Genomic DNA, 68984 nt, shown 5'->3' with positions numbered 1-68984 from the left:
AGTTCCTGCGGTGCGAACACGCCGACATCCGGGTACTTTAGCCAATAGTTCTAGGAACTGTGAAAAGGTTCCTCCGGTCGGAAAGCGGCTATAGACCCTAAGGGTAATTTTCCTTTGTTGGTGGTTTTACTTGGCCAGACCACCACAGTTCTTCTAAATATGTATGGATATAATTCTTCTAAGTTAAATACCACCTTAATGAATATGATTAGTGATCATATACAGTACTGGAAAAAAGAAATACCTAAATAGTGATTAGGATAGGTTTCCTTCAAGAGCGGCTTCTGTATGTCCATTTATGGTGTGATTTAGTGTTGTTTATATATTGAGAGAAACATATTGTGGTGGATTTTTAATAGATAAAATAGTAAACTGTATATCAAACTAATATGAACTCTAACATCTAACCTTACTTCCCTTTTTAGGCCTAACAAAACTAACACTTTAAAACACAATGTACTAAAATGTTCTGTCCTGTTTTTGAATGTTGTATGTTGTGTTGCCATGCCCCTTTGACTTTGGTTGTGTGAGTGTAAAAATAACAAATATGAGAAATGAAACTAGACAGATGACTAAGTTTGAACCTTGTGATTAACAATGAAGTAATCATTAAAACAAAGTTTGCTTTACCTATTAACAGAAGGGTTTGCATATGAAGAACCAATCAAATTCATATAATTTTGCCATACCTCCCTATTCTATAAAAACAGTTGTATTCGTGTTAGCTGGTGGGATTCTCAATGGAATTTGAGATCCTCCGGCCTTGCTTCTTCTTGGGGGAGATTCTCTGAGAACTGCTCGAGAGATCCTCCAGCCGTGATTAAAGCATTTAAAGGACATTTGCTGAAGTCTGTCGATTATTCCTGCGCAGGAAGAAAGCTAGTTAGGGAAGCAAGTTAGTTAGGTAGACTATATATTAAACGTTGATTGGAGACGTTAGGGAAGGTCGATTGGAGACGACACAAGTAGATTATATAGGATTGGGAACGTCGATTGGAGACGACCCAGGGAACATCAATTGGAGACGACCCAGGCAGATTATATAGGATTGGGAATGTCGATTGGAGACGCCCCAGGGAACGTCAATTGGAGACGACCCGGATAGTTAGGTTTAGGGAAAAATCTACAACAGCATGAAGGTCTTTTTCTTCAATTAATCCAGTGCGGCATCGGAGGAAAAACACATGACAACATCAGATCAATGAACACAAACAACAAATTTGCAGTTAATATTGGTAACAAACACACAGAATTCCTATCTCAGAGTCGTGGAGTGAGACAGGGCTGCAGCTTAAGTCCCACGCTGTTCAATATATACATAAATGAGCTAGCGAGGGCTCTGGATTAGTCTAGCACCTGGCCTTACTCTACTGGACACTGAAGTCAAATGCCTTCTGTTTGCTGATGATCTGGTGCTGCTGTCTCGCACTAAAGAGGGTCTACAGCAGCATCTACACCTCCTGCACAACTTCTGTCAGTCATGGGCCCTGTCAGTTAACCCCAAAAAGACAAAAATAATGATTTTCCGAGAAAGACCCAGCCGCCAAGACATCATAGTTTTCAATTGGACAACATGCTCCTTCGAACACACGCAGGACTACACTTACCTTGGCATAAATATTAGCAACACAAGACATTTAAAAAAAGCTGTTAATGACTTGAGAGACAAGGCATGGAGAGCTTTTTATGCTATTAAGAGAAATATCCAAATTGACATCCCAATCAGAATCTGGCTAAAAATAATCAAAACTGTAATAGAGCCCATCGTGCTGTATGGGTGTAAAGTCTGGGGCCCACTCACAAACCAAGAGTTCACTAAATGGTACAAACACCCAACAGAGACTCTGCAGAGTTCAGCGCAGAACCCCAAATAATGCCTGTAGAGCACTATTCAATAAAGAGCCATTAAATTCCATGTCCACTTAAAAAATAGCGAACAGACCCCCCCATCCATGAACAGACCCTCCATCATAAAGCCCTGTCCTACTAAGAGCTGAAGCCAGAGGAAGACACCCTTAGCCGATTGGTATTAGATCTGACGTCACAAACTGACAATAAAAACATAGCCAGACCAAACCAAATAATTAAAACACAAAAAGAAAAATACCTCAAAAGTTGGAAGGACGCAACAGCCAAACAGAGTAAATTGGAATGCTATTTGGCCCTAAACAGAACATGAATTGGCAAGATGCCTGAGTAAAGTGAGAGACCCTAAACTGAGAAAAGTCCTGAGCATGTACAGACTCAGTGAACACAGTCTGACCATAGAGACAGGCAGACACAGACAGACCTGGCTGCCGAAGGAAGAGCGACTGTGCCCTCACTGCACAGAGAATCAAGTGGAAACAGAGCTCCACTTTTTTACATCCTGCCCCCATTATACAAACATCAGGGACACTTTCTATCCCCTTTTCACAACCCACCAGAAAGACTGCCATCAGAAATCAAACATGGACAAACTCCCACACCTACTAGGAGAAAGCCCAGATAGTTCAAACCTGGCTCCCAGGTATGTGAGGTCCTGTCACGAAAAAAGAGCCTCCAGCAGGACAGAACTACCAACTATACGCCTAGAGACACTGATATAAATATTAGAAGATTAACCATTTGTATTGCTATGTTTATTTTCATGTAATATATATATATATATATACAGTGAGGAAAATAAGTATTTGAACACCCTGCTATTTTGCAAGTTCTCCCACTTAGAAATCATGGAGGGGTCTGAAATTGTCATCGTAGGTGCATGTCCACTGTGAGAGACATAATCTAAAAAAAAAAATCCAGAAATCACAATGTATGATTTTTTAACTATTTATTTGTATGATACAGCTGCAAATAAGTATTTGAACACCTGAGAAAATCAATGTTAATATTTGGTACAGTAGCCTTTGTTTGCAATTACAGAGGTCAAACGTTTCCTGTAGTTTTTCACCAGGTTTGCACACACTGCAGGAGGGATTTTGGCCCACTCCTCCACACAGATCTTCTCTAGATCAGTCAGGTTTCTGGGCTGTCGCTGAGAAACACGGAGTTTGAGCTCCTTCCAAAGATTCTCTATTGGGTTTAGGTCTGGAGACTGGCTAGGCCACGCCAGAACCTTGATATGCTTCTTACAGAGCCACTCCTTGGTTATCCTGGCTGTGTGCTTCGGGTCATTGTCATGTTGGAAGACCCAGCCTCGACCCATCTTCAATGCTCTAACTGAGGGAAGGAGGTTGTTCCCCAAAATCTCGCAATACATGGCCCCGGTCATCCTCTCCTTAATACAGTGCAGTCGCCCTGTCCCATGTGCAGAAAAACACCCCCAAAGCATGATGCTACCACCCCCATGCTTCACAGTAGGGATGGTGTTCTTGGGATGGTACTCATCATTCTTCTTCCTCAAAACACGTTTCGTGGAATTTTGACCAAAAAGTTCTATTTTGGTCTCATCTGACCACATGACTTTCTCCCATGACTCCTCTGGATCATCCAAATGGTCATTGGCAAACTTAAGATGGGCCTTGACATGTGCTGGTTTAAGCAGGGGAACCTTCCGTGCCATGCATGATTTCAAACCATGACGTCTTAGTGTAGGGCTGTAGTACTCGAGTCCGGTCTTGGACTCGAGTCCGGACTCGAGACCGCTTTTCTATGGTCTCGGACTTGTCTCGGACTCGCTGGTATTCGGACTCGGACTTGTCTCGGTCTCGGCCACTGGTCTTGCCAAATATGGCTTTTGGTCTCGACCGAGTCCAGGTGTCTTTATTATGTTCCCAGTAATCACACATACGTCGCTGCGATATTAAAACAAAATATTATTGGAGGGAAAGTGAAACACTTGCCACCAAATAACTATGGGCATCTCGGATCTTTTTCGTGAGCCGGTTCGTTTCACTCAGCTCAATGAAAAGAGCCGGCTCTTTTGACTCATAAACGGCTCTATAAAAAATAAATGTTTAAATAAACTCGCTGAAAGTCCACCGCTAGTGCAACGTGAATATTCACATTTTTATTTGTCCATAACACCCCGAAAACTAGCCTGCTTGCCTTGCACATCTAATTAATGGGCAAAGTTTTCAGACTTTTTTTCTTACCTTTCTTTCTTTGCCTTTTCCACGAGTGGTAGGCTAAAATATTATTTTTCCTTCACGTCATCCGCCCGATCCGCGGTTTATCCGCATCTCTTGTGTGTGTGTGTGTCTGTGAGTTGGCTCGGCCCTCCCTCATGCAGTTTAATTGGTTGACATCGCGTGTATGATTGACAGGAACAGAATGTAAGGCTGATCAGACAGTCGAAACGAATGTGTGTGCTCCTTTAGGCCTATATAATTTTTTTTTTTTTTTTGTTCTTTGAATTAGTCAATTATTTTAAATAAAATGAAAATTATTCATTATTTCATTATTACATGATTTAATTTCTATAGGCTAGCCTATATTTTTTTAGCAGACTGCTTTTTTTTTCTGTCCTGGACTCGGTCTTGACTCGGACTCGAACCTTTTTGGACTCGGTGTTGACTCGGACTCGAACCTCTTTGGACTCGGTCTTGACTTGGACTCGACTAGTCCTGGTCTTGGACTTGTCTTGGACTCGACAAAGGTGGTCTTGACTACAGCCCTATCTTAGTGTATTACCAACAGTAACCTTGGAAACGGTGGTCCCAGCTCTTTTCAGGTCATTGACCAGCTCCTCCCGTGTAGTTCTGGGCTGATTTCTCACCTTTCTTAGGATCATTGAGACCCCACGAGGTGAGATCTTGCATGGAGCCCCAGTCCGAGGGAGATTGACAGTCATGTTTAGCTTCTTCCATTTTCTAATGATTGCTCCAACAGTGGACCTTTTTTCACCAAGCTGCTTGGCAATTTCCCCGTAGCCCTTTCCAGCCTTGTGGAGGTGTACGATTTTGTCTCTAGTGTCTTTGGACAGCTCCTTGGTCCTGGCCATGTTAGTAGTTGGATTATTACTGATTGTATGGGGTGGACAGGTGTCTTTATGCAGCTAACGACCTCAAACAGGTGCATCTAATTTAGGATAATAAATGGAGTGGAGGTGGACATTTTAAAGGCAGACTAACAGGTCTTTGAGGGTCAGAATTCTAGCTGATAGACAGGTGTTCAAATACTTATTTGCAGCTGTATCATACAAATAAATAGTTAAAAAATCATACATTGTGATTTCTGGATTTATTTTTTAGATTATGTCTCTCACAGTGGACATGCACCTACGATGACAATTTCAGACCCCTCCATGATTTCCAAGTGGGAGAACTTGCAAAATAGCAGGGTGTTCAAATACTTTTTTTCCTAACTGTATATACATACATATACATGTGTGTGTGTGTTTTATTCATTTTTAATATTATTTATTTATTTATTTATTTTTATTGTATAGTGTTATGAATGCTTTGGCAATGTAAAGATTTCTTTCACCATGCCAATAAAGCTATTTGAATCTTGAAGCGAGCCCCGTCCACTCTCCCGTCACTGAGAGTGAGTACCAGCTAGACTCTATGGACATTTTTCAAAGGAGTGGAGAATTGGATCCCCTTTACCCCATTAACTTACCTGTAGGTTAATCGTCTTCAGTCATGTTAACCCCGCCCAGCCTCCCTCTCCCACCACCCCTCTCCCACCACTTCTCCTGACTGCTGTTGGTAGCACTTTGTTTTTTATTGAATTTTGTTTGTCTCTATGCTCGTCCTCAGTCCTCAGCTACTGTTCCCACCCAGTCGTCATCAGTGTCACCTCCTCTCAGTGGCATGGTTCCACCTTGGACCTGCGAGGAGCCAATCCCTCCTGGGCAGTATGAGCTTGTGGCTCCGCCTCCTGCCTCAGAGCGCTCAGATCCACCTCGACTCGTCGCTCTGGCTTCTGCACCTGCGCTCCTTCCTCCCTCGACTCCAGCGTTGACCTTCGGCCAGTCGACCTCACCGACGGCTCCGCCTGGGTCAGACCTCGCCATGCCTCCGCCCTCGGTCACACCAGCTTGTCCTCAGCACTCAGGGTCCCCACTTCCTTCTCGGGGGGTTGTCGCTCTAGCTCCGTCATGGCCGCCCTGGTCGTCGGCGTGTCATCGCTTCTTCTGCTCTACGTCTGCACAAGGGGCTCTTCCAGCGGCTGCCTGTCTGTCGATCGTCACCAGGATGATGCCCATCAAGTCACCATCATGGCTCTTTCCTCCATCCATGTCGCCGTCGGCTATCGTCCTGGTCGTGCTCTGGATCGGCAACATCTGGCTACATCCATCTGCACCTCCACGGTCCCATCTGCCTGCTTCTGCCATCCCTTCACCATCTCCTGGCTCCTTGCCTGCGGCCATCCCTCCCTCACCACTTGTTACGGCGCGAGGTCGCGCCTACCGGGAGGGGGCATTATGTCACATTATGATGAGTTGAATCAGGTGTGTTTGATTAGGGAGACAAAGAAAACATGCAGTGTTGGGGGTACTCCAGGACAGGTTTCGGAACCACTGCTTTAGAGCACCAATTTATTATTAAATCATTACATGGACTTGGTTTTGGAGATATGTTTTGTAAAGTAATAAAAACCCTTTACAATAATGGAACCTGTTTGATTTAATTAAAGAATGGGACTTCCCTAAGGTTTCGTTTATCTAGAGGAGTTAGACAAGTGTGTCCCATTTCTCCCTATTTATTTTTACTTTGTGTGCAGCTAATCTCAATGTCTCTCTGTGAAAGCGGTATTCAGGGTATCCGTATAGCAGATCGGGAAGTTATTATGACACCACCTTATTTTTAAGAGTTGCTTCCCAAATCCCTATAGCAATTGACTGTATAAAACGGCTCTTTAAAGCTTTAAACATAAGTAAATGTGAGTTAATGTCTATTAAAGATTGTACAGCACTTTTATAATATTCCAGTTAAACCTGAAGTTACTTATTTAGGCATCGTGATCACTAAAAATCAAGATAATAGAAGTACCTTGAACTTTGATTCTGTTATAGTAAAAGCCCAAAAAAGATTTAATGCATGGTTGCAGAGAGACTTGACCTTGAGAGGCAGAGAGAGGCTTTTTTTTAAACGCAGTGCAGCTTCACAGCGAGCACAGAGCAGAGCTGACTAGTGCGCTCATTGGCTATGCAGCGGGAACTGCACAAACCTATGGCGAAGCGGCTGACGCACGAACCAATCATGGTGCTTCGCACGTGGCTTCTTGTTATTAGCGGGCCATTTTGCCATTGGAATCAGGTTTAAATCGACTGAAGTGACAGCACCTGTACCAAGCATAATAGCACGGCAGGGTACGTAATCCTCGTTCCCTTACTCTAAGTAACGTTCCCTTTCGAGAACGGTCTCTCGTATTGCGTAGCTATGCGCTATGGGAACCCATTTTAAAACGCTGTGTTTTGTTTTGTTAAACACAGGTTTGTTTTAATGCCTGTTTAAAGTCATCTTCTTTTTTTCTCAGTTCCTTCCTCTGCCTTGTAATGATCTCTCACTCTGGTCCACATGTGTTCTTATCTTCAGGCTTCAAAAAATATAATTGGTTCTTTTATCACTGTCACCTTTCTCCCTCCCTTCTTCTTTATATCAATACAAATATACTTTGTTAGTATATTCATTCACACACCCGGGATTTCATTCACACACACACACACACACACTCTCACTGTTATTTTTCCTTGTAACAAATGGAGAGACCCGGCCGTTTTAATTATTTTTATTCAACATAGGTTGTTTTTCTTCGGCCGGATCACAGAGCTTGCAATCAGAAGAGTGGCCAAACAGCCGGCAAAGCCAGTATCTGGGAGTATTTTTTATTTTATGAACTGTATATTTTCTTATATTCTTTTTATTAATTTGTTTTTCATTGTCCATTGAATTTCATCAGACTCGTCTCTACATCTTTACAGGTCTCACAGAATATTCTCACACACTTTCACTGTCTCAGTTTCCCTCAGGCACAGTCATATTTAAAGGTGAACTAAGTAACTTTTTTACCTTAACCGAACAGCTTCGGGGTCATTGGAATAGTTATATGACTTTTTTCGGGTTGAATGGTGGTCGTCTCGCACCCCCCAAGCGCCTGTGAGCCGAAAAACCACCCTTGCAACTTTGGGCCGGCGGGCAGGAAGTATCGCGTGATATCAGGTCTCGCGATGTAACGAATTGCTTTATTTAAAAATCTGCTAAAATTCTGTAATTATTGCGCTCCCTCACGCTATTCGAACCCGAATGAAGAAGACATTTTAAAGAATGTCCCATCTGCTTTGATGTCGTTGATCTACTAGCCTCTGGTATCTGAGAGTCACCAACGAGTTTTTCGACAGTGTTGTCAAATATCTATTCCGAAGCTGTAGGGGGAGCTCTATAGAGAAACCTGCGAGCAAAAAGCGAGAATACAGCGAAGAAATTCCCGAAACTGCATAGAAACACTTTTAAAAGCCTCTTAAATGAAAGGTGTTCATCACACACGTTTTCCCATGAATAGTGTAACCCACGTCAGGTAAGTGTAACTAATTACAAATTTAATTAGCTATGAATTAAAGCTGGGTTAATATCTGAAACTCTAGGTACGACTACGGAGCCTGAAGTAGTAAAAGGTCAGCAGAGAACAGATAACACAAAACAGGTAAGTTTGAGAAATGTATTATACAAAATTAAAGACAGTTATTTACATTCCCTGCCTATCTAAGCCGGCTTCCTGAGTGCACAGGCGCACAATAAAATCCCAAAATAAACAACCTCAAAAAAAAAAAAAAAAGGAGTCCATGGAAGTTCTTGGTGTGTGTTTCTTGGAGTATGTATGTTCTTTTCACTACCCAGGTAGGTTTACGTGTGTCCTTATCTGTATTTCAAATGAAGGCACAGGATGATGATGGTTCCAAAGATGCCACGGCTGGCCACACCGGGCTCTTGGTACGTTCACTGACTTCTGCGGTTGGCTCGCCACTGACCGCCAGGGTCAGATTCAGATGATATATCACTCTCTAAAAACCAATCGGAGATTTCTTGAGGAGCTCGCAGAGACATGCGGCTTAACTCTCTCTCACAACTTTCAACCTAATGGACACACAATATTTCAATATTTGGTAATATTTGAAGATTTTTCTTTGAATTTCTATCCCTCCTATTAGGATAGAAGGATATTTCCATACCAGTCCTTGATGCTCTCTGGCAACGTCTCCACCAGAGGAAAGGTGTATTGTTTTTTATAAAAAAATTAGCTGGGGGTGTACGCGCCACCCTCTGGCGGAATAGAGGGTTGCACTCCAGTAACCTTGTGCGGGTTACACTCTCCCCTCCAAATTTATGCACGTCCCTGTGCATGGCAATGTTCAAACAGTTATCACCGGAGGGGACAGAACAGGGGGATGAGCTGACGCATCACTCTCACTCATGATGTCGTCCCACACAGTAGTCAGCCCTTGAAAGAGTGACTTCACCACTGTGACTAAGGGGGTTCCCAGTTCAGTGTAGTCCAGCCGCCTAAGTGGCTGACGGTTCCTCTCAGATCTCCTGATCAGGTCATCAGTATCTGCTTGTTCCTCCGTCTCCTTAATCTCCTCTTCTCTTTCATTTTCAAGGACATTTGTCTCATCACATTCTGGCATGTCGGAGAGGACTGGAAGTTGTTCAGGATAGTCCTCATCTGAGCCTTTCACAAGGTCGTCATTGCCAGGTGAGTTTGTCTCTCTTTTCACAGGTTCATTCCCAGGTAGGTCTTTTATTTCCACAGGTTCATTTCCAGGTAGGTCTTTTATTTCCACAGGTTCATTTCCAGGTAAGTTCAGGTTCAGTGTCACTTGGTTGACTGGAGTAACATCAAGTAGGCTATTCGGATTAGCTGGAGCATCATCAGTCACCCTGTTGAGGTTTGTCATCAGATTCTCTTTAGAATGGCTTGGACCATGGTGTCTTGGAACATCTCAAGAGACAATATATCTGGTTACCTCTGGAACTGGTTATTTTTAGGACCAGGTAACAGGAATGATATCATCCTCATCTGAGGACTGATCAACTTCTCTTGGGTCACTTTGAATGGTCTGGCGTGTCTTGCGGCGCTCAAGTGGTTTGGGTTGTTCTTCTGGTGCTACATGGAGGAACCCACATGGGAGCAAGAGGTCTCGATGCAGCGTGTGCCAGGGGCCTTCTCCGGTCTCTGGTTTTACTGTATAGACAGGGAGGTCTCCAGCTTTCCTCACAACCACATGAACAGTCGACTCCCATTTATCAGCAAGCTTGTGCTTTCCACGAATACGTACGTTCCTGACAAGTACTCAGAAGTCACACGCTTGTCAAACCTTGTTTTGTTCTTTTCAGCTACCTTGGCAGCACTCCTTGTAGCTATTTTGTAGCTCTCCTTGAGGTGGGATTTGAGGTGCTTTACATACTGGGAGTGTGACTTCTGTTGCTCTTCTTTGACAGGTAAGCCGAATGCAAGGTTGACCGGCAGACGTGGCTGGCGTCTGAACATTAGCTCATACGGTGTGAACCCAGTTAATTCACTTCTGGTACAATTGTACGCGTGGACCAAAGGCTTCACGAAGTCCTTCCAGTGTGACTTATCCTGGTTTTCCAGAGTGCCAAGCATGTCTAACAGAGTGTGGTTAAAACGTTCCACCGGGTTGCCCCATGGGTGGTACGGAGTTGTTCGAATTTTCTGTATGCCTGCAACTTCACACAGTTGTTTGATTAGTCGCGACTCAAAATCAGGACCTTGGTAGCTGTGCAGTTTCTCTGGAATACCATAATGGACGATGAAATTGTCCCATAAGCACTTTGCAACTGTTTGAGCCTTTTGGTTTGGTGTTGGAATAGCCACTGCGTATTTTGTGAAGTGATCTGTGATCACGAGAATGTCCTTCGTGTTACTTCTGTCCGGTTCAATGGACAAGAAATCCATGCAGACCAGTTCAAGCGGTCTTGTTGTCATGATGTTCACTAAAGGTGCTGCCCTCTCAGGTAAGGTTTTCCTGAGCACACACCTGTTACACATCTTGACTTTCCTCTCAATGTGGCCATCCTCGGCCAGTAGAATCTGGCTCTGGCCAAGTCCAGCGTGCGGTCTTTTCCCATATGACCCATGTTGTCATGCAGGCTCATTAAGACCGTCTCACGAAGTTCTTCAGGTAAGACTAGCTGGTACTGTGTGTGGCCTTCTTCTTGGTGTGTTCTATAGAGGATGCCGTTCCGCAGTTCAAGCCTGGTCAACTCTCTCAACAACAGAGGTAGGTCTGGAAGCACAGCTCTCACAGTGGGCGGTGGTTTCTCAACCACGCTCAGTCTGGGAGATGACATGTTTAATGCACTGGTCAGCTCTCTGTTTGACTCTGATATCTGCCTCTGACAAGTGTGGGATGATGGGAAGCCCTCCAAGCTCATCTTCCTGCTCAAAGCTGTCAGGTACAGCATCTCCAGAGATGGCAAGGCTCTCGACGAGGGAGATACTTCAATCTCCGCCCATTCCATCATTGGCACAATAAATAAGTTGTCTCTCACAGATGGCATGAACAACCCCCTGATCCACAGCATCAATGTTATCTGGATCTGATAGATGGTGTTGTGTGAACTGACGGATCCTGTCCCACTCTTTTTGAGATGAGGGGTCGTCACGCAGGTCGCCATGGGGACGTTGCGATAGTGCGTCAGCATCTCCATTCTGCTTCCCGGGGCGGTACTGGAGCTTAAAAGAGAAGGTAGAGAGAGCAGCTAACCACCTGTAGCTGGTTGCATTGAGTTTGGCTGAGGTAAGTATGTAGGTAAGGGGATTGCTGTGGGTGACTACTGTGAACTGATTGCCATAGAGGTAGTCACTGAACTTCTCTGTTACAGACCATTTCAGTGCAAATTTTCAAGCTTGTGAGCTGGATAACGAGACTCACTACGTGATAACCCTCTGCTTGCGTAGGCGATAACACGCAGCTGTCTCTCCTGCTCCTGATATAAGGCCGCTCCGAGGCCGGTGGAACTTGCATCCGTGTGAAAGATGTAAGGAAATGCAGCATTTGCGAAGGCCAGAACTGGGGACGTTGTCAGCTTGCCGATGATCATCTCAAATGCCTGTTGGCAGGCGGCAGTCCAACGGTTCAGAAATGGTTCTTTGGGGTGGTAGTATTGGCCACTCCTGTCCTTGGACTTTGGGTGCTTCCTTAGAGGTAGGTAGCCAGATGTTAAGTCGTTCAGGGGTTTCATTATGCTTGAATAGCCTTTAATGAACTTCCTATAATACCCACAGAATCCGAGGAAGGCTTTCAACTATTTTAGATGCTGAGGGACTGGCCAGGTCTTTAGCGCTGCAATCTTTTCCGGGTTGGTCTCCACCCCCATTTTTCCGGGGACAGCTTGAGCCCATACTCCTTCAGGCGGTTGAGGACCTTGGTGAGTCTGACTTCATGATCTTCTAAAGTTTGAGAAGACTATCAAGTCATCCAGAAAAATGACAACTTCCTTCAAGTTCATGTCTCCCATGCACTTTTCCATCAGTCTCTGGAAGGTACTTTGGGCGTTTGTCACTCCCTGAGGCATGCAATTAAACTCCCAGAAACCAAGTGGGCATACGAAGGCAGTCTTTGGCTTGTCAACCTCGTCGACTTCGATCTGATAGTAGCCAGACTTTAGATCGAGGACGCTGAACCACTTGGAACCGGAGAGTGCTGTGAAGCTGTCATCCATCCTCGGAAGTGCATAGGCGTCTTTCACCGTCTGCAGGTTCAGTTTCCTGTAGTCAATACAGAGGCGTACCTGGCCATTCTTCTTCCTGACTACAACGATTGGAGAGGAGAATGGAGACTCACTTTCACGGATCACCCCAGCATCGAGAAGCTCTTGAAGATGTTGACGAACAGCTTCTACGTCGTGTGGGTGAATTGGCCGAGCTCTTGGGTGAATCGTGTTTCATCGGACAGTTTGATGAATGGAGCTATACCCCACAAAATCCACTTTTCTCAGGGTATATTTTTTTGTCTAGTAATTTGAATGTTGTATTCGAAAGGAGATGCAAAGAAATTACACATTGCTGGGTGTTAGATTTTTTAGAGTCACTTTTTTGCTTTAAAAAGTCTTTTAAAGTGTCAATGACGTCATACACATCATACGACCAGAGATACTGCTTTACGGCAATCCTTCAGTCACTTTGGTGCTTTCGCGCTCTGCACTTTCTTTTCTCTCGAGGCATCGACAACACAGCTGACACAGGTAAACACACGTGCTAGAAGAGTTTTTGTTTTGTTTGTTTCTGGTCCCGCTTCGGATGCCACGATGCCATCAAGCGGTATCTCTGGTCGTAATCAGTCCTTCACTGACCATTCAGAATTCACTAGCAGAATGCTAGCGTGTTATGGGCAACAACAACTCAACCTGTACGAAATCGAAAGGACATAAGTACTCGTTCATTCAACTTTCGACCTATAACCCATGTTGAACTTGCAAAACCTACGATAAATTCTGAGATTTCTCAACGGCAATCGGGTGAAAGAGACAAATTTAGCCGTCTAGCCCCATAGACTCCCATTCAGTCTGCGCTCGCCCGCGATCACCTCCAGTGGAATTCTAATGGAACTGCAACCAAGATCGATACAATGGGGCTTATAGGAAGTGCCAAGGCTCTCCGTAGACGGGCTCTGGCTGTACCCTCTTTTTTTTTGTAATTTGGTGTTTTGAATTTTACAGGTGTTTTAGACACATGTATAGTAATTTCTGTATAAAGATTATGTTTGAAAGTTATCCATAGCCTTTACAAGAGTGTGAAACTTTGCATCACATCAGTGACATAGCCCCTGACATAATATGATGGCATGTAAAAATACACAAAGATTTTAGCATAACTATTTACACACATACAAATATCTAACTTGTGTCGCTTTGATAGAACCTTGATATTACCCGTTTATTTGAGGTCAAAGAAGATGGTAATAGTTGAAACATCCAAAGCTCATCTCTTTAATTTTGTGCTGAATGTTTAACTGCTAGTTAAAAACATGTTAGTAAAAACAAACAAAAACTTTAAAGCAACATGAAACTATATTCATATTGAAAATATTGTATAATTACATGTTGAATCATACTCACAGTTTGAAAATGACGTCCAACATATTTTCTAGTATGAAGCTCTGTCTGGATCACATAACACAAAGTTTTGTGTTCTGGCCTTACAAAGATTACACTAAGATGAGTACTTTCTTGAGTTTTGCATGTTTGCACTGTACCTGAAACTTAGGAATCAACATGTATCCCTTGTGGTTGTTACACACCTCAGATATAATTTGAAATGTAGGTTTTTCAAAAGAAAAAAGGTTCAGTCGTACATTTAAAAAGTTTTGTGAAAAGTGAAAATTGTGTTTTACTCGTGTGAGGAAACCACTCGGCTACATTACTAATAAAAAATGCTTGTCATCAGACTGTCTTAATGAATACAATAAAGTAAAAGTTTTATTTAAAGAAAATAGACAACTTGCTTGGCTTTTGGGGCAAGCAAATGTATAAATGTTTAAACGTTTCAAATCCTTATGCGTCTTATTTTACTCAGAGTTTTGAAGTAAAATATGTAATTTGTTCGTTTGCAACACACACACAAACACTATGGGTTGGATTAAAAACTAAAATATTTCTTTAAAAAAAAATACTTAAATAACAAAAGACAAATTTATATACACTAAATCAGTATAAGATGTTTTTGTGTGCGAGTAACTGTAGTAAAACCATTGACAAACACATTTAGGATGCACACTTCCCCCGCCAGTTCGACTCGCAAACACCTTCACAGTGAGTTAAATAAATGTTTTGATTCTTTGTCTTTTTAACACTGATCCTATTGGTGTTGGGAAACACAGATACAGATGTTCTAGAAAAACAACACCTCTTCTTGTTGAGAAGAATATAGAACAGGGTGTTTGGGTAATGAGGACTCTGGCTTGATGAACGTGTCTGATTCTTTGTCTTAGGCTCTAACATTCATTCATAACACTCACATACGTATCAGTAATAATACATTTCCATTGAAATACGATACATAAGTAATTATCACATAAAATAATTAGTATTTTTTTATATTTAAATTATGTCCAAGAACTGTATCTGAAATTGAAATGAATGCTGATAAAATCTAGAATAATGGGCAATAAATAAATCCTACAACTGTCTATATAAGAAATAACATCTTGGTATGAACTTCATATTACTTTCTAGTTAAACAGGAATATTATGAAATGTTTATGTAAATATTTTATTATTTTATTTAATTTAATTTAATTGTGTTTTATTAACAAAGTTCGGGAGGAGCACGTTCAGATAATTAACACGAGTGGAGAGCACTATATATTCATGAATATTCAGCAGTCTCACCTCAATTCAGTCACAATTAAATTAAATTAAATAATAAAATATTTTTTAAGGTCTCATTTCATAATATGCCTGTTTAACTAGAAAGTAATATGAAGTTCATACCAAGATGTCATTGCAGATAAATTAATGGTAATAAAGATAATAAAATATTGAATAAGATGGAATTTCAGGCATGTCAAGGACATCCAGCAACTCTAGCTCTTCAATGCACACCACAAAGATAAAATACATTCCTTCAGGGTGGTATAAGATTCTGATCACTCAGTCTGGAGTTTTACAATAATTATGTGTGCAACAATGTTATTTCTTATATAGACAGTTGTAGGATTTATTTATTGCCCATTATTCTAGATTTTATCAGCATTCATTTCAATTTCAGATGTCGCGTTTTCATTGGTCAGTCATTTAAGCCTATTTCTGATTGGTTGTTGCCGTTTTGACAGTTTATGCCAAGAGTGCAGGCATATTCTCTGAGCGAGCCCAGAGAAAATTCTTATAAGAGCAGCGTGTATCTGAGTTCCCACGCGCGAGCAGAGAGATGCGCGCATTATATGAATGTACTTTAGCGCTACAATAATGCGCTCTCGACATTTGACAGGAAAATAAACACCATTTAATAACTTGAATATCATCATTGACGAAATACAACACAATTCCATATGAATGCATACTTTCTTCATTTAGTTTACATTCACATAGGTAAGTTAGCTACACAGTTGAAAACGCGAGATAAGCACATGGACAAAGACATTTAAAACATTAACTTTAACTTACATAACAGGAATAAAGCACAGGTTAAATCCACATTTTACTTAGTTTTAGTGACCGACTGGAATTAAATTTTGTTCACAATATTTATGACCACATTCAATGAAAGTAAATCTACCGATTTGTTCTGATTGTTAACGCAAATACACATCTGTAGCTAGAATAGTGTCAGTTTAAGCCGTTCCTTTTTATCCGTGAAATGAAACGTCTCTTTACCTAAAGTTTATCTGGCCGCTCCTGTCGTTACTAGCTCAAAAACCACAAGCACCAACATTAATTTAAGACAGCCACACTGACGGCTTATATCCCTCCGCAAAATAAAATAAAATTGGACTATTTTCTCCTTCAATCTGCGAAATGATATGGCGGATAACTAATTTAAGATTGTTTGAAAAGAATTCAAAATTACGAGCTAATGTTTTTTGTTGCCCAGTAGTAATGACTTCCGTTAAGTGTTGACGACGTAACGCGACATTTAAGGTGGCCAATTAAATCATGCAAAATGTACATCATCCGCACATTTGAACTAGACAGATCCGCCCTAGCCCAGAGCCGGTGGCGTGCCAAGGATCTGTTTCGACCTCACTCTGACCGTCACTACAGTCTAATACAGTGGTTCCCAATTCCAGTCCTCGTGACCCACTGCTCTGCACATTTTGTAGGTCTCTCTTATCTGACACACTCAATTCAGTTCATGGAGTCTCTCCTAATGAGCTGATGATCTGGTTCAGGTGTGTTAAATAAGGGAGACATACAAAATGTGCAGAGCAGTGGGTCACGAGGACTGGAATTGGGAACCAGGTCTAATAGGATGATAACCTTCGTTCCACCTTCTCTCGAGACCTTATGTAAACAAAGTCATGCCCATGACCCCGGAAGCGGAACGTCACATGCTATAAAAGGCGAGTTAAACTTCCGACTCGTTCTCTTTACCTTTCTCGCCTTTAGAGACCTGGGCTGCGTTCCAGTCCAAAATTGTCATGCCCTTCACTTGCTAACTTCCCTCCGTCTCGTTCACTCGGATGTACATCATTGCAAGTGCCCACTACTGGCGGAAACTGCAATGGTCTGAACTGGAACGTCCTAAGCCCTTGATCACTTGGAATCAGCTGTGGAGTTGATGTATTACTTACATTTTTTTCCCTTTAATAATTTGTTTAATGCAGCATCCAAATGTTTATAGGTGTGTTTGGGTTGTTTTTAAAAAAAAAAAAATTATAATTAATATATCATAGAGTTGTCTGTGTGGTGGTGATTAGACGAGCTATGTAGTGACGTCACAATCGTACTGCATTGTGGGACATATAGGTGCCTGAAGTGTACATTTGAAGCAGACTCGCTCCCTCGGTCAAAATCGAGGGAACGAGGGTCTGTCCATATAAACTTCCCTCGTCCACTTCACGAAGTGGAACGCACTTCAAAATGGCGGCAGGGATTACCCCAAGGGGAAGTGCTTAGGGAAGTTCGCAAGTGCGTGTCTAACAGTGGACTGGAACGCAGCACCAGGACAGGTAGGAACCGAATTATATTGTTATTTACCATTCAGTTCATCACCCAAGTGGTGCAGGTGCCTTGTGCCCCTGTGAATTGTGGTGTTTTATTTTGTTGTATTTTTTTTTGTTTATCTGTGCAATCACTTAAGTCAAATGCTTGAATTGTAATAAGTTTATATTGATATTTGAGGCTAGGTTTCATACTAGCCATTCAATATTTCAATACAAACACTCAATTCATGCTATATGTGCTTATGAATTGAGATTAGTTTTATTGTATTATTCAGATATTCTGAGGCTAGTTTCTAAACATACTAGCCATTCAATATTATGGGTTATTTCTGTTTTCTTTCAGAGTATCCATCAGTAACCTAGTGAATATATTTCATTACAAAATTTTGGTGAGTATTTTCTCCTTTTGGAGCCCTATATCACTGTTCGCAGCTGTTGGGGGTTGATATAAGCCTGCTAAATACGTTCGCATACTAAGTGCAGGACTTCTTTGCTTTGTGTGGGCTTGATATACCCTTTACTGCTGTGCGCAGTCAGTGGGATTGTGTGTGGCCTTACCTGGTGTGGGGGTATTATGGCCTCTCATTGCTGCCGATATTGCCAAACAGCAATGGACCCTCGTGATGGACATAGGGAATGCCCTTCATGCCTGGGGATGGCTCATTTAAGAGAGGATGTGGATAATCCCTGCAGTGTGGCTTGTGACCTGCCCAGAGGGGAACGACTTCACCGCGCTAATAGAGTATGCAGTTCTGTACCTGAGCGTGGTAGGAAGAGGGAACGCTCATCGGACAGGCATAGTCATAAGCGTTCTCGCAGGCACTCACATGATCGCCATGAATCACACAGATCAGGCCATGAGAAAGTGGTGGAAGTGGCTAAACACCCAACTCCTGCTCCACCAGCAGAGGGTGGCAACACAGACACTCAAAGTATAGATCCTGGCTGCTATTCAGAGTTTAGCACAGAGGATGGACAGAGTTGAAGCTCGCCACTCATTTTCACCATCACTACCTTCTGGTCAGGAATGCGTTCCTCCACCTGCGCAGCAGGGTAATCCTGACACTGACGCAGAAGATGCTGATGTATTATCTCTTATTGCTCCCCACTCGCTGGTTGATAATGCACTGCAGGCAGAAGGAGGGAGCCAAGGAGAAGGACCCCATTCAGATTCTGCCGAAGTGGATGGCGAATCAACTGGGAAGGATGATTTTCCAGCAAATTCTCTTGTTGCTAGAGTATTTAGTGCAGCAAAAATTCTTTGTTTGCAGCCTTCTGTGTCTGACCCTGCTCCTGTTGGGGGTGGTTGGAAAGGCATACCTCAGACTAATTCTCCATCTTGCATTCCAGTGGCAGATGATTATACCTCAATGTTGAGGACAGCATGGAAGAAACCATCTCAGAAGCCTCAATTCAATGCAGGCTGCAGACGATTGGCCAATGCCCGTTACCCAAAAGAAACTGGACTGGGGGACATGCCACCGGTAGAACAAGAAATAGCATCATGGACAACTCTGGGACCAGCCTATGCATCAGCTAACCCTCGCTGTCCCAAGAAGGAGTGTGCGAAAACTGACCGTTTGATCTCACGATCCTTTAATGCCACTGCACGTGCAGCTCGTACAGGCAATGCTTTGGCTATCCTCTTAGCAGCCTTACGGAAAACCGTAAATTCGGATGACCAGGATTCTAGGAACCTTGTTGATTTTGCTCTGGCAGCCCACTCACAATTGACACGTGATGTGGGGGACGCTATGTCTTCGGCTGTTTTATGTCGTAGACAGATATGGCTGGCACAAACCTCTTTGCCAGAGACCATAAGAAGCGAACTAATGAATTTGCCAGTAATTCCCGGTCACGTTTTTAATTCAAATTCTCAGGAGGTGCTGGATAAGGCTGAGCGCTCCATTACAACGAGAGAAGCTGTCCAGCGGGCTTGTCATAAACCAGCTCCAGTCTTCAGACCAAGGTTTCGAGAAACACAAAGACCACAGCAACCTGCTTGGTCTAGACAAATGAGTGGCAATCCTGTTAGTGTTCAAGGGCAGAGGAGATTTCAGTCCCGTGGGGGAACCCAACAGAGAGGTTCACGAAGGGGTGCAGGACGTGATGGCGGCCCTGCATAGGGGTCAGGGGCTGACCGTCGACTGTTCCTCTCAACTTTCACGGGCCAGTTGGAAGAGAGTGGTCTCAGACCAGTGGGTTTTATCTACAATAACTCACGGGTATCGGCTACAGTTTCGACGGCGACCCGTTTTCAAGGGTCAGAATGACTATGGTCAAGTACCCACTATTGGAGCCCGTATTGAGAGAAGAGGTGCAAGCTCTTTTACGAAAAGGAGCAATTGCAAAGGTGCCCTTCAACGCACAGCAGACTGGGTTTTATTCAACCTATTTCATAATTCCAAAAAAAGATGGTGGTCATCGTCCCATTCTAGATCTCAGGCACCTCAACCAGTACTTAAAAAATTTTCCATTCAAAATGATTCATACAAAGATGGTAATGCAGTCCATACATGCAGGAGAATGGTTCACATCCCTGGATTTAAAGGACGCATATTTCCACATTCCACGTTCATGGTGAACTGGAAGAAGAGCAGTCTCCAGCCTCAACAGCAGGTGAAATTCCTGGGGCTATATTTCAACTCCATAACAATGGAAGCATGTCTCACTCCCCAGAGAATAGACAGCCTGGAGAAGGCGTTAGGTCACTTCCAGAAGGGGAAGCTGATGACAGCCCACAGGGTTCAGAAGCTGGTAGGACTGATGGCGGCAGCATCAATAGTGATTCCCTTAGGCCTACTGAGGACACGCCCGATACAGAGATGGTTCAATTCTTTTCGTCTTCATCCAAAAAAGGACAGAAGAACGAAGCTGTTGGTGACAAAGGCCTGCATGCAGGCCTTACTCCATTGGAGGGACAAGGACTTTCTCCGCAGGGGAACCCCACTGGGCAATCTTCCTCACGGAAGATCAGTGATAACAACAGACATATCACTGACAGGCTGGGGAGCTGTTTGGGAAGGCAGGTCAGTAAGGGGCAAATGGGATCCCCATTGGTCATCAGAACACATAAATGTGCTCGAACTGAGGGCTGTTCATCTTGCTCTCAAGGGTCTGTTACCATTTTTTCGCCACAAGCATGTGCTAGTGAGAACGGACAGTACCTCAGCAGTTTACCACATAAATCACCAAGGAGGGACGAAATCACTACGCTGTCTCCAGGTGGCAACGAACCTGCTGACGTGGACCTGGCCACGGCTGTCCTCACTGAGAGCAATCCACATCCCGGGTGTGACAGAGTAGCCGACATTTTGTCCAGAACAGGGCCTCTCCCAGGAGAATGGCGGTTGCACACGGAGGTAATAGCCCAAATTTGGACCTGATACGGGACAGCTCATGTAGATCTCTTTGCTTCCAGGGAGACGACCCATTGCCTGGGATGGTACTCCCTCACGGTACAGGAGGGCAGTTTAGGCCTGGATGCTCTGTCGCAAGAGTGGCCGACAGGCTTATTATATGCTTTTCCCCCCTTTCCTCTGATTTCCCAAGTCTTCCAGAGGATCAGAGAGGGTCATTGCACAGTTCTATTAGTTGCTCCACGCTGGCCAGGAAGACCATGGTTCTCGGACCTAGTTCAGCTGATTCAGGGTCCTCCGTGGCAACTTCCATCACGGGTGGATCTCCTATCCCAAATAGATGGGCAGATTTGGCATCCAAACCCGATGGCACTGCGATTGTGGGTATGGCCTCTGCAGAGTCCATCCCTCAACAGCTAGATGAAACTGTACGTGAGACACTGAATAACGCCAGAGCTCCATCTACTCGGGCTAATTACTCCATAAAGTGGAAAAAATTTTCAGAGTGGTGTTTAGGCTTGAATGTTGATCCAATAACCTGCTCTGTGCCACTTGTCCTTAAGATTCCTGCAGGCTCAACTGGATCAGGGCAAAGCAGCCAGCACAATCAGGGTTTATGCTTCATCTATTTCAGCATCTCATAGGGGAGTGGATGGCCAGCCATTAGGCCGACATCCCTTGGTAGGTCAGTTCCTGAAGGGAGCTCGTCGCTTATTTTCAAATCGCACTTTGCGGGTACCCAATTGGGATTTGCCTTTAGTACTAGACTCTCTCACTAAGCCCCCGTACGAGCCTATGGCGGATGCAGATTTTAAAGCTTTGTGTCCCAAGACAGCTTTTCTCTTGGCTATATGCTCTGCTAAAAGGGTAGGAGAATTGTGTGCGCTATCTATTAGTGAGGATTGTTTACGTTGGAGGCCGGATGGCACAGGAGTGACACTCTGGCCAAACCCTGCCTTTTTACCTAAAGTACTTAATCCTCAGTTCAGAAATCAAGTTCTACCAGAAAGACTCGGGAGATAAAATGATATAACAAGTGTAAATTTATTAATAGCTCAGCAAGCATAATTTTATAAAGTCTTTGACGTAGGCCCCGTCCTTAGCAAGCAATGCGAGGGTAACGGAATCTGCAAATCCCGCCTGAAGATGAAGGCAGGGGCGCAGCCGACCCCCTGGAGGTAAAGGAAGGGACCATCCTGGTGGTGGTGGGGAGGATAGAGGGAAAGGACCATCTTGGAGGTGGTTGGGGAGGATGGAGGTAATTGGCGCCGTCAGTATCTGTGAACTCAGACGAATGTAAGTACCATTCTTTTATACTGAGAGTGTTAACACGTGATTGGTTAGAAGTGAGTTAATACATGACGCGCTGATTGAGTCTTCCTGGCAGAACTTAACGCTAAGCTTACATTTCTGGAGTTAGTTCAATTTCAACCCCCCTCTTCACAGGCAGATCAGCAGAATTTGCTCACCTTTTGTCCAGTAAGGGCATTACGCACCTATGTAAACTTTACTCAGGCCTTGAGGAAGTCTCATTCTCAGCTTTTTGTTTGCTATGGAAAGGCCAGACTAGGGTTGCCACTTTCTAAGCAACGTTTGTCACATTGGTTGGTTGAGGTTATTTCCCAGGCTTACGGGAACACGGAAAGAGGGTTTCCAGTTCCTATGGGAATACGGGCCCACTCAACCAGAGGTGTAGCTACTTCATGGGCCGCACTAAAAGGAGTTCCGGTGGAGGAGATTTGTGCTGCAGCATCATGGTCTACACCATGTACATTTGCTAATTTTTATAGAGTTGACGTAACTAGCACAACGCCTGTCAGCACGGCAGTTTTGATGTCTGTTGCCCAGCGAGGTTTGAATAGTTCGGAGTCTGTAGTTCCTCGCGACCCTGTTGACATGAGTCATCCTATTAGACCGTAGTGACGGTCAGAGTGAGGTCGAAACAGATCGTAAGTTATGAATATAACTATGGATCTGTGAGACCGAAGGATGACCGTCACTATTCTTGTCACTCGGAATTCTAGGGCGTTCAAGGTAAGAGAACGAGTCGGAAGTTTAACTCGGTTTTTATAGCGTGTGACGTTCCGCTTCCGGGGTCATGGGCATGACTTTGATACTGACTCATTTGGATAAATATTAGGTAGGCTACACAAGATATAGGCGTTAATTTTTCTCAAGAAAAAAACAACTCACCTAATGCTGTAAACATACAGAGAGCCCTATCAGCTGGCAGTATTATTTAAGGTTAAAAATAACTCAAATTAAATATAATGCGTTTTTTTTTATATATATATATATATAATAACAACTTTATTTAATGATATAAGTAAAAATATAATAAATATGTAATATAGTAGGCTACACATATTTAGCAAAATACTCTCTAGCTCTTTTTTTCTAGCCAACTAACATGCTATAGCCTATTATGGTCATTAAATGGCTTTCCTGAGGTAAATGTTATGTGACATAATTGTTCTCCAGATGTTTTATTGACTCCTTTGTTTGATTGATTGGTCGTATTATGTATGAGGAATATACATTACGGTAAGTTGTACTGTATCTTTCAACAGTGTTCATTCGTGTTTATTTACTATTAGCTAGACATGACGGTTCACGTGCCGCAATAGGGATCTGTCGCGTCACATTTACAAGCGCCAAAACGGCATTTATTGTTTTAATTTCGTAATAAAATTGACAAAAAAAATTTTATATCATAAGACAAGTAACCTGCTCTGTCTAGTCTGTCGGTCTCCGTGTCCTCTTTGCTTGACCCAAACCCAAAAGTTATAGTGGGATACAGATGTTTTCAGACCGTATTTTCGACCTGCCAAAATACATAGGCTACTATCTTGCATTATTGAAATTTTGTTTTATTTTTAATGTTGTTATTGTGTTATATTTCTTTATTATTATTATTATTATTACATCATGTATGTACTTTTGTTCTTCATTAGAAGCACCTGTAAGACAAATTCCTTGTATGTGACAACATACCTGGCAATAAAGTTTTTTTTCTGATTTTGATTCTAAATATTCTTCTTTGCGGCACTGTGTGATAGAAATTTACTTTTAGATGTGTTCTTTTACTCTTAGATGTGTTTTTACTTTTAGAAGTGTACAACTTGTATTAACGTCTTTCACTTTATTTGTACTCATGAGCATTTAAAGAAATATGTTCATATAAGCTAAAGCACGTTATTAAAGATATGTAATCAAGTGTTTAGAAAAGCATAAGTTAAGACCAGCTTGCAGTAACAAAATGTTTTGGGTAGCAAAGAGACTATACACACTCAAGTGACCTATTGTTGTACTTCAAGTGTGAAAAGTATGTGCGCAGCTTTGATAGAAAATAGAGATATAAGCAAAATGTGTGAAAAGCTGCAGCTAAAAACAAGAACTTGTATGTAGGCATGATATTGTTCTGTCTAGATATAAGTTATGTTAGACCAGAGATCTCGAACGAAAGATGTTGCCTTTTAAGGTAACGAAGGCGATCTTTTGAGAAAACCAGGATGTGTTTTGTGTATATAAGCTGGGCAAAAAGCAGAAGTCGGGGCCTTCTCATACCAGATGCGTTCTGTATGTGAACAGCCTTTCTTGCAAGAAATAAAGCTGATCTTTATTAACCTTTGAGATGTCCTACTGTCTTACAATTATTATTTAAAGTTGAGAAGAGAATTTCCACGACAAATGGCGACGAGGAGGGATTCGCAAAGCTGATGACCTCCGTGGACGAAGCAATTGACTGAACATCCCAAAGACAAGAAGTCTCTGGCTCCGATACCCCAACGCTAAACTGCAAGGGATGGGAGAATTGTAGACACCACGGCAGGCCTAGGTGGACGCGATCCCGAATAAAGAACCAAGCTGCAAAAAGCACGGTGAGAGAAAATTATTTACGTGGTAAATAAGAAAATTATTTGCGTATTGAATAGAAATTTCCAAAAGGGTTTGAGAATAAGTTTGAAAGTAATTTCTCAAATGCCAGAGTGTTAATTGTTTTCCCAGAAGGGCCAGAGTTTGGAGAATAAGCCAGAAAGTAATTCTCAAACGTCTAGACAAGGTGCAGTTTGAAATAAGTGATTTTCAAACATTTGAGAAGGCACTTGTCTGGGAAAAAGACCTAGCATCGACGGATGTGGGCATTTTTGAAAGTCCTAGATTGACGGATTTAGGCAGGCGTGAAGGCCACGCTGGGGGAGAGAATTAACACAGTAAATATAGTGCGTGGTGACCACGCGGGGGAAAAATTTAAATACGATACTGAAAAATTTAAATACGCAAATATAAATACCGTCGAGTATGATAATGATAAAGAATTGGAGACAGTGGATTTCTCAAAAGGGTGGCATCATAGGATGCCACAGTTAATTAATGTGTGTTTAATGTAAGCATAAGTGTTTAATGTCTGAGTGTAAGCCATCTGCAAAAGACAAAGGAAAATTGGACAAAAAACAAGTCCAAAAATATACAGAAAGAAGATAATTATGACTTTGATGGTCGAATTATAGATGTATGGTTAAATGAGGCAATTACCAGACAAAGAAGACAGAAAAATGCAGCATTAGCACCATTAAAGAGCGCAAATAGTAGAGAGACAAAAGCAGAGGAAGCCAGAAAGAGGAAGCCAGAAAAAACTTTACTAAGCTCTGTTTCTAATTCTTCCGAGGAAATGAGATGCATGAAAACCCGCCTGGCTGAGGACGACCGCTGTCGGGCTCCCTACTCCCCCTACCAACCACCACCAGCAGTGGCCCTCCATGAACCACAAAGACAACCAGGAGCAATGGGAGGTCAAGATCTAGAGGAAGACAAAGAAGAAGAGGGAACGGGTCTGCAAGCAAGACCACCAAGACACCCTGAACATCGAAGCTTGCTAGGTTCGATCACCCTGCCCTCTGCTCCTCCAGACTACACTCCTCCATCTGCAAAATTCGTAAATGTTCACCAACCCAAAGAGAAGCACAGGCCAGACAATCAAAGATAAGTACGTATGAAAGATATCTGAAAACTGTTTTTTTTCTGGACGGTCTGGACCCTGAAATAGGGAAAAAGGTCAAAACAGCGTCTGGAAGAAATCCGGCGACACGCAACGCATCAACAACAGCTGCTGAGAGACCAAGCCAAGAACAAACAGAAAAAGACTGACAAAGACACTCAACTGGCTCTGCTGAAGATGGGGTGGAAGAGGACGTGGAATGGGTGACCAACCCGCAATGGACCCTGAAGGTTGTTACAATTGTGGGCGAAAAGGACACTGGAGAAATGACTGTCCGGATCCTCCAAAGAACAGAGGATTCCAACAGCCACCAGAGCCACAAGGAGATTGAAAGAAGGAGGGGGAGGGGAGCGACGGTGAAGGGTCTGACTCCCAGGTGGTAAATATGTTTAATCTTATCTCTTTTTCTGCTCCTTGCAATGAAGAAAATATGCTTGCTGTTTCTTGCAATGAAGAAAATTCGCTTGCTGACACTGAACTTTTGGTATAAAGCATTTGCAAAATTACCAATGATTGATATCAGTATCGAGGGTAGGAAAATTAAGTTCTAAATTGACAGTGGAGTGAAGAACTCAGCAATTAAAAATGAACAATTGCCTGATTTAATTGTATTATCTGGAAAATGGGCAACCTCCAGAAGTGCCACAGGGCATCTGGTAAAGGAACCATATACAGCAGATTTGTCTTGTCAGATTGGTGATCACTCATTTTCTCATGCTTTTCTTGTGACTAATACCTGTCCTTGTAATCTTCTGGGAAGAGATTTGATGTGTAGAACTGTTCTGAATTTGTATTGTGATGACAGTGGCCTCACTGCTGATATGAGCATGGTGCGAATGCCATGTTTGTTTTTGAATAGAGCACTCCTCGGTGTGGTCTGCAAAACAAAGCCACAGATAGGATGCCTCCTGACCATGATTTCATGGAAGAAAGTGATTTGCATTGCACATGTCATGTTAGCAGTGAGCCAGATGAAATGTTTGCTGAAAAATGGTCTGAACTAGAGATTGAGGAACTGAAAACCTCAGAGTTAATTTGGTCAGATAAATGGTGTGCTGTGAAGGTTGAATTGACTGATAGCCAAGCATCACTGTATGATGTGGGGGGGGAGTCCCTCACATCTCTTTAGCTAAACCACAGACTGCAGAGTGGAGAGGCATTGGGGTTTTTTGTGAAACAATGTGACTCACTAAAAGATTGGTGGCTGACAAAATGTGTGGCCATCTGAGAGCACAGGGTTTTACAAACAGTCACTACTACTAAGAGAAAATATTAAGGGAATCAGAACTGTTAAAGTGATGAATAAATAGTACTATATGAATTGCACGTGTTTAAATATTATACTTTTTATATGAAGGCGTCTAGAATTTGTATCCCGTTATCCCTGGGAGACAGTGTGGAAAAATGATTTTGACCATATGAGATTCTAAGAGTCAATGGTTTACTGTATGTTTAACTAAGATACTTTTTTTGTGCATTGTGCATATGGGAATGAGATTGGGTGACCAACTTTAAATATAAATTGTGGGTTGACAAAAATATTGGTCACTCCATTTCATTTAAAGGTAATCTCTAGATTCAATAGAAACAATGTTTTCTAATTATAGACTTTTGAAATCACATGCTGTCATCACCAGTACGAGATGGAAATGTTATTTTCTTTTTGTCCATTGATCTAAGATTGTGTGAAGATTTCCAAATCTTCTTTTAAATAGCTTGTGAGCAACAACAAAAAGTTTGAAAAATTGAAATTGTGCAATGAATGACAAATTGCATTTGAGAAATTAAAACGGATTCTCTCAACTGCAATTGTAGGTCTATACGATTTCTATTTAAAGTGTTTAATCTATTTGATTTTGAAAAGTTAGGTTTACGTTCACGGTGTTAAACTCAAACACATGACGACTGCATCGGACAACTGAGAATTGATATCGTAACGTACAGACACTGTCGCAAGGGGAATGCCACAGTGTGTCTACGTTCAGTAGTTTCTGTCGTCGTCGAACTTTGTTACCGTTCATATTTGGTGGTATTCCACTCCTAATATATGTTCCCCATTCAGTTCATAAACTGCTAAGGCAGACAAGAATGAATGAATGAATGAATCTCTGGCCAGAGAGGGGTGTGTGGAGTGTGTGAAAGTGAGAGTGTGAATTATGGTGTTGAGAGACATAAATGATGTCAATCAAAACAGCTGTATCTAAAAAATTAAAATATGACCCAACAGGGAAGAAAATATTCCCCGATGTATTAATGTTCACCGAATGCATTGTTTATACATGTTTACATAATGAGAAGAAACCTAAAACACATTATAACCTGCATATATATACCTCTGACATATCAGTTTGATACTGTAATGATGGGTTTGATGTTGCATGATCACCAAAAATGAAAATTCAGTCATCATCTACTCACCCTTATCTCGCTCAAAACCCATTAGACTTTGGTTCATCTTCAAAGCACAAATAAAGATGATGTAAATGTCCATCCACTGGAAATCTGTGCAAACAAAACTTTCCAAAAAGATACAAAAAGTTCATAAATGCATTGTAAAACTAATCCATATGAAATGGAGTGTTTTAATCCAAGTCTTGTGAAGAGATACATTATATGATCAACAGATTTAATTTAATTTAACAAACATACAGAGCATATCAAATATGGTAAAAACAGAAGCTCAAACGTGTATATGCCTCAGGAGAACCAGTGCGGTTTGTTCTAGTGTATGACACATTAGAGTTTGAGCTTTCATGCTAAAGGCAAATACACCCCTAAATTAAATCTGTTCATCATATAAAGCGATTGTATCTCTTCACAAGACATGGAATGCTACACAATGTGTTCCTTAACCAATCTACACAGCGGTTAAACATAGCTCAAACATGTTAAGCAGCATTTCAAACACCATGAAAGTAAATAAAACCTCTCACCGACCATTGGTGTCTTTAGACTGAACCTACGAGTGAACTTGTATTGGAGTGTCTTCTCTGTGAAGTTTGTTTGTCTGGCTGCGTTCCAGTCCAAAATTGTCATGCCCTTCACTTGCTAACTTCCCTCCGTCTCGTTCACTCGGATGTACGTCATTGCGAGTGCCCACTACTGGCGGAAACTGCAATGGGCTGAATTGGAACGTCCTAAGCCCTCGATCACTTGGAATCAGCTATGTAGTTGATTTATTATTTACATTTGTTTTCCCTTTAAGAATTTGTTTAATGCAGCATCCAAATGTATATATGGTGTTTGGGTTGTTTTCAATAAAAAAAAAATAGAATTAATATATCATAGAGTTGTTAATTGTGGCGGTGATTAGACGAGATATGTGGTGACGTCACAATCGTACTGCATTGTGGGACATATAGGTGCCTGAAGTGTACATATGAAGTAGACTCGCTCCCTCTGTCAAAATCGAGGGAACGAGGCTCTGTCCATATAAACTTCCCTCGTCCACTTCACGAAGTGGAACGCACTTCAAAATGGCGGCAGGGATTCCCCCGAGGGGAAGTGGTTAGGGAAGTTTGCAAGTGCGTGTCTAAAAGTGGACTGGAACGCAGCATCTGAATGACTGAGGACCTCCATGTCTTCACATGTGCTCCAAATCAGTGACAATTACTGATCAGGTGACAAGCAGCCGGTTTGCTGCTGCTGGTGCATTCTGGGAAGTGTAGTTCTTTGAGACTCATTTATGAGATTCATCTCAACACCTCCCACTTGAGCTCCTGTTTTTTTTTCAAAACCAGAGAGGTCACACAAGCCCTTCACACCTCTGCTTGTTCTTTAGTGGGAAGTAGAAATGACAAGGCGTCTGACATCTCTATGAAGAATTGTGGCTGGGATTTTGGTTTGGAGTCTCTTGAATCTTTCGTTGCCTTTGTGATGTGAACAGGATAGCTGGGAAAAGTCTTAACAAGTACATCTCTTACGATGACTTTGCTGTCAGCATTGACACGACCACTCTAGCCAGCTTGTATTGTCCTCTCAGGGCGTTTTGATCAGCCAACAAGACCACATCTCCAACAGCAACATTTCGCTCTTTGGTGTGCCATTTGTTTCTTATGAACAGATTAGGTAAACACATGACACAATTTCTTACCTTGCCTATAGGATGGATTTGCCAATTTTCCTTTCAAGAAGCATATTGTTCAGTCTCTCCACCTCGTGTACGATAATTTTTCTCAAAAAACGATAATTTTGAGGTTTATAAATATCTTCATTCGACACAAGTCTTATGGGTCTGGAATGTTTTAACCCTTTTAGTAGCTGCAGTGTAGATGATGTTTGTTGGTAGGTGGGAGTATAGCTGTAGTTGAACAGCTTGTAGCTTGGCTATCTACAGATTCCAACTATCTTCCCCAACTCTGCTCATGTGTTTGATGGAGTCAACTCTTTGAGCTCCTTTGATGGATTCAACCCTTTGAGTAGGTTAACCATCCAAAGGGGCTCAAAATCACTCACCTGTATCGAGTACAACGATCTGTCTCGATTTCCTCCAGATGGAACTCAGCCCAAGGATCTGGCATGGCTTTGGCTTTCTCAATAGCATGTTTCCAAGTAGCCTGAGTATGAGAAATTAAAGTTGTTTAAAAAACTCCTACATCTGTCTATATGGGTTGAAGAGTGAAAATGGTAGCGATCCACTCTATACATTATGAATGCGAGAAAAGAACAGGAGGAAAAGAGGTATGCTACAATAAAGGACATGCAAGAATAAAAGGACAAAGAAAGTTTGAATCAGAGCTGGAAAGTTTTTAGTAGACTTAATGTAGGGGATACCAGCCTAATAAAAATAAAGAAATACCATCAGCAAATCATTTTAATGACATCTTGCACCCTATAGGAATCAGAATTGACACCAGAATCGTTACATTCCTTGATTTCCGGAGTCACTGTTCTGTGATCCCACAAAGAATTTGTCAGGAGTAGACAGACACCAGGCTTGGTTATTTTATCAACTTTGTGCATTGCCAATTCTGAATAACAACTGCAAGAGAGCTAGCATACTATGCTTTAGTAAACGTCTCAAATCCTGTCATCAGTGAAGTAAACCTGCCCATATGCTAAAATAACCAGTAAGCCTAGATCCTGTGGCCAAGTATATACAACCAATTATTTATGGAAAGGTCACAGTGAGACAGAGTTCAAATATGTCAGACACATATGTCCATCTTTACAGGGAACCACTTAAGTATAGAAAGGTTACCCATGTGTCACAAGACATCACGTAGACATCATCTCCTAAACAGTACAGGACCACATAACCTTACATACTATATTGGAGTAGGAATTCAATACTATCATGAACAAATAACTTTAATTATATATTAACATTGCTGGGCTTGTAGGTAATCAAAAATGAAAACACCTATGTTTAAATTAGGCAAGTATTTGTTTTTCCTTGCAAAAGTCTGATATTTTAAGATGATAATTGATATTAAATTTGCTAATTCAAATAGTAAATAGCTAGGTTAAATGAGCACTAAAAAGTAACATCTCTGCTATACATTATAATCAGATTTTATGCTTGTAAAATTCTAGATTGGAGCTTTAATTGTGCTTGAAGTCATGATTGTCACGTCCACCGTCTGTCTCTGCACTACATTACCCAGGATCCTCTTTGGCGCACCTGCACTCACTCTCTCCGGATTACTAATCACCCGCACCTGTTCCCAATCAGCACAGTCATCAGCCAACTCATAAAACTATCACTGTGATTTCAGTCTTTGTCAAGCCTTCAACAGGAACTGACTGTTCTTCCTGAATCCTGAAGACCCTGATATCTCTGAGCCGCCTGAGAATTCTGTCTACTTACCTGACTCAAACTAACCTTTGTGATATTGTTCTGCTGTCTCCAGATTTACTATCCGATTCCTGAGATCCTTTTCTCTCATGAGCTTCTATGTCCGAGATTCGATCCAGTTGCCCCGATTATACTTAAAAGAGAGAAGAGAAAAGATTAATGACCTGAGACTGAGTGATTCCCCTAATCTTGAAATTATCTGGATTCCCTGTTGTCAACCATGCACCGAGTGATCTTCACAGCATCTGCACCTGAAATCATCGTATACTCACCTTGCATTATTGCCACCTGTAAATAAAGCTGTACTTGAGTCAATTACCTCCGATCTCCTTGCCTGAATCCTGACCATGATGAAATTAAAGTATCAACAGATCTTTTTTTCTCTCTTACTGTGACGTACTTCCTAATGTAACAGATTGTCGAAAAAGAAAGTAGGGCTATGTATGTATCGTTTGTTGATTGATTTTGAGATATGGGTGTTGGAGGCAGATGTAAGAAGCAAATGTAGGAGTGAAAGGGAAAAAAGGCAATAGGTTCAATATGGGAAAAGCACGCATTCCATAATAGATGCCAGTCTAGATGGATTAAAATAGCTAGAGGTGTCCCTGTCTGTGATGTATGGCTCCAGGAAGTTGAGGATGGACATCTATTTCCATCTCCGATGGCAGGTTACCAAATGAGAAAGCAACAGCGAATGACAAAATAATCACCACTGAATCTTTATTATGCTACCACAGATACACTTATACAAGTCATCAAACTAAACTAATTTAAAGACCATCAAAGCAAAACAGATGTAGCCTATATAATTAAAACAAACTAACTAACTCAATGGCTGTTGGCTCAGTGCTCAAAGCGTATATGATAACGATAAGTCACTGGCAAATCAGTCCCTCGGCCTCATCCTGCTTGTCACAGTATACAATTTATATAGACCTTATGCGCCAGAAAAACTTGCGCGCAGCCATCTTTAGAATATTGTCTTTGAACTTCCGTTTTAGCGGTAGCTCTGTATATTTCTATGGCATCGCTGTGGAAGAGTAATTAGCTGGTGAAGTGGATTTACTTATTGTAGAGTTAACGAAAGTTATCACGAGCATTGTAATGTTTAAAGCAGATGTCTTAACATATGTCAGTAGACCGGGAAGATTTTAAAACGGGTAGTTCATTCATAAATTCTTAAGATCGCTGTGGAAATACAAACCGGAAGACAAAAGACAACAAGCGCAGCGCTGAAAAGGGGCGGGGCTACATAAGGTCTATACAACTTTCATTTTTAACTTGCATCACAAATATAAACTACAGAAATATTTTTTTTGTTTCATTGAGAAATTCTAAGTGACATTGAAAAAAATATTTATTTAGTAACCATTCTGTCAATAAGAGAAAATAGTCAGTCCATTCTCTCCCTGCTTTCCTGTGCTCTCCTCTCCTCTCCCTCTCGTTGAAAATTGATGTCTTCCCTAAGTACCTTGACCAGCTCATCAACATGGCCTCTTTTTCTCTTGGCTGGTGGTGATCGTGGCTCCTCCTCATTTTAGTCATCCACTGCTGAACTTGGCCCTAATGTGTCCTCAGGGATGGAGTCAAGTAGGACAGGGGGAATGCCTGTGTCCCAACACCTCATCCATGAGGGCAAACCACGGCCAAGTTTCAACACTCGCTCCCTTACACTTGCAATCCTACGGCAGAGCAAATAAACCATGACTGTTAAGAAAAACAACAACAGCACAATACATTTCAGCAAAGACATGCCAATTAACTTGCTTACTTTGTATTTTTTTTGTAAGTACTTCCATTTTCTTCCGGCCTCTGTGGGAGTGGCCTTCGCCAGCAGGCCCATTTTCTTCAGAACTGTCCTAAAACAAGAGAAAAAGGAAACACTTCTGAAAAACATTAAGACGGGCGCAATCTTGACATAAATGCAATCTTAACATTACAAAATATGACACAACAGGACATGCATACAAAAGTCCTCAAGTTTGGTAAAAACTTTTGTAAACGTACCTTGCATGACAGCACTACAAAAAACAACAAAGTGAAAGATTAATTCCTTACCTCTTTGTTGTCTTATTGTTGTGGGCTTTGTATAGGGTGAGGACTATTTGCTATAATACACAAGAGAGCCTAGTGGAAATAGGCCTTACCCCCAAGCCACACTGTCCGAGTTATTGTCCCTGGTAAATAAATGGTCATTGTCAGCCCTCATTTTAATAAATTCAGCTGTCCGCACCTGGAGCCCTAAAAAAAAAAGATATTACAAGTTTTGCAAGCGAAGGGTCCATCAGTTGTATCCTTAATTGCCCGAAAAACGAAGGGCACATTTGAAGTCACTTTAGAATCGGGGTAGCCTTTGGCTGGATCCCAAATGGCACACTCCGGCCTTGTGGACCTCTTTCGAGTTCACACTTGGTGACTTCAGGAAGTGCAGACCTAAGAAGTGTAGACCTGGCCTCGAGTCCACAAGGGTACGCGAGAGTGTATTTTGGGACAGGCTTGATGACATCATGCCACCAAAAGTCAAACAGCCACGAAACTCTACCCTCATTTATCTGATTGGGCGTTTGCAATGATTCCTGGGTAGGCAATTCATGTGGAGGGTACGAAAGGCGGGGCACAAAGGCGCCGCTCGCGAGCACACTCCTGAGCGCTGAAATGCCGAATGGGACACTTTACAGACTTGTTCACTTGCCGAGCATGCGCAATTTTGTGAGTGTGCCATTTGGGATCCAGCCTTCGTTGCACCGCTGTGACGCAATCACACTTTAAATGCCTCTCTGGAGGACGCAGCCTCTGAATTGGGACAAAGCTCATGTTATAAACCAGAGGTCCTCAATCCTGCTCCTGGAGGGCCACTGTCCTGCAAAGTTTAGTTCCAACCCTAATCAAACACACCTGAATCAGCTCATCAAGCTCTTCAGAATCGCTTGAATGTTCAAAGGCAGGTGTGCTGAAGCAGGTTGGAACTAAACTCTGCAGGACAGTGGCCCTCCAGGAGCAGGATTGAAGACCTCTGTTATAAACAGTCACTTGTCACCAACTAGTGGCATAACAATGTAATCGATACAATCGTTGTTTGAAGCGCCAAGTTTTTTACAAAATGTGAATTGCTCTAACAGTGCGTGTCCACTACAGTGGCAAAACTCAAGTGCCTAAAGTGCCGCTGACAACGCTATAACACCTCTGCTTTGGGGTGTGTCTGTTGCGAGTGTGTTTAATAAAATAAAAAAATTCAACACCCGGACAATATAATCATCAGAGATGCACAAGATTTGGAAAAATAGGCAAGCTTTGTTTCCAAATGCTCCAAGTACAGATATTCTGTCAGTTTTATAAACTTTTGTAAACCTACCCAGTATAATCACAATGAACACATCCAAACTGAAATATTTAATATATATAACAACTCCAAAGCGTCTAATTTGTAAATAAAATTATTTACGCACTAAATCCTGCATAAACTCCGGCACAATCTGCATATTTTTAAACTCTCAAAACAGACGTCACAACCCAAAACTCACAGCGATTGGCTGCCGACCGCTTTTTTCGCTTGATATTTGCATAAAGTCAAGAACTCGTTTCCAAACTGGCGTGATGACTCTGACTTCCAACCAGATGGAACTGGATAATATTCTGAATGTTCTGATCCAATCTGACTTCTGACCTGTAATGCTGCCTGAATCATAATCATACACTGTTCGCTTATTGGCCAGAGGAGAACTGGCCCCGACTGAGCCTGGGTTCTCCCAAGGTTTTTTTCTCCATTCTGTCGCCTAATGGAGTTTTGGTTCCTTGCCACTGTTGCCTTGGCTTTTGTCTTGCTTAGTTGGGGACATTTAATATTGTCCACGCAGGGTCGACATTGAAAGCTCTTCGCACTCAGGGCAGCCGCCCCGTAGAGAGTGCGGTGGCGGCGTGCTCGCGGCCCAGGTAGAGAGCGCAGATGAGGTGGCGGTCTCCGTTGCTGAGCGGGGCTCGGCACGTGCCGCAGGAAAAGCGAGGCATTTTGACAAAAACGCCTCGTGCTGTTTTAGAGAGAGAGAAAGTGTGTGTCGCAGCGGCGAACACACACAGCAGAAAAGGATATGTCGCCGGATGGCGTAGCAGGCACGGATGGCTGAAGGCGGCGAAGGCGGCCAGCTTCCTCAGACGCTTCCTAAGCTTGCTGGTCGCTGAATTCAACGGCGGCGGCTCTCAAGATCCAGCGATGCGAAGAGCTTCGCTGAAGACATGAAAATCAGAATTTCAGCCTGTGAGCCCTTCTTTTATACACGCTAGCCACACCCATTCTGGCGGGCTGAGGCGCGTGGAGGGGGCGAAGCGCCCTCATAGGGCGTGACGTCACGCAGGGCTCACTGGTAGGCTGCTGCAGTTGCCGCAGGACAGCCAATGAGCACGCTTATACAGCCTGCTATGGTCTGCTGGCTGCCGCACTGCATTGACAATAAATACAAAATTAAGGATCATTTTTGGCTTCAGATCTCGAGAAAAGACAACTTTACCCGTAAAGCAACTTACGCAATACAAGAGAACCTCTCGTAAGAGATCCAGGACTTAATTCAAGTATGTGAGTTGATTAAAGTGAATGTGATTTGAGCATTAATGAGTAGGCTATGTACATGAGAGCTTGGTAAGCTATCTAGGAAGCTAATATTATTTTTCTTAATTTAGAATCCTGCATCATGGAGAGAAAAAGAGGAAAAAGAACTTGTAACTTTGTTGCTCCAGAGTTAGAGGTTTACCTGTTAGATTATAGCCACTTCTCCAGACACCACTACAATACTGGGCCTAGCCCAAACCATGAAAAACATCCCAAGACCATTATCCCACCTTCAACATTGGTCCATATAATTTTGCCTACAGTATATAGTGTAGAAAGGTAGTCTTCAGATTTTTTTGAATTTTTAATTCTATTAAATTTTAGGGGACCCCCCAAGAGTCTTAAGTCATTTCGAAGCCTGGGGAGCATCATGTACAAAACACTATTAAACACCGTGAATCCATGATGGTTAATATCTATCATACCCGCTGTGGGGCGATGAAATGAAGAAGTGGCCTTACATCTTATGAGAATATTGTTTATTATTTTTGGTGAGTTGGAGTAGACGGGTCTTCGATGCGCGTCTCGGCAGCTCGTTTAACAAATGCCATCTCTTTATTTGGGTTGCTTAATGACGTTCATATGGGAACGCAATGCGCCATTTCACCAGATTTGTAAGGTAAATAATAGCCTATATAAAGCTACGCCAACACAGGAGAATACATCAATATGTTTCTTAATATGCAAACTTTTAATTCATCGCGACTTCAAAATAAAAATGTAAACCCTCATGAGTGTGCGTGTTTTGAGGTCCATATTGTTGAAGAAATTACAGTGGCTGTAACATTTCTATCGTAAAGAAGTGACCAAATATTAAAGTGATGATCTTCCATTAACGAAGTGGAAAGCGGAAATGTTGGCAGTTTCTCACAAATGTGTCGCTCAAATACACACAAGAGAAATACATAAACTACTGCTGCTTTAGAACCTTAATAATGTCATTTAACATGCACCATTTCACAGGCACTGCATCGTGTCACACATTAAGCATGTGCGTGCAAAGAACTCAAAATGGTGATTGAACGGTAAATGCAACAGATAACGTTACACTATTAACTATTTGATTAAAACATAAAAATAACAAGCAACACACATTGTCAGCGTGTTCATACATTACAATAATGCTTTTGACCAAAGCTGACGAGCTTCTTGCAGCGTGCAGATCATACCATCTGCACCCCCACATCCACATTCAATTCTGGTGCATAGGTTATGGTCAAAACAAATATCTTGCATTTTTTAAGCTTGAACCAACTATTATGGTACACTCTAACTGACCAAAGGATGCCAGTCTGTCTGGAGTCCAAATTCAAAAGATAGCTAAACGGAAGTGGCTTACCTGAAATCTAACATATTATATTTTGGCACCATATGTTAACAAAGGCAGGAAACTGGTTGACCACACTAATCATCAAATATTAGTACATTTTTATTTATTTTAAACAACATTGCTGTAACTACATATCCATACTACATTCACAAATCAGTGTATTATATAAATATTATAAATAAATGCATTTATTGACTACAAATTACCAAAAATCAGTTTTTGTCTCTCTAACTTGAAGTGGTGCCAAAGCACTTCCTGAAATGATCTAAGGTCTACGTGAAACAATGGAAATGTTTGGCACTTGCCATTTAGTTGACAATTTAAACAAATTGCACTGTGGTTCTACTTGCAATGATAGTGTGCGTGTTATTGTAGTACTTTTATCAACAAAAAAAAAAAAAAATCATGTTCCTCACTGTACATTAACAGCATTATAGTTGAAAATATTCACAGCCATCGTGACAAAAATGAGAAATATATGAGAAATATTTGCGTGGTGCCCCTGGGCAATTGCCCATAAGGCCCTATGCAGCCATGTAAGCCATAATTATAAAATGTTACCTACCTTCCGATCAGACAGGATGCTATGAAGGGAAATTCAGTGCCATTTTCTCCATTTTTTTCGATCTCCACTATCTTCCCCAGCAAAGGCATTTTAAAACAAATTATCTTGTTTAGCAAACACACAAAAAAAAAAAAATTAAAAGTCTATCCACTGTCACGGGTCACAAACACGGCAATGAAAACCGGATGCTAGTTCTAGCAATGTGGTCTGTGAAGTTCAATTGATCATCAATTGCAACTCCAAGGTTCCTGGCTGACCTTTATAGAGTTATGGCTGATGACCCTAGCTGAATGGTGAAGTTGTGATGAAGTCTTGGGTTGGTTGGGACCAGAAGAAGGGTTTTTTGCAGTTTCTCTTTTGCAGGGGTTTCAGGGTTTTTCCTGGCTCAAAACGAGCGGAGGTAGACCATCATAAACCTACTGTGTTTCCCACAGTATTGTTGTGGGTGGATTTTGTACATTTGAAATATAAATTAATTAATCTGGTGCACTTTGAGTCACCCGAAACCGCCCGTTATTTTTTTATTTAAAAAATAAATAATCCATCCACCAACCGCCCAAACCTATGATATTCTTTGATTTAGATATCTGCATCTGATCATCACATTACAATTCAAATTCTCAGTGTTAAGCATGATAATATTAGTCGAGTCATTTTATGAAAAAAGGTTGAACAAATTGCAACAGAAGCAAACTCAACTGATTTTGTATCTTCAATAGCCTATGTCCTGAGTAAGGAAAAAAAAAAAATCCCTGAAGAATACCATTAGGGGAAAGTTTCGAAAGTTTCACCTATTCATTCTTTTTCTTATGTGAATAGGGTACAAATTTTAACCTTTAGATATCCCCATGAAAATTACTGTGTTGATTACTTACATCAAGACAAACAAAAAAAGGATCACAAGTTTTTAAATTGTTTGTTAACATGGACAAACGGTGCATAATCTAATTACGTATGTGCTAATTTGCATAAATACCACAACAGATCTAAACATTGGGTATAGCCAGGTGAAAATGTCTTGTTGAATCTTGTTGACACATAACAGTAAAATACTTAATGTTAAGGTCTGAATGGAACCCATTTAGGCTACCAATGAGCATGAATACATAGAGTCAGGAAGAAGTTCTTTAGAAACCAGCCTTTATTAATTATTATTGCAGAGATGGGGTTTGGGGCTGGGTCCGTGGGACTGTTTGCAATGGATGTCTTTTACTGTCTTTATTTCAGGTATCTGTCAACAATAGCTTTTAGCTATAGGGTGGGTTACTGGAAAGTAGCAAGGGTGGTAAAAGAAGTTTGTGAGGCAATATGATCTGTCATGGTCCAGTAATACATGCCCTTCCCAGAACAACACCACTGGAAGAGGACCGCTGAAGACTTCCATAGGCTTTGGAACTTTCCCAACTGTCTGGGAGCAATCAATGTGAAGCATGTTGTAATACAGGTCCCATCTTCAACAGAGTCCATGTATTTCAATTACAAAGGGAGCTTCTCCGTCGTTCTCCTAGCAGTAGTTGATGCCCGGTACCTTTTCCAGATGGTGGATGTGGGGACACGTGAAGGCGGGAAAAGCAGTGATGGTACCTCTGACTTTGGCAAGGCCCTCCACCAGAGGACCCTCAACCTGTGTTGTATTACAAATTCATTAAATGTTTAATTTAGGTTTCAACATTAAAAGTTAAGACTTTGATTTTAGTAGTGTCAGTTTCTAGCTAGAGACTCCGGCCAGTCCTGTTTTCTTTATTGTGTTTTAAATGAGTCAGATCACTGAGATTCTCACCTTTCTGAGCTCAAATGGCTTTCGGAGCCCCTGGCCCAGACGTTGAATCGTTAGGTTGATTGGATTAGCTGTAGGGGAGATTTCACCTTTTGTCTTTAATGGCTCTGGGATGGCTCTTGGAACCGGAGTTCCTGGCCAGTATCAGCATTTGAATAGTTATGCTGATTCAATTGGACTGGTAGCGCTCTCAGAGTAATGTGTTTTCCTACTTCATTTGCATGCTTTGTTCAGAGTCTCCGCCTCTATGTAATCCCTCCCCCTTGGAATGTATATAACTACAATGCATACTGTATTAGATTTAGACTGTTGGAAGAACTGCAGCAACGCAACACGAAGTTCTCAATAAAGAATAACTTCTGTTTGAACGCGATCCCAATGTCTCCTGGTCTTGCTTCGATGAAGGAATAAAGTTTCCAACACCTGCCAGAGGATGCACCTTTACCAGGAGCAGAAGACCTCAAGCCTGTGCCATGTGTTTGTGGATGATGAGGCTTTTCCTCTGAAGAGGCACCTTCTCCGACCCTACCCAGGAGAACACCTCGACAGAGAGAAGCGTGTGTTCAATTACCTTTTTTTTTTTTTTTTTTTTGCAAGGGAGCCTTTCTGCCCAATGGAGACTCTACCACAGAGTGCTTGGTGTCTCACCAAAAGTGGCAGATGCATTGGTGATGGCCACTTGCATCCTTTACAATTTCATACATATGAGGATGTTGATGGAGAGGAAGGAAGTTGTTCCCCCTACAGTTTGCCATGCAGTGAGTAGGCAGCAACAAAGCCTCTTGGGAAACACTGGAAATTAGGCAAAGGTACACCACCTACTTTTCCTCTCCAGCAGGTGAAGTTGCATGACAGCATTCTGTCATCTAATGCCTGATAATTACTCCCACCACCATCAGGACCACTGCCATCAGTAAAATCAGGACCACCAGCAATTGTATCAAAAAAGGCTCTTTTAAAGTAGCCTGGTAATACCAAACTCTGCTACTTCGCTTTGCTTCGTAGACAGAGTCTGGCATGGCATAACTGAAAAGCGTTTTCTTTCTCGCGGGGAGGCGCTTGTCTGAAGTTTAAAATCATTGGTTACCCGTAAGCCAATCACATAACGTTTGGTTATGGCGTGTGTTATGCGCATGCTCAGCCGCATCTAACTTCCACTGTAAACACATGTAGTATGATGCGAAAACAAAACCATCGAGCGAAATACCGGAGTGAACATGGCTGTGAACGACTTTTGCAGATTATGTGAAGTAAATCTACGCATCCACTGTACAATCAGTGTCTACGTCACGGCTCTCAGCCCGCCCTCTGTTCGTTGATTGGCCGGCTGTTTTCAGGCCGGAGGAAAACGGAAAGCTATTACACTGTCTCAGACTGAGTACAGAAGCAAAATGAAATTGAGCGGAAGTAAGAAGTCTGACGTAGTCAGGCTACTTTTAAAGGGGAACTTGGCAACTATTTCAACTTAATAAAACTGTTTAGAAATCATTTGGATGGTTAAATAACCTGTTCTGGTGAGAATGGTGACTTTTCCTGCTCCCCCCAGCACTCCCAGACGGAAAACCAACCTTGCAAAAATGGGGACTAACGTCCCGGTAAGTAGGAAATAGGAAGTCCTGTGAGAAGTGAGAACGAGCGAGAAACACAAACTGCTGTACGGCAATTCGACATAAACACACCCCCTCAATACCAGTTAGCCACACCGGCTAGCTATAAGAACAAGTGACGATGGATCATTCTTCAGATGTTCCAGCGAAAAGACCAAAAAGATTGTTCTCGGCGGAGGAGGTGAGGGAGAGTAAGATAAGAATAAGCAGTAATGTTTGCTAGCTTCATCCGCCCACCCCGTTACGGCTTATGGTTGATAACACAATGTCAATGTTCTATGATACTGTGTATGATGTATTACCCACCTCGGTAGACATAGCTCCACATGATAAAGTTGGCCGGCTCTGATAATAACAAATGCACATGAGCAGCGGTAGAAAGGGGGAGGAGGGTGTTTTTTTACGACAGTGTTGTGAAATATACGGCCCACAGCTGTAGGGGGAGCTCGTTGAGAAAACATGTGACAACAAAAGTGAAAATCAGAAATGGCTAGAGTTGCCAAGTTCCCCTTTAAGAGCCACACATTGTCACGCTGTAGGTGGTCATTGAAGGCACAAGACGACAATGAGAGTAACAACAGTGTTTATTTACACTAACTCAGGCAGGACAGACACAACCACATTCAACACAAATGAGAAGCGACAAAGGACTGAAGAGAACAGGGAGTATAAATACACAGGAGGAAACTAATTAGACACAGGTGTAGAAAGTAAACTAATCAGGGACTAACCATAGACAGTATAAGAAGTGGACAGAGCCATCTCATTGGAACTCAGTTGAGACAAGTGAAGCCCATTTTTAGCGATTTTTTAGGACTTCCGTTCCTGACGCACAAACTCAAACAGAGCTTGACGACGTAGATGTGACGTGAGCAACCGTCTGTCTTCTAGTGGCTGTGGCATGAGAAATCTGAATCATTCCCTTCCGAAACTTGCAGAGACGGAGAGCGTGAGTAGGAGCTGTCTATGAGCTTGGAGCAGGAGAAACTTTTGCTAGGTATTCTGATTAATTATTTTGTCATTTTGCCTCCACGTCCCCCCGATTGCCCACGAGGTTCTCCTCCTGTCCATACGGTAATCTCTCTACTGTGCGACAGAGAATCGCGTGGTTATGACGCAATCGTTAGCCTACTTTTACAAAAACTGCTTCTACGGGGCCGTAACGTAAGATACAAGGTAATGGAGCATTTTATACATTGTCGTGTTTCTTTAGAAATAAATAATGGACAAATGGAGTCTCCAAACGCCTCAGATGTAAAGTTATTCGCTGTCAAAGTGACGCCAAAATGAATGGGAGTCAATGGAATGCTAACAGCAGGTGAAGTTCTGCTACAAGATGGTGGCACGCGGCCGGCTTCAACTTCCGGTCGACTTCCTTCCCGCTTGGGACTAACGAGCACAGGTGCAGACAATATATGACATCATGGTGACACACATAACCTTAGAAAACGAACATATATTCTTTTACTAACAAGCTACACATTACTACTAAAATAAAATAGTCTTAATCAAAAGCGGAAAATAAATGACTGGGAAAGATGAATGCTTTTAATTAATATTTTAATGATAATGATGATGATTTTCATGTCATATTTCATGACATGCAGCAATTATCGGGGCCAAGCGCAAGAAGATGATAAGACATGCTAACATGCCTGGGAGTGTAGGAGCCAAGTGCAGCAAGGAGCAATTGAAGACATTGTAAGATGATTATAGGCAAAATAGCTGAATAATAATATATACAGTCAGTTTCACTTTCAAACAATAGGTGACACAGGAACCTAAGGAGATGGCTCCCGTGAAAATAAGTCAACCACATCCAGAATTATATACATTTGGAAAAAAAAATTTACCACTAGGTGGCGCTGATTCAAAACTTCTCAGGCTCCTTCAGGTCATCGTATTGATGACCCATTCCGAGTTCCATAATGATACGTTCATAAAATACAGCATTTTGATACAAAATTCAAAATGGTCGATAAAGCGTTGCAGAGATACAGCCTTACTTTTGTTTTTGCAAGCGCTACTTAAAATTAGTTTGCACGGTATTCAAGAACGGTTTGACGAATCGACATGAATACCACAACTTTGTTGGCGTGGTCTGAATTCCATAACTTTGTTGGCATGGTCTGAAGATGATCTAACTACATTTTCGTGAAAATCAGAGCAATGACCTAGGAGGAGTTCGAAAAAGTAGTTTTTTCTGAGAATTCAAAATGGTGGACATATTTTCAAGACGGAAAATGACGACATAAGGTGCAATAGAATCGACTTGAGCCATGGAATCATAGGGAAAAAAAATAATTTTGTTAATTGGTTACCTTATGGTTTAAAAGTTATTAGCATAAACATGAGTGAAAATTTGGACAGTTGAAGGCGCTAGAGGAATTTGCTATGGTGACAGATCAGACTGTCCTCTATCAGTGTACCAAATTTCATAACTTTCCCGCAAGGGGTTCTATGGGCTGACATAGACTTCCAGAGAGGAAGAAGAAGAAGAAACGGAAGAAGAATAATAAGAGCGCCAACGATTTCAATAGGTGCCTACGCACCTTCGGTGTTTGACACCAAAGTGAATTTTTGTATGTCTGTCTGTATGTTTGTTGATGTATGCATGATACTGTTTTACTGATTGTTAAATTCTGCATCATGTAAAATCTGTTGAAATTTCATTTTAACCTTGGATCGATTGCATGGAGAAAGGTTTCTCAATAACCCAGCTAAACTTAAAAGAAAATGTTCTTCCTCATCTGGCTTGCTATTAATGCCGTTCAGGACACAGGGCTGATCTGCCTCTTGCTTCAAAGAGAAGGGCTGAGTACGGCGAGAAAGTTTAGGTGTGCAGAGTGGTAGCACATTAGGGGAGTCAGGAGATCCGGGCTGTGTGGTGTCGGCCTGGGTTTGGGTCAGGGACTGTGTGCTCTCATCTGATGTCTGTGGGGGACAAATCAGAAAGTTAATAAAAAAAAATGAATATCTATCTATCTATCTATCTATCTATCTATCTATCTATATATATATATATATATATATATATTGGTGTTACCATAGACTCAAGGAGAGCCACTACACTGACATCCTCATCACAAGAAGTGTTCTGTCTAAAATTGCTAGAGGTGTCCCTGTCTGTGATGTATGGCTCCAGTAAGTTGAGGATGGACATCTATTTCCACCTCCGATGGCAGGTTGCCAAATGAGAAAGCAACAGTGAATGACAAAATAATCACCACTGAATCTTTATTATGCTACCACAGATACACTTATACAAGTCATCAAACTAAACTAATTTAAAGACCATCAAAGCAAAACAGAAGAATTAACCTATATAATTAAAACAAACAAACGCAATGGCTGTTGGCTCATTGTTCGGAGCATATACGATAACGATAAGTCACTGGCAAATCAGTGGATTCAATGTCAAAACTATCGAGCATACATAAACAGTTATTAAAAAAGAAGCTTAACTTCATTCAACGCTGAAAAATAGTTTTTGCGATGATGCGATCCGTGCACTAATATTTTCAGTGGCGCTTTAACACGAAACAGGAAACTTGTGAATATTCATGTAAGCTCTTCCCAATGTCACCGAAAATCTCAGACACAGTGAATGGTTACGTCAATACAGATTGTATCAAAGCAGCTTCACAGTGATAACATGAAAATAATACAACAAAGTTTGTTTCTAGAAGAAAATTGCGTCATCGTCCACCTGAAGTAAGGCATATTGTTGAATATTAAATGTCGAACTAAGCAAGCCAAAAGCCAAGGCAACAGTGGCAAGGAACCAAAACTCCATCAGGTGACAGAATGGAGAAAACATTTATTTTTTTGGAAAATTTGAAAATATTCGGAATATTTCAGAACACCGGCCTTGTGCCCTCACGTTCTCTCACGGCCCTCAGCCTTGTCCTACTTGACACAGTATTCAACTTATATACAAGTTTCATTTTTAACTTGCATCACAAAAATAAACAACAGAAATATATATTTATTTTTTTTTCATTGAGAAATGAATGTTAAAAGTGAATATTAAAAATATATATATCTAGAACATTATTAATGAACCCATTTTTAACTTCGATTTTATTTATTAACCATTCTCTCAATAAGAGAAAATAGTCGGTCCATTCTCTCTCTCTTGAAAATTGATGTCTTCCCTAAGTACCTTGATCAGCTCATCGACATAGCCTTTTTTTCTCTTGACTGGTGGTGATCGTGGCTCCTCCTCATCTTCGTCATCCACTCCTGAACTTGTCCCTGATGTGTCCTCAGGGGAGGAGTCAAGTAGGATAGGGGAGTTGGTGGAATGCCTCTGTCCCAACACCTCATCCATGAGGGCAAACCACTGCCAAGTTTCAGCACTCGCTCCCTTACACTTGCAATCCTACGGCAGAGCAAATAAACCATGCCTGTTAACAAAAACAACAACAGCACAATAAATTTCAGCAAAGACGTGCCAATTAACTTGCTTACTTTGTATTTATCTTTTAAGTACTTCCATTTTCTTCCGGCCTCTCTTGTAGTGGCCTTCCCAAACAGGCCCATTTTCTTCAGAACTGTCCTAAAACAAGAGAAAAAGGAAACAATTATGAAAAACATTATGATGGGCGGAATCTTAACATAAGTGCAATCTTAACATTACAAAATATGACACAACAGGACATGCATACATTTGTCAACATACCTTGCATGACAGTACTACAAAAAACAACAAAGTGAAAGACTATTGCCTTATCTACTGGTTGTCTTATTGTTGTGGGCTTTGTATAGGGTGAGGACTATTTGCTATAATACACAAGAAAGCCTAGTGGAAATAGGCCTTACCCCCAAGCCACACTGTCCGATCTACTGTTCCCAATAAATAAATGGTCGTTGTCAGCCCTCATTTTAATAAATTCAGCTGTCCGCACCTGGAGCCCTAAAACAACAGAAAATATTACAAGAAGTTTTGCAAGCGAAGGGTCCATCAGTTGTATCCTCAAATGCCCAAGAAACAAAGGGCATATCTGAAGTCACATTAGAATCGGGGTAGCCTTTGTCACTCCGCGGTGACGCAATCAGCCTTCGAAGGGTGCAGCCTTTGAATTGGGACAGCCTTCGTTGTGCCGATGTGACGCAATCATACTTTAAATGCCTCTCTGGAGGACGCAGCCTCCGAATTGGGACAAAGCTCATGTTATAAACAGTCACTTGTCACCAACTAGAGGCATAACAATGTAATCGATACAATCGTTGTTTGAAGCACAAAGTTTTTTACAAAAGGTGAACTGCTCTTATGATCGCTACGTAGACATCAGTGTTTATATCCAAACTATAAACTTTCATCCCAGTACTTCTGTGATCATTTTTATATTTGCAACACAGAAACAACGATACTGTGTGGTTGAAAATAGGCTACTGTTTGTGAAGCTGTTTCATACACATAACTGCTTTCTCAGCAGCAGCGCAAACACAGATTTGAATGTTCTGTTGTGATTTTGTCAAATGTTTAATAGACAGAGGCAAAATGTTGTCATTTAGTAATGAGATTGAGTGAGCGATTACTTATGCATCTCTACTTCTAAGTTGTTAAAAATATTTGTGTTCATGAGGAGAAAAACAGAAGAAAGACTCTGTCTCACCTTTGATCCTATAACTAGGTATTTTACCCTTAATCTCATGTGGACCACCTTGGACTTCAGACCCATTGCTAGCATTTGATCTTACGGATGTTCTTGGTGACATTTTCATTTTAGTCTTCTTGCCTATTGGGCCTGGAGTCTGAAGCTGGGCCAAAGGCATTTGGAGATCAAGGCTCTGATCCTGTGATCCAACACTTCTCGGGGATTTAGGAGTTTTGTCCTCAGGCTGAGGCTCTAAGAGAATTTGCTGGACAGCCTCACCAGCACTTAAATTCTGAGGCGTTTTCAATGGTGTTCTCTTCTTCTGGGAGACCAGAGTTACACCTTTCTCTGTCAATGAGGGGGTGATGGACCCTACAGACGGCATATCATCAACAGTTTTCTCTTCCTGACTTGCATGAAATAAGCTCTGAGTGATAGCTGGTCCAGTAATATCTTCATCTACCAAGGACAAAAGATAGTCGAAATCCACTTCTTGATCAACCTGAGGTCTTGCAAGAGGTGATTTTGGTAGCTCCGATTTCCATGGTGATTTAGCAGCAAAGTCACAAAAATGTATTTTGCCATCTTCTGGTTCATTCTCAACAGATTGATCCACAGATGGCGGTAAATCTGACCCATCTTTTAAACAAGTGTCTGTAAATATAGCACACATGACAATCATGGATATGTAATTATATTCTAGCAGAATTAGCAAAACTAGAAAAAAAAACTTACAGTAAACGTGCTGCAAAAAATAAATTTATAGAACATTACAGAAAATAGATTTCATGATCACTAACCAAACAAATTCTCTGACTTCCTCTTCTCTGCATGAACGGGTGTGCTTTTTTCCTGCTGGTCTTGCAAAGCCTACAGGATGACAGAACCAAAAATTTTACTAAATAAATAAATGATAAATTAACAAAAAATACCCATCATCTGTTTCACAAGATTCACATCAACTACACACCTGAGCTGTTTTGTCTTTTCCAGCTGTCAGTGTCTTGGGAGGTGGGCACTCAAACCTAACATTATGACAAGATGAAGACAAATTATTTTCAAGGCAAATTATTCTCAGAACAAGAAAACTTTCAATTTCTTTTCATAATTATAATAAAAATCAGAATTACCTGTAAGAATGATCAATGATTGTGATGAGATCACCATGCTTTAACCGTTCAGATTGATTGAGAACTTGTCCATTAATATGTGTGGGGTTCAGGGAGCTTAAATTGGTCAAAATGAACTTAAACAAGAGAGAGACAATAAATGAACAGCATGTCATGTGTTCTTATATGCACAGTTTAATGAAACAAAAGATAAAGTCACACTTATAGTGTTATACCACAGCATAATTACCTTGTTGTTCTCATTCAGCTCTATTTTACAGTGCACATCTGACACCTGCGGCAGCTGAATACAAATATCACAGTCCAGCTTCCTAAAAAGGTAAAGAGTCCACATTAAAACTGCTTCTTTGGCCATTTGCATATATGGTCCATTTTGTGAATGAGAAAAATTTAACTATGATGCACTTTTTGATTACAATATCATTGCTATGCATCGTTTAATGTGGTGTAAGTTGATATTCAAAGATGCATCTCCCATGTATTTCTAGTTTCACCATAAATTATCCAAATAGATTAAAATATAATTCTATCAATAGCTTATTGCATTAGTGCCTTTTTGCAGGTAACATTTTGTTTTTGTTCATTGATGTCTAGAACATTTCAAATAATTACAGTTGCAGCAAGACGAACAATGCACCACACAATCAAGTACATTATTCATTTGTTGTTCAAGATTTCCTTTTTTGAATTATAGGCTACACATTAAACGTGCGTATTTAAACAATTTAGTTTAATTTGTCACCTTTTCACTCTTGTCCACTTTCATAAACCACTATTATCAACAGACAAAACTTAGATAAGTGAATATTTTACTAAATATAACTGTAAATATAATAAAAATAATTATACTAAGGGTTGTTGAATGCTCCAATCTGATTGGTTGACGAACGCACGGCTAAAGTAGTTCCAGGCAGGTCTTGACCGCATTACAGTTCCTTATCATTTCGTGTATTTAATTGTAATAACGGAAAATAGGATACAATTCATAACAAGAAAAATAAATGACAGACTAGTTCTAGCCTTACTGGAGGCAGGGCTGGAGGAGAGCACACAGATCATGTCTGTCACAGGGCACAAGTGTGAAACAAGCCTGAGAAGCTACTGGGCACCTTCGGCAAAAGAAAGAAATGGAGCGTGATCCTCTCATAAAAACAAAAGTTCAAACGAAAATCAAGCCAAGGATCACCAAAAAAAAAAATCTCGATCTGCCATTTTCAATGTCTAACTTCACAATCAATGGAAATGGTCAGTTTAATTTTAATAAACAAAGTAGGCCTATATAGGCCTAGCCCTATCTTAAACTGAAATTAAACTGAATATATGAATAAATTGATAGTCCTTCTGCACGGGGTTTCGTTATCATTGCAGATTATATAAGAAATAAATAAATATTGATATGCCGATTTAATTAATAAATAACTCAATTACATTTACATTTACATTTAGTCATTTAGCAGACGCTTTTATCCAAAGCGACTTACATATTAGGACTAAAATTAAGCGAGTCATCAAGAAGAGGCAAAAAACAACAACAACGCAAGAAGTGCTCAGAATACGAGGTTCAGGCATTATTCAGAGTAGGTTTTGAAGGATTTTTTTTTTATTTTTTTTTTTATGAGGTTAAGTGCTCACGGAAGAGATGGGTTTTCAGCTGTTTTTTGAATGTTGTCAGGGATTCTGCATTCCGGATGAGGGTGGGGAGAGTGTTCCACCAGCATGGAACTGTGAATGAGAATGAGAATTTGTGGCTTTCTGTGATGGAACCACGAGACGTCGCTCGTTGATCGATCGTAGGTGTCTGGTAGGGATGTAGGCTCGTAGGAGTGAGTGAAAGTAGGAGGGAGCTGAGCCTGTGATAGATCTGTAAGCAAGCGTCAATGCCTTGAACTTGATGCGAGCAGCGATAGGTAGCCAGTGCAGGGAGATGAACAGAGGAGTGACGTGGGCCCTCTTGGGCTCGTTGAAGACAAGACGAGCTGCAGCATTCTGGATCATCTGTAGAGGTTTGGTTGCACATGTTGGAAGTCCGGCCAGAAGAGCATTGCAGTCGTCAAGCCTAGAAATGACCAGGGCCTGGACGAGAAGTTGTGTTGCATGCTCAGTTAGGAAAGGCCTGATCTTCCTGATGTTGTGCAGCGCAAACCTGCATGATCGAGCTGTCTTTGAAATGTGATCTGTGAAGGTCAGCTGGTCATCAAACATTACTCCCAGATTTCTGACCGACCTTGATGGGGGGATCGATGATGAATCAAGCTGGATGGTGAAGTCGTGCTGTAGAGATGGATTGGCAGGGAGGACGAGAAGCTCAGTCTTTGCCAGGTTGAGCTGCAGGTGATGTTCCTTCATCCATGTGGAGATATCTGCCAGACAGCTTGAGACCCGTGCAGCTACTGTGGGATCATCTGGTTGAAATGAGAGGAAGAGCTGTGTGTCATCAGCATAGCAGTGGTAGGAAAAACCGTGTGCCTGTATGATGTGTCCCAGTGATGTAGTGTAGATGGAGAAGAGGAGGGGACCAAGAACTGAACCCTGGGGAACCCCTGTGGTCAGTTGATGTGCTCTGGATACCTCGCCTCTCCATGCGACCTTGAAGGACCTACCTGTGAGATAGGACTCAAACCAGTCGAGTGAAGTTCCTGTGATGCCCAGTGATGAGAGGCTGGACATAAGGTTCTGATGGTTTACAGTGTCAAAGGCAGCAGACAGATCCAGGAGAATGAGGAGTGAAGATTTGGAAGCAGCTTTTGCAATCCGTAGGGCTTCTGTGACCGACAGTAATGCGGTCTCAGTTGAATGTCCTTTCTTGAAGCCAGATTGGTTGACATCCAGCTGGTTGTTTAGAGACAAGAAGGATGTTACTTGGTTGAAAACAGCTCTTTCAAGTGTTTTCGCAATGAATGGTAGGAGAGAGATAGGTCTGTAGTTCTCTACAAATGATGTGTTTAGTGTTGGTTTTTTAAGCAGTGGAGTAACCCGAGCCTGCTTGAATGCTGTAGGGAAGGTGCCAGTGTGGAAGGATGAGTTGATGATGTGTGTGAGTGCTGGTAGAAGTGTGGGAGAGATGGCTTGTAGAAGGTGTGAGGGGATGGGGTCTAGAGGGCAGGTGGTAGGATGACTGGAGAGGAGAAGTGTAGATACTTCTTCCTCGGTTAGTGGAGAAAAGGAGGACAGAGGGTTATTGGCTGTGGAAGGGGTCAGTCTGGGTTCCTGTGTGTGTGGAGCTGAGAATTGACTGCTGATGGTTGATGTTTTGTTGGTGAAGAAGTTCGCAAAATCGTCGGCAGTTATATAATATTGACGCACATGCGTTTCTGTCTCATTATTGCAATCTCTCTCTCGCATTGATGACTGCAAGTAACCTCTAAAATTATTTTTTGGAATTAGCAACGGAGGCCTGGGATTAGATGCGTTAGTAATTAGTTCTACACACAAGAGCATTTTATTGACAAAAACTTGACAAACGACTTGAAATACATCCCAGCAAACACATTGTGGTAACGTCTGTGGCACGTTGCATTTCTGCCATGGCAACATCGCTGTCTACGTGCTTGCAATATTGTAACAAGAATTGTAAGAGCATATGGCAGTAGCAACGTTGTTGCGCGACATTCAGCAACTGAGAGACGTTCTCACAATTTTTTTTTTAATACTGGATAGGCCTATAGATATCCCCCGGCCCCATTTAGCATTTTATGTTTTGAGGTTAATTTGTAATTAGTCATATGTTAGATAATTATATAGGCTACTTTTTAAACATTGTTTATCCTTATTATTTAATGTGCCTATCAGTAAATTAGCCTAATAGTCCAGTCATTTTATGAAAAAAGGTTGGACAAATTGCAACAGAAGCAAACTCAACTGATTTTGTATCCTCAATCCCCGAAGAATCCCATTAGGGGAAAGTTTCGAAAGTTTCGCCTATTCATTCTTTTTCTCACGTGAATAGGGTAAACATTTTAACCTTTAGATATCACCATGAAAATTACTGAGTTGATTACTTACATCAAGACAAGCAAAAAATGTATTACAAGTTTTTTTTAATCGTTTGTTAACATGGACAAACGGTGCATAATCTAATTATGTATGTGCTAATTTTCATAAATACCACAACAGATCTAAACATTGGGTATAGCCAGGTGAAAATGTCTTGTTGAATCTCGTATCATAGGCATATGAATAGGGTATGTTTGGGTCTTTTTCGAAACTTTCCCCTAATGGGATTCTTCAGGGCTTTTTTTTTTTCCTTACTCAGGACATATTGAGGATACAAAATCAGTTGAGTTTGCTTCTGTTGCAATTTGTCCTAGGTTGACCCCCATTTTGGCTTAAAATGACTGGACTACAATAATAATCAACACCTGCAAGTGTACACTTTGAAGAGTAAAAATGACAGAAGGTTACGTTAGTTCAACTTTATTATATGGTAATCAAATGGCACTTCCAAAATAGTCCAATCATTTTAAGCCAGAATTGGGGTCAACCTTGAACAAATTGCAACAGAAGCAAACTCAACTGATTTTGTATCCTCAATATGTCCTGAGTAAGGAAAAAAAAAAGTCCAGAAGAATCCCATTAGGGTAAAGTTTCGAAAAAGACCCAAATATAGCCTATTCATACGCATATAAAAAAAATTTCTTACATGAATAGGGTAAAAATTTTAACCTTAAGATATCACCATGAAAATTATTAAGTTGATTACTTACATCAAGACAAACAAAAAATGTATTACAAGTTTTTTTGAAACTGTTTGTTAACATGGACAAACGGAGCATAATCTAATTTGCATAAATACCACAACAGATCTAAACATTGGGTATAGCCAGGTGAAAATGTCTTGTTGAAACTTGGTCACATATAACAGTAAAATACTTAATGTTAAGGTCTGAATGGAACCTATTTAGGCTACCCAAGAACATTAATACAGGAAGAAGTACTTTAGAAACCAGCCTAAAGTAAATTGTGTTTAGACTGACAAGACCGCAGACCGTCGGGTCAGATCCTTACACAGAGAGGACTTCAGTCTTTAAAACAGGGTACCTCAATATTATAAAAACTTACAAATGTGGATGGTGAGGACCAGCCGGCCGCTGCACATATGTCTTAAATGGGTACACCACTGAACCAGGCCCACGAAGAGGACATCCCTCTTGTGGAATGGGCTCTAGCGCCTATGGGACAATCTCGTCCCATTGAGACGTAAGCCAAAGAAATGGCGTCCACTATCCACCTTGAAAGTCTCTGCTTCGTGAACGGCAAACCCTTGGTGCGTCCGCCGAAGCACACAAAGAGCTGTTCTGACTGCCTGAACGGTGCAGAACGCTCCAGGTAGATTTTGAGAGCTCTGACGGGACAGAGCAAATTAGCTTCCCCGTAATGAACTGAGGGGGGAAGTGCAGCTAATGTGATGACCTGTGCTCTGAACGGCGTAGAGAGCACCTTGGTCACATAGCCATGTCTCAGTCTGAGGGTGACTCTGGAATCACCAACCCCAAATGGAGAGCGCCTGCAAATCACCCACTCGCTTAACTGATGCCAGTGCCAGCAGAAGAGCAGTTTTTAGCGAAAGTGGCTTTAGTTCAGCCGACTGAAGCGGCTCAAATGGTGAGCCTTTCAGGGCTGCAAGAACCATGGAAAGGTCCCTTATCGGTATAGTGGGAGGTCGAGGAGGGTTCATCCTCTTGGCTCCTTTAAGAAAGCGAACAACGAGGTCGCTTCTTCCTAGTGATTGGCTAGTCACAGGAGCATGGTAGGCTGCTATGGCTGCCACATACACCTTGAGCGTGGAGGGAGTGCGCCCTGTTTCCAAAAGCTCTTGAAGGAATGAAAGTACCACTGGTACTTCACATTAAATGGGGTCAAGGTTACGAGCTGTGCACCGGCTGGTGAAGACCGACCATTTAAGAACATAGAGTCTAGTAGTAGGCCTAGTAGTAGGCATCTAGTAGACGGTGCTCTAGCCTCAGTGATAGTGTTTAGGACTCTCTCTGGGAGGTCCCAGGATACCCGTTGAGGGGCCACACATGGAGGGCCCACAAGTCAGGGCAAGAGTGCCAAATCGTCCTGTTCGCCTGTGTGAGGTGGTCTTTCCTCATCGGTATCGGTCAGGGGGCTGAGCTCAGCATTTGTGTCAACTCTGGGAACACCTGGGTTTTCCAGAGGGGAGCTATTATGGTGCGTTCACACCTGACGCGAATAGCGCGTCAGGCGCGAGTGATTTCAATGTTAAAGGCCATGTTGCAGGTTTTTTTTTTCATCGAATTTGTGCAGTTTACTTGTTGGTAATAAACATTTAAACTGTTATCCATTGTATTTTATGTTGTTGGGTATCACAAAACGCAATATAATACGAAAAAGTAGGCTATCTTACAGCGGTTTGCAACGATTCTCCTTTCCGCCACAATGCATTCCATTACGTCACGTTGGGGAGAGAATATTCCAAAGCCCGCCTTGAGAGCATTGAGAGACGAGTTTAGACGAGAGTATTCAGATAGCGCAGATTATACAACACATCTCTAGTCACCTATAACTGTTTAAGCTGGTTCATAAGTAACTATAAGATAGATGTTCTAGATAAGATATAAGTTAGATTCATAACTATAATCGTATTAAAACAGGTGGCGTACGCCGTTTTTAACCATGTAAACACTTGAATCGCACTAACTGAAGTGCGCGTGTGTTTTTGTAACGCACCTTAAGCGCGTATTCATTTTAAACTTGACATTAGGAAGTTTTCCCTGAACTCTGTCAACACGACTCACTGTCAGCAGTCTGCCTTCATCCAGAAACAGCTCAAATAACGTGACAGCAGTGTATAAAACTGTTACAGGCACCGACATAATATTTCTGTCTTCATCACGGCACAGAATAACAAAATACATCCATAAGAACCCGTTTGTTATTTAACGTACGTAATTACGCGCATGCGTGAAACGGATCGTGCAGGTGGAACGGATTGTGTACCGACAACAAGCTTTCCAACGCAGTTTCCATGGGACGGCACCGCCGGCGCCGACACAAGCACCTGCCAAACAGCGACAGACACGCGGCGGCTGTGTTTGCAACATTTTCACCGGAGGAAGAGGTAAACGCTTAGAAACACTTGGTAATGATGCTGTTACTGGAGCTAGTAGGCTACCATCAAAACGTGGGATAACTAATCATTAATGTGTTTACAACGTTGGGGGAAAGACTTAATTAGGGATTATCTGGAGGGGGTGGATAACAGGTGGGACTGGCAAATTAGCCCATAGCTAGCATGATGCCTTCTATTTCTAGATGAAGACAAAGTTTACCGGTACTTATCTGAACTAATGTCATGATCACTGCCACTAGATATAAAGAAAACGTTGATTTTTCACTCATTTTTCCCAGTCAGTCGCCATAGTTCTAATACAAACTGTATTGGCTGAGGCTACCTTTCCTCCACTTCTCCCCAACGTGACGTCATCACCGAATTGCGTAAAAAAAACCGTTCATACCAAAAAACGTAAAAAACTGGTCTTTAAGACTATTTTTGAGCCATTTTAAAAATGGTATTCATATCTTGAGTGATTAATGTACCCATTGATCAACAGTGGTGGTTAACCTGCAACATGGCCTTTAAGTCAATGCAAAGACGCGTTACGCGCGCAAAAAATTCCTGCGGCGCGAATGAGGCGTTTAGCGCGGCGCGGTAGACGCAAGTTCGCGCGAATGGCGTGAATTGAGAGTCTGGCGCGTTAAGCGCGTTAAGCGCGTTACGCGCGAATGATTTTATTAGTGCTTTTTGTGCATTCACGCGTTTGACGCGAATTCGCGTCTGCCGCCCGAGTTGGAAAATCTGAACTTCTGCGTCAATTCGCGCCGCGTTAACCAATCAGGAGCCTGCTTGCTGCTGTCACGTGGTGAACTGACAATTTATAATGTTATTTTATGTTTGGCCTCAATTAATTATTTTGTAATATGACTAAAATGCACAACAAAGCAAATCTTTCACATAAAATTTCAATATGAGAGATACTCATTTTTTATTGAATGCTATTTATTCCATATCTATTCTAGATTATATGAAACTTTATTAATCTAATGTAAAGACAACAAACACAATTTAGTGTATAAAAACTTTCTTTTTTTTAAATCACAGGACAGGTTTTACTTTTGGAGGCTGGCTCCATTTATTATCAAAACAAAAATAAATGACAGATTAGGTGCGGGCGAGGGTGAACCTCGCGCCGGGCTGTACAGCGCGGGCTCGTCATGCAGCGACCACTCGAGGCCGAGGCTTATACGGCCTACGCTGTCCTCGTCAGCGTCCTCACCGTTAGGTCCACCAAACCTACCTCCTGGAGCAAATTGTGAAACTCCTGAAACCCTCCGGAGGGTCTGGTGGACCCGAGGACAGCGACGATGTCCCCTACGCAGCTGTTTCTGCTCTCCAGAGCATATACGAGCGGTGACTCTCTCGATGCTCTGCTACTGCTAATGCTCGATAAACATCTAAAAAAGATGGCCGCCAACAGGTTTCGAAACTTTCGCCTCCGGATTTCGCCTCTGACGCGCGTGACGCGCGTAAATTCCATTTCAAACTTTTGATTTTACACGCGTCAATTTCGCTCTTGACGCGCTATACGACTTCTGCTCTCCCTGATCCGCTCGATAACCTGAGGGATCATTGAGACGGGAGGGAACGCATAGAGGGGGCATCTGGGCCAGGCATGGGCCAGCGCATCCCTGTTCTTCAAAGTGCGTGTTGTTCTCCGAGGCGAAGAGGTCGACCTCTGCCTTTCCAAACACGCTCCAGATCAGAACTGTTTGCGGATGAAGGGACCATTCCCCTAGGGGAGTGTTGTCCCGGGATAGCATGTCCGCGCCCACGTTCCGGACGCCCGGAACATAAGCAGCTCTCAGAGAGCGCATGTTGGCTTGTGCCCAAAGGAGGAGGTTTCTGGCCATGGCATATAGGTTGCCCGATCTGAGGCCACCCTGGTGATTTATGTAGGACACCACCGACATGTTGTCCGTTAAGACTAAGACTTGATGTCCCGCCAGGTTTGGCAGAAACGCCTTTAGGGCTAGATAAACTGCTTGTCACGATCCACACACAAATGAAACAGGTAGATCCAATAGCAGTATATTTATTGGGGAGATCCGTAATCATACATCCAGTCCAGGCAATAGGTCATAATCCATAAGGCAATCCAAATACGAGAACACACAGGCAACACAGGGTATCAGAAGTGGCGTGATAAACAACAAGGACTCCGTAACAAACACTAAACAGGCAGGGTATATATAACACAGAACTAACAATGATAATGGGGAACAGCTGAGTGCAATGATGATGGGGAACAGCTGAGTGCAATGATACAGTGATGGGTACAGACAAGGATTGTGGGGAATGCAGTTCATAATGTGGATGACACCGTGGGGAAGAGGACCTCTAGTGGACACCCAGGGAACACAAACCAGACACTGTGACACTGCTCTCATCTCGAGGCAGTTGATATGGAAGCTCTCCTCCGAGTTCAACAAGGCCGGAGATAGGCTTGCCCTCGTGCAGCGCCCCCCAATCCAGGTTGGAGGCGTCTGTGAACAGGGTCTTCCTCCTGTGGCCTCCTGTGTGCCTTCCTCCAATGGTCACTCCAGACTGGTACCAGTCCGGGACCTTCCAGGGGGCCAGGGCTCTGATGCAGCCCTGGTTCACCATGATGTGCAGGCATCCAGAACGCCATGCATGGGCTGGCACACAACGTTTTAGCCAGTGCTGTAGGGGGCGCATATGCAGTAATCCCAGTTGGAGATTTGTTTGGTAGTTAACATTCTGAATGGCCGTCTCATGAGGGCTCTGTTCAGCTGTCTGAGGTCTAAAATGAGGCGCTGGCTTTGCCAGCCGGCTCGAGGCTGAGCTGGAGCGTTTAGGCAGGAAGTGCCGCATAGCTTGTGACGACTTCTGTGCTGTGGTGAAGAGCTTCGAGAATCCCTTAACAGCTGGGCAGACCGTTGCTGGAGACTGGTGCGTCGAGAAACACCGTCCTGTCCGCTTCTTTGATGTCCGTGAGGTTTAACCGCGTCCCGCGAGGGCTGAAGTGTTTCGGCAGGGCTTGGATGGGTGAACTGCTCTTCGAGAGGAGGCAGCTTCTCGTATCCCTTTTCCGCAGAGCCAAAGGGTGACTGTGATGGAGTAAGCAAAGTACGTGGGGATGAGGCCGGCGTGAGTTCGCTTATCTCCGTGTGCTCAGGCTGCCGTTGGCTGCGGCTCTTCTTCTTCCATGGTCCGAGGAGGGCGGGAAAAGGAAGAGCGTGAGGAGCGGTGTTGCCATCTTCCTTGAAGAGGGCTAGCCGCGTCTGTAGCATGGAGATGGGCATGCTCTCACACAGAGAGCAGCTTCAGGCAGAGAGTGCAGCTTCAGCGTAGGCCAGTCCCAGGCATCTGGTGCACTCCGTGTGCCACGAGGCGCAGAGAGAACGAGGCATTTGCAACAAAGCTTGTATTCTCTGGAAATTTCTCTTTTAGACTGTGTTCCAACGGCGAACACGCAGTAATTGCAGTGAAAAAGGATATAGCGTTTGATCGCCGGATGGCCACAGGAGAATGGCGACAGAAGAGGAGCGGCTTCTAGCAGAGTGAAGAAGGCGCTGTCCGCTGTATGAAGGCTTGTTCTAGCTGAGAAGGCTTGTTTTGACGGCAAAGGCTTCGTAAGAGGCAGTGATGTGAAGGTCGCTGAAGGAGATTAAATCTGTTGTTATGGCAAAATAGATGGGCTTTTATGGCTATAAGCCACGCCCATTCTGGCGGGCTCTGATGTGCTTGGTGCCAAGCTGCCTGATTAGTTCACGTGTCTGAGCCGCCTTGCCATAGGATGTGCAGTTACCTCAGCACAGCCAATGGGCGAGCTAGTAGCTCTGCTGGATTTTGCTGTGCAGCTGCACTGCGTTTTAAATGATTGGCTTCAATATTCTCGAGGAAAGGAGTTCCCCACTTACTATCTAAGGTAACTAAAAAAAACACTAAGATCGATAAGTTTTTAATTTCACAATCTATAGCTTCGGTTATATACTAGTATATGAAACATATAAGTTAAAAGTTATTAATGGTCGTTATAACGCAGTTCTTATATAATAAAGTGATATCTGATTTGTAACCAGGCACTAAAGCGATTGCCCATAAGACGTGCTTTGAACAAAGATTGCTTGGGTCCTAAGCTGGGACTCATCTCTTTACCACACCAGTAAGTAAGAAGCCATTATGGGAGCATGTACAAAACACCATGATGGTTAATATTTATCATACCCGTAATGTATAACACAGTGCGGGGATGAAATGAAGAAGTGGCCTGACATCTTATAAGAACATTTTCAAATATTTTGTTTAGTGAGTTGGAGTAACAGTTAGACGGGTCTTCGATGCGCGTCTCGGCAGCTCGTTTAACAAATGCCATCCCTGCATATGCTGTAAGTTTGTGTTTCTCAATGACGTTGAATATGGGAACGCAATGTGCGCCATTTCACCAGATTTGTAAGGTAAATAATCTATAAAGCTATGCCAACACAGGAGAATATATCAGTATGTTTCTAAATATGCAAACTTTTCATTCATAGCGACTTCAAAATAAAAATGTAAACCCCCATGATTGTGGGTGTTTTGATGTCCAGGTGTTATTGTTAAAGAAATTACAGTGATTGTAACATTTCTATCGTAAAGAAGTGGCCAAATATTAAAGGGATGATCTTCCGTAGGTCTGCCATTAATGAAGTGGAAAGAGCAAAAGTACGAAAATGTTGGCGGTTTCTCACAAATGTGTCACTCAAATACACACAAGAGAAATACATAACCTACTTCTGCGTTTAGAACCTTAATAACGTCATTTAACATGCTCCATTTCACATGTACTGCATCGTGTCACACATTAAAGGTTGTATCAGCGATTTCAGGCCCAAAAATGGCCCAAACATAAATGATCACATTCATCTAATCTTTCCTAACGATCCGCTAGCTGCCCGCCCCATAATCAGGCCGTCAAAAAAACGCGTCTCTGTAGGCAGCCTAGGCTCTGAGATCTGCACACAAAAACAATTGGTTTCACCAACCACTCAAAACGTCTCCGGTTCCCTGAGAGGCAGGAATGAGACATTATGTCAGCTATGACGTATATGGAAACTCCTCCCTTCTCCACTTTCGTTGAAATCTTATGGGCTAACGCCAGCTGGGGACAGCTGGCCAATTGACGCGAAGCATGCAAATACTGACAGGTCAGCGGGCAGTATAAAATGCATGGGCATGAAAATTACGCCAGAATCACGACTGAACGCTAGCATAGCTGATCAAACAGCGAGCACGGTGGCTAACATAATGTCTCGTTCCCGCCTCTCAGGGAACCAAGGTTACGATATTAAACGGAGACGTTCCCTTTCAAGGCGGTAACTCAACATTACGTCAGCTATGACGTATATGGGAACTGTATTAAATCCCGCCGCGAGAGCAGTGAAGATAAGCCCTGAACGGGGTCAATCACACCCAGAAATAAGCAAGACAGTTCCAGCCAATAGCGCGTCGCTAAGAGTACTCGCATCCGATAGGCGGAACTAGACCAATGAGACATCTGCTCCGACCCTAACAAAATTTGCATATCTTAATGCAATGAATGCGAAGGCTGCACTGAATAGGGCAGACACAACACAATAAGCAGCACTCAAGCACGAGAGTTAAACACAAAGTCGACGGCGTTTGCGGTGACAACTGCATAAACCTTATAAACCATAACACAGAGTTAGCAGCCATACAGTAACTACTGTATAGCTGGTTATAACAGTTCACAACACATGAATAAAACTTAACTCACCGAAAGTACATGTGACGCAACAGAGGGTACATCCAGCTTGTAAAACCTGGCGAATGTGTTCTGGGAAGACCAGCCAGCAGCAAGACATAAACCTGGATAGACATACCTCTAGACCAGGCCCATGAGGAAGCAATTTCCCTCATAGAATGAGCTCTGATGTTGAGGGGACAGTCTTTCGCAATAGTGTCCACAATCCAGTGAGAAAGACTCTGTTTTGAAACAGCACGTCCCTTATTACATCCACCAAAGCACACAAACAGCTGGTCCGACTGATGAAAGGTGGCCGAGCGATCCACATACATCCGCAAAGCCCTAACAGGGCAAACAGCGCTCTGAGCATCAGCGTCACGCAAGGCTGACGGCTCAGCAGATAAGGCGGGCAGGGAAACAACCTGTGCTCTAAATGGTGTATTGAGTTACTTCGGAACGTAACCTGGTCTCGGCCAGAGAGTGACATTACAGTCGCCAGGTCCGAAACAGATGCAATTCACCGAAAACGCGTGTAAGTCTCAAATACGCTTCGCCGAGAGCAAGAAGCAAGGCCGTCTTCAGGGAAAGCTCCTTAACCGCAATCGAAGCTAAAGGCTCGAACGGTGGTAGAGATAGAGCCCTCAAAACTAGAGCTAGATCCCACGGCGGCACGGAGGGCAGCCGTGAAGGACACAATCTCCTCGCTCCCCTGAGAAAACTGAAAAGAAACCAGGGAAAGAAAAGCAGAAATAGCGGCCACATACACCTTCAGCGTGGATGGCAAACTCCCGCAATCCATTCTGTGCTGTAGAAAGCGCAAAACATCCGACATGGAACAGGTCCCCGGGTCAATACCAATGTCCTGGCACCATTTTGTGAAAACTCCCCACTTCAGAGCGTAGAGGCGCCTGGAAGAAGGCACGCGCGCCAAGTGTGCTTAGCACTCGTGAACGTCCCGCTCATTTAGGGTGCCCACAACGGCCACACATGAAGGTTCCACAGCTCGGGGCTGGGGTGCCATATTGTGCCGTTCGTCTGAGACAGCAGGTCCTACCTGAGGGGGATTTGCCATTGGGGAGCCACCACTAACTCTCTCAGGTCCGCGAACCAGGGCTGATTCGCCAGTTCGGGACCACGAGTATCACTGACGTTCTCTCCTCCCTGATTTTGCACAACACCATAGGCAGAATCTTCACCGGAGGGAACGCGTAAAGCCTGGATTCTGGCCAACGCGGTGTCAGAGCATCTCCCGGCAGCGGAGAGTGAGATAGCGAGAAGAACGTCTGACAGTGCGTGTTCTCGCTTGTGGCAAACAGATCCACTTCCGCCCTCCCGAATCGATCCCAAATCATTTGACCTGATCCTGGGTAAAGCCTCTACTCTCCTTGAGGAATCCCGTTCCTTGAAAGCATGTCCGCTCCATGGTTCTGGATCTTATGGAGAGAAAGTGTCGGTCCGCCCACAACAGAAGACTTGCTGCCTGTCTGAATAGAGCTCTGGAGCACACGCCGCCCTGACGATTTATGTACAAGACCACAGACGTGTTGTCGGTTCAAATCAGTACATGTAGCCGCTCCAATGTCAACCAAAAGGCTTGTAGGGCTAAGGATACCGCTTCCAATTCCAAACGGTTTATGTGCCACCTTCTCTGTGACTCCGACCACAGGCCTGAGGCAGGTACACCCAGGCAAACTGCTCCCCAGCCTGAAGTTGACGCGTCCGTCAAGATCACCGCGTGCGTCACTATACCCAAAGGAACTCCTGGGCTGAACATATCCGGGCTGTTCCACGGTCTCAGAGTGCTGACGCAACTGTGATTGACCGCAATGCGCTTGTGGCCCGAAGACCATGCCCTCGGCGGAACTCGAGTTTTCAGCCAAAACTGCAGCGGCCGCATATGCAGCAGACCCAGATGGCACACTAAAGAAGCCGCCGCCATCAGTCCCAGAAGCCTCTGAAATTCCCTCAGTGAAACAGACCTGCCCGGTCTGAAACGGCGCAGAATCGATGAAACTGCCTCTATGCTAGGGCTGGGCGATATGGAAAACACTCAAATAATTAAAATGTAAACATAACGTCTAAAATCACAATGAAACATTAACAATTATCTCTTAACATTAAGGTGCAAAATTAAAGAATATGTAAGAAATGCTTAATAAAGTGTTAAAAAAAATGCAAAGTGTTAAATATAAACATAGAGAAACAGACGGCGGTTTTGCATAATTTGCAGATGACATTGGTGGGACTACGGTCAGACTTATAAAATCCAAAAAACTGCCATACTGGGGAGCTGACTTTTCCTGTTTTATCAACAATTTCCTCGCTCGCTGCGGCACTCATTTTCCACTTATCACTCCACGCCTGTTCTGTTACTGAAGAATCCAACACGAGACAGCGATATGGCGCAACCAGAGCGCTAACGGCTCTGGGCGCAACCATACTGTTACATGACTGGCTGTTAGCGTGGCACCCCCTACGTTGCTAGTTTACCAGAGTGAGTGCCTTTGTTCATGCAACCAAACTCTCAGCAGCTCAGGTTTCTTCCGACGAAGAAAAAAAAATATCGAACGTTTCATCGAACGCATTTTTTATTGATAAAAAATTAATTACGTGTCTATCGCGATACATATCGTTATCGTTTTATCGCCCAGCCCTACTCTATGCGCTCTTGAGAGAGATAGGCTTGCATCGCCATCGAATCCAAACATACTCCCAGATATGTTATAGTCCGACTCGGTAAAAACACACTCTTCTGCATATTCACACGCAGTCCCAGCGTATCCAAATGGCGAAGCAGTGTTTCCACGTGACTGATTAGCACATCTCTTGAGTGGGCTAAAATCAGCCAATCGTCCAGATAATTCAAGATGAGCATTCTGCTCAATCTGAGGGGAGAAAGCGCTGCGTCCACACACTTTCAAAAGGTGCGGGGGGCCAGGGCCAGGTCGAACGGAAGCACTGAATACTGATAAGCCATGCCTTCAAAAGCAAATCTCAGGAAGCGCCTGTGGGGCGTCGCTATTTGAATATGAAAATACTAGGGCTGGGAATCGATTAAAAAAAATTAACTAATTAATTGCACAATTTGCTATAATTAATTGCAATTAATGGCATTTCCCCCAAGCTTGTAATCATCAATATTTAAACTATAATTAAAATACTATTAAAATAATATTAAACATCAATATATTATTCTTTTTCAATAATCAATCAACATAATCAATTTAACAGATTTTTTTTTTTTTTTTTACTAATTATCAAAATAAAATATAGTCCTACAAAGCTATTATTACCAGAGCATGTGATCAGAGCAGGTCATTTTACCATTGTTGCCCAGCATGACTATACCAGCTCAGCAAACAGTAGTCTACTACAGAGAAATGTCACGTTATTTGAGCGGACTGCGCTTTTCCAGTGCGTGATCGGTACATGATTGGAGCGTTTGCGCCGTTAACAACAGAGCAGAACACGCAACGCAAACACGGAGCGGAACATTGAGCAGAGAGCGCAGCGCGCCGACACACACACACACAGCGCGGCGCACCACGGAGCGGAAAAGACCCGCTCATGAAAGCTGCGTGAGAATGAAACCTGATCACCGAACACAGAGGGGCGGGATGGCATATTTTCGGCCTTTTCTATAGCAGCCGCAACAGGAAATCATTACAAAGAGGCAAAAAAAAGTGCTGCGTTAATTGTGTTATTTTTTTTTTGCGTGTTAAAGGAACACTCCACCGTTTTTTTAAATAGGGCTTATTCACTTTCTTTCCTACATTTAGATAGGTGGGCAAATGCATTTTTGTCTCAGTGCATGCATTGTTTTAGTTTGACAGGGTCGGCTCTAGCTTAGCTTAGCATAATGAATGGAATCCTTTGTTGCCAGCTAGCATGTCCTGAGTAAAAGTGATATAAAAAAAAAAAAAACCTAATTACTTCTTGTGGCCTGCGTATTCACAACAAGTACAAATAGTGATGCAGATTAACACTAGGCGATTTCCTAGGCAGATATTTCCTAGGCTGGAGTTAGCCCATAAGATTTCAGTGAAAGTGGAGAAGGGAGGAGTTCCCATATACGTCATCATAGCTGACGTAATGTTGAGTTACCGCCTTGAAAGGGAACCAGAATAAATAGTGTTCCAACCAATCACCGACAGAGGGTGGGTGTTGTGAGGTTTTGCGCAGCCCGACCTCTCCCTCGTACAGAACTGTACTAGGTAAATAAATGATAATAAGCAAAGTTATGACACCTTGCTAGTAACCATTTATATTTCAAATGACTATTCTGTTAGCTGGGAGCAAAGCTGGAAGTGAGCTATGTAGTTGATAACATAATGTTCATGCATACAAAGTAAAAAAAAAAATATATATATATATATATATTCTCTGCATTAGCCTATTTTAGAATACACAATATTGACTGTAAAAGTAACGGCTATTATATTTACTTGGTTATAAAATTATGTTACAAAACAACTATAATGACAAGCAGAATGAGCCATCATTGAGGTAGAACGTCGATCTGAATATCGTGTGTCTGTCGCTTTAAGAAATGCGTGCATGCATGATGATTTTTTTTTTATTTTACTGTCTATGTTTTTTTCATGATGCACGAAACGGGAGGGAGGGGCGAGCTAACTTGGTTTGTTTGGGACTTATTATACTGTCTATGGTTTGGGATCTCGTTTCAAACACAAACAGAAGTGACGTCACCCACAATCGCTGATAGCCTACAACCTTTAAGCATGTGCGTGCAAAGAACTCAACATGGTGATTGAACGGTAAATGCAACAGACAACGTTACACTGTTAACTATTTGATTAAAATATAAAAATAACAAGCAACTCGCATTGTCAGCGTGTTCACACATTACAATAATGCTTTTATTAATGCGTTTGTCAGCTCCAGTTTGGATCCTATTATGAAGACTTCAGATGCCCAACATGCACCGCAACTTCTGAATCAACATGCACCAATGCTATATTTTCTAAATGTCATAATCATTGGTTAAACAAGTACTTCAATGAGCTCATTGTATCTCCATTAAATTACTACATTGTTAAATTAATAGCCTGTGATTTTGTATACACTTCTGAAATGCATAACTTAGACTCTGATAACAGAACACTCTAAATTGCAATATGGACTCATGCACTTTCTGTAAAGCTGCTTTGAAATTGATGTGTAGCCTATTATGAAAAGCGCTATACGTGAATTGAATTTTAACCAAGGCCGACGAGCTTCTTGCAGCGTACAGATCATAGGGTGCCCCACTAGGGCTGGGCGATAAATCGATTTTATCAATTAACTCGAAAGTGTAGTTTACGTCGACTTGTTGTTTGAATGAAAATCGGTTTTCTCATAACATCCGCCGACGCTCACGAAATTAACATAACACTTGAAATTAACATATCTAATGTACCTATTTATCCAAAAGGAATCGATATTGAATCAAGATCAGAATTAAATCACAATTAAGTTGAAATGGTGAAATTTGTGTCAAGCAATAAAAAAAACAGTAGCATTCCAGTTATTACCATGTAAACATTGTGTTGTCACTATAAACTTAATAAAATTCTGTTTAGTTACCAAATGTTTTGACAATCACAATACACTTAGTGATGCAAGTGTTTTTTATTAACACATCCCCCAATCCCAATCCACCCATTTTATGTTATGCTATTTTCACTGTTTAAAAAGGCAGGGCGTGCCATGCCATCTCGTCTTTTTGGCTTGTTGTTTTTTGATTGCACAAGGGGGAAATCCAGATCAAATCCCAGAAGAGAAAATCAAAACGAAATAAAGTTAAAACTTGTTTTGAACAATTTCTTTGTCATCTGCAGATTGATTTTAAGTAAGGGGGGAAATAATCGATTTAAATCGTAAATCGGAATGTTTTTTGTTTTTGTTTTTTGTGAAACCTAGCCTCATAGCCGTCATGACAAAAATGAGAAAAATTTGCGTGGTGCCCCTGGGCACTTGCCCAATTGCTGATATGGCCCTATGCAGCCTTAGCCATAAATATAAAATGTGTAACTGACCTTCCGAACAGACAGGGTGCTATGAAGAGAAATTCAGTGCCATCTTCTCCATTTGTTTCGATCTCCACTATCTTCCCCAGCAAAGGCATTTTAAAACAAATTATCTTGTTTAGCAAACACACAAATAACAAAAATTTTAAAGTCTATATCCACTTTCACGTGTCACAAATTTGACACACGGCAATGAAAATCGGATGCTAGTTCTAGCAATGTGGTCTGTGTAGTTCAATTGATCATCAATTGCAACTCCAAGGTTCCTGGCTGACCTGTATAGAGTTATGAGGTCTACTGAGACTAGCTGAATGGTGAAGTTGTGATGAAGTGATGGGTTGGCTGGGACCAGAAGCAGGGTTTTTTGCAGTTTCTTTTTTACAGGGGTTTCAGGGTTTTTCCTGGCTCAAAGTGAGGCGGAGTCTATTGCCTACTAGTGTAGGGGAGCGCGGGGCACACGGGGCTAGTTGTAACACGCTTGTTTTAAATACTTCCGCACATGCTTGGATGACGAAACTTTGTATATTTACTAGTTGCCATATCAACACTATATATAAAAAAAAAATCCGCCAAAATATAATTTTTGGAAGATATCCATAGACATTTATTAAACCATAGCAAAAGTAAATTTCTTACTTAAGGTAATTTTTCATCTCTATTTTTTGTGTTTATTTAAAATGAGACAAATCTGATATTATTTTAATCTCCAAGATGTTATTTAACAGTTGAGATAGTTATTTAATGCTTCGCTAACTAGCAGAAGACACTAGCAGGGTTTAAATCCCAGTTGTGCAGGCGGGGCATGTTGTAACACTGCGTTACAATGTGCCTCTATTAGAAATATGCTATGATATTCTATACTTTTATTAATTTTATTGAGAAAACGTGAGAAAAAGGTGAATAAAGACTGAGAGTCAATGTTCAGAAATGACTAATTATTTATTTGTTTTGAACTATGTTGTATAGCTGTGTTTTCATGTGTTCGTAGTCAAAATTCAAAAATGAGTTTATATTTAATTATTAAAAATTGCCATTATTTTATATGAAAAGGTTTTTTAATTGTATTTTATTTAGAAAATATTTTAGTTTTTTTTTTTTTTTTTTTTTTTTATTAGATCAGATAACATTTTAAGCTGTCATATGTTATGTTACAATGTGCCCCACACATGTTACAATGTACCCCACCTATGGGCAGGGCCGGTTCTAGACATTTGGAGGCCCTAGGCAAAATTCATGTTGGAGGCCCCCCACCCCCAATAAAAAACACTTGAAACAAATATGATTCCTAACCTTTTTATTTATACAACATTTAATTTTAAATTTAGTATATTTTTACTTACACAGTACACTCTAAAAACTAATTCAGAGGACCTTTAGTCATTACTTAAATATATATATTGTTGTGAAATAAAAAATCAAGTTCTGAGATGCTGTTAGACTTTTTACTTGTAATTGTTATTTTATTGAGCTGGGATGACACACAAATTATGCCTATTGATTCAATATACTATCATGACTTGTCAGAGTTGAACATTTTCAGTTAATCAAAAATTAATTTAATTTTAAGTTCTGTTAATGTAAAAACCAATTTGATGACGTGTAAACGGTCCACAGTTTCCTTGCGCATGTTTAAGGCCAGACGAGTGTGGCCACAGCTGAAACTCGCTGAAGCGTAATGTGGTGAATGGTAAGTAATTTTATGCTTACACATATTCGCATTCGCTCAGGATTCTGTTGGTGATAGCCTACTGTAACCGAATACCGAAATCTGGAAGTCCTTACTCTGAAATTTGAGCAGTGTTGATAGTATACGTTAGTCTGTGTGCCGAGGTTAAGTTAGCTA

The 68984-nt window shown here is 42.1% G+C and overlaps 1 protein-coding gene across 2 annotated transcripts; it reads right to left on the bottom strand.

Annotated features, from left to right (window-relative positions):
* Positions 1-42036: 42036 nt before the first annotated feature.
* LOC311306076 (uncharacterized protein) lies at positions 42037-67562 on the bottom strand. 2 transcript variants are annotated; one of them, XM_084434260.1, is made up of 11 exons: positions 67417-67558; positions 67151-67254; positions 48554-48635; positions 48325-48440; positions 48165-48219; positions 47995-48064; positions 47213-47848; positions 46416-46509; positions 46065-46152; positions 45757-45975; positions 42037-44525 (listed from the first exon to the last, which is right to left on the bottom strand). In XM_084434260.1, the coding sequence occupies exons 2-11, from the start codon at positions 67237-67239 to the stop codon at positions 44217-44219; spliced, it is 1758 nt and encodes a 585-aa protein (XP_084290386.1). In that variant the 5' UTR covers positions 67240-67254; positions 67417-67558; the 3' UTR covers positions 42037-44216. The 2 variants fall into 2 exon arrangements, with proteins under 2 accessions (XP_084290386.1, XP_084290385.1); XM_084434259.1 differs by having other exon boundaries at positions 67151-67562.
* Between the last annotated feature and the right edge of the window lie 1422 nt (positions 67563-68984).

The sequence above is a fragment of the Rutilus rutilus genome (genome assembly GCF_951802725.1).
Source record: "Rutilus rutilus genome assembly, chromosome: 16".
Classification (NCBI taxonomy): domain Eukaryota; kingdom Metazoa; phylum Chordata; class Actinopteri; order Cypriniformes; family Leuciscidae; genus Rutilus; species Rutilus rutilus.
The sequence above is the reverse complement of the archived record's forward strand: the minus strand, read 5'-3'. Positions and strand labels throughout refer to the sequence as shown.

What these genes read in the sequence shown, in the direction of transcription:
- LOC311306076 (XM_084434259.1), bottom strand. Translation starts at nt 67,239, where the DNA reads ATGCCTTTGCTGGGGAAGATAGTGGAGATCGAAACAAATGGAGAAGAT. An exon ending in ATCATTGATCATTCTTACAG is followed by an intron (nt 48,220 to 48,324) that starts GTAATTCTGATT and finishes TCATAATGTTAG; the next exon opens with GTTTGAGTGCCCACCTCCCA. An exon ending in ACTTAAAAGATAAATACAAA is followed by an intron (nt 45,976 to 46,064) that starts GTAAGCAAGTTA and finishes GCTCTGCCGTAG; the next exon opens with GATTGCAAGTGTAAGGGAGC.